Raw genomic sequence first — 71,631 nt, 5'->3', positions numbered from 1 at the left:
CAGCATTTTTCGGATCGACAAAACCCTCGGGCTGTATCATATACACATCCTCAGCTAGGTTTCCATTCAGGAAAGCTGTCTTGACATCCATCTGCCATATCTCATAATCGAAATATGCAGCTATAGCTAGAATAATCCGAATGGACTTAAGCATCACTACGGGCGAGAAGGTCTCGTCGTAGTCAACTCCTTGAACTTGTCGAAAACCTTTTGCGACAAGTCGTGCTTTATAGATGTGAACATTTCCATCCATGTCCTTTTTCTTCTTATAGATCCACTTGCACTCTATGGCTTTAACACCATCAGGCGGGTCAACCAAGTTCCAAACTTGATTGTCTCCCATGGACTCTATTTCGGATTGCATGGCACTCTGCCATTTTTCGGAGTCTGGGTCCATCATTGCTTCTGCATATGTCGCAGGCTCATCATTGTCCAACAATAATATTTCTCGCATTTCGCGGAGCCTTGCCGACCTTCGTGGTTGTGGCGGTGCTTCTCTTGCCATGGGTATCTCAACTTGTTCTGCTACGTTAGCATCACTCATTGATTCTTGCCCGATTGGCTCATCTTGAACTTCTTCAAGATGCACTGTCTTTCCACTCTTTTCTCCTTTGAGAAACTCTTTCTCTAGGAAAACCCCGTTCCGAGCGACAAACACTTTGCCTTCTGATCGGTTGTAGAAATAATATCCCAAAGTTTCCTTTGGATATCCCACGAAAATGCACTTATCCGATTTGGGTGTGATCTTGTCCGACTGAAGTCGCTTGACAAATACTTCACATCCCCAAATCTTTAGAAAAGACAGACTAGGAACCTTTCCAGTCCATATCTCATATGGTGTCTTAACTACGGATTTAGATGGTACCCTATTTAGTGTGAAAGCTGCTGTTTCTAGAGCGTATCCCCAAAATGACAACGGTAGGTCCGACTGGCTCATCATTGATCGAACCATGTCTAACAAAGTTCGATTACGTCGCTCGGACACACCGTTTCTCTGAGGTGTTCCAGGCGGCGTAAGTTGTGGAACAATTCCGCAACTCTTTAGATGATTGCTAAACTCGTGGCTCAAATACTCGCCTCCACGATCAGATCGTAAGGCCTTAATTTTCTTGCCACGCTGATTTTCAACTTCATTCTGAAATTCCTTGAACTTTTCAAAGGTTTCGGACTTGTGCCTCATTAAGTAGACATAGCCATATCTACTAAAATCATCAGTAAAAGTTATGAAGTATTGGAATCCTCCTCTAGCCGTCGTGCTCATTGGTCCGCATACATCACTATGTACGAGTTCCAACAAGTCTACTGCTCTCTCAGGAAATCCTGTGAAAGGCGTCTTGGTCATCTTGCCTAGCAAGCAAGCCTCACATGTCTCGTATGATTCAAAATCAAACGAAGTTAGAAGTCCATCAGAATGGAGCTTCTTCATGCGCTTTTCACTTATATGACCCAAACGACAATGCCACAAGTAGGTAGGACTCAAATCATTAGGCCGAGGCCTTTTAGCACTTACATTACAGACAGGTGAACCATCAAGATTTAAAACAAATAATCCATTCACAATGGGTGCAAAAGCCATAAACATATTATTCTTAGAGATCACACAACCATTGTTTTCACTCGCAAATGAATAACCATCCCTCATCAAACATGAAGGAGACAAAATGTTTCGACTTAAACTAGGAACAAAATAACAATTATTCAACTCCATAATAAATCCTGACGGGAGGTGGAGTTGCATCGTCCCGACGGTCAAAGCAGCAACTCTTGCATTATTGCCCACGCGGAAATCAACTTCTCCTCTTTCCACGCTTCTACTTCTTATCATTCCCTGCATCGAATTGCAAATATGAGCAACCGATCTGGTATCAAATACCCAAGAATTAATAACTGTATCAGCGAGAAATATGTTGTCTATAACATTAACAACAAGCGTACCTGAGGTAGAAGTACTCTTACTTCCGCCGTTCTTCAACGAAGCTAGGTACTGCTTGCAGTTTCTCTTCCAGTGACCAAGTTCATGACAGTAAAAGCACTCTTTATCTGGAGCAGGTCCAGCTTTAGCCTTGGGCGCTGGGTTTGGCTTGGACACTCCAGCCTTACCCTTCTTCTTCCAAGAATTGCCCTTCTTCTTGAAGGTAGGCTTGTTCTGTACAGCCATCACATGGCTGGTACTAGCGCTTTTCTTAATGTCTACCTCTGCTGTCTTGAGCATACCACACAGCTCATTCAGACCCTTCTCCGTCCCATGCATATGGTAGTTCGAGATGAAGTTCCCATAGCTAGGCGGAAGAGATGAGAGAATGAAGTCAGTGGCCAACTCTTTGCCCATTGGGAAGCCCAGCTTCTCCAATCGCTGAGTGTAACCAACCATCTTGATTACATGTGGTCCTACTGCTGCGCCTTCTGCTAACTTGCACTCCAGAAAGGCTTTGGACACATTGAACCTTTCGGTCCTAGCCTGTGTCTGGAACATGTCCTTGAGCGCCACGATCATATCGTAAGCCTCATGATTTGTTTCGAACTGCATCTGCAGCTCGGGTTCCATGCAAGCAAGCATAAGGCAGCTTACCTCAAGATTAGCATCAAATGCCTTCTTGTAAGCAGCCTTAACGGCAGCAGATGCATCATCAGCAGGTACTGGTGGTAGTGGGGTGTCTAGAACATCTTCCTTTTTCTCAGCCCTGAGAACAATTCTCAGGTTACGGATCCAATCCGAGTAGTTTGTTCCATTCAACTTGTCCTTCTCAAGGACCGAACGCAAAGCAAACGATGCGGTGGTGTTGCTAGGTGCCATTTAATCTACAACAAAAGTAATGCAAAATACACTAAGACAAACGTATCCATGATAGAGCAAATTACATTAAACTATTTTAACAGAATCTACTCCCACTAAAATCAATATCCCTCTATTGAAACTTAGTGATTCAGGATCCACAACTAACAAGTCTACTAGTGAGCTTTAGCATCACCGCTAGCAAACGAGGTAGGTCGGTAAGCAACTTTTTGCTAATCATATCACATATGACTCCTGTTGTTGGGTGACATCTCTATGTCTCGGCGCCCAACCTTTATGCCCCAAGGTACTTAACCGTTAAGATAACCTTGTTAAGCTAACCAACCCTTATGCATGTAAGTGTCCGACACAAACCCGTCTAGCCAAGGAAAACTAGTGGCACCCTAATTTCATAGACCCACCACTAATTGTACAAGACATGGGACGGTGCAAGTTTTAGTTGGGAGGGCATACTAACTTAAACTTTGAAACTTTGTGAGGGATCGTTCTACTTCTAACATCATAGCATGCAGAAAGTAAAACATAAACAGAATAGCATTCACATAGTTGTGACACAGTATGGCCCGTTTTTCTTATGGTGATCTCCATCTCCATAGAACCTGTTCACCATGGTGATCTCCATCTCCATGTTCCATGTGCGCCATCCTCCTGGTGATGAGTCCTCCAAGAACTAGAACATGCTATTACGCCTAATAGCTAGTAAAGAATCTAGTAATGAAGATTACATAGTTGCTTGGATCATCACAGATTGGTACGCAGACCATTAATTACAATAAAGTGACAACACATATGGCTCCTGCCGTGTTGCCGTACGCGCGACACGCAGGTCACGAATGAGTTACACACATGCATCACATACACAAGGGGGCCATACTGATCACAAGATACATACATACATCCTGCAAAACATAGTTAGGCGTCCTAACGTTCCAAACATGGGAGGCCCGAAACTCCATCTTCCAAGCCGAATTTGGGGAATCTAATTTTGGATCTTAACGTTCCAAACATTCTCAAGGATGACGGTAACAGTCCTAGACAACCAGCTTCGGCGCAATATCCTGGCTTATGTGGATGATATCATCGTCAGAAGCACCAAACGAAGCGACCACATTTTGGATCTCACAGAAACATTCGCTAACCTGAGGTCAGCCAACCTAAAGCTAAACCCAGAAAAGTGTGTATTCGGGGTCCAAAGAGGAAAGGTCCTAGGCTGCCTGGTAACAACAAAAGGCATTGAGGCCAGCTGTGGCAGATCCACCTCGGATTAGCTTGATTTAAAGCACGGTTAAGTCGCCTAACACGCGACACTCATGCCTTAGTCAAGTTTGTCGGGATACGAGGTAGGCTACGCTAGCGCAAATCAAAATTTCTACCGCGTATATCCAGGAAGAACTGCCGTATAAGGATCACGGGATTACCACTCGACGCACTACTGGTGCGGAAGATGTAGATATGCGTCGGTGCAGTGGAGACGATCACGTAGTCGTACGTAGTCGATCAACGTAGTCGTACGTAGTCGATCACGTCCAGCAGCTCCTCAGCAGCTCGTCCACGTGCACAGCAAGATCGCCTCCGGTGCCGCTGCTCGTCGTCGGCTCGTCGTGGCTCGTCGGCGGCTCGTCGATGGCTCGTCCAAGTGCTGCAGGCGCAACACCTCCAAGGTATCCACACGTGCAGGGAGGAAGCGTCGCAAGCCGGACTGCTAGATCCGCGAGTTGCAACAGGCGAGGGCGTGGGAGGCGCGGCAAGAGTGTTCAGCCAAAAAGTGTAAACCCTAGGGCGCCCCCACCCCTCTATTTATAGGGGTTCCTGATGGGCCTCTGGATCCGAGGCCCATTAGTACTCCTAAACCTAATCCAACTCGGATCAGATCCGAATTGGGCTTCCAGCCCCTTAAGTGTGTGACCCTATGGGTTCGGATACGTATAGACATGGCCCGAGTACTCCTACTCGGCCCAATAGTCGGTAGCGGCCTCTAGCAAGACGTGCCAACTCCTATACGCATACGAAGATCATATCAGACGAACCATCACAACATAATATACATGCTATTCCCTTTGCCTCACGATATTTGGTCTAGCTTCAAGCCGACCGCTCTTTCTCGATCCTGTGATTCGGAATCCCTTTGTAGGTTAACTCTTAACCGTACGTAGCATGGCCATGCATTTTCGGATCCGATCACTCGAGGGGCCCAGAGATATCACTCTCAATCAGAGAGGGGCAAATCCCATCTTGATTGACCATGTCTCATAGCATGCTTCTTGACAAACCCGAAAGCTACCTTTATAACTACCCTGTTACGGCGTAGCGTTTGATAGCCCCTAAGTAGGTCGATCCACATCTAGAATACATGCGACAATCTCAGGTCTAAGGACAAAGCGTATATGTTGTTTAAAGAGAGAACTACTTCTCGCGTTGGGTCAGTCCTAACACATGTCTCCACATGTGTCCACATTATTAGTTCAACATCTCCATGTCCATGACTTGTGAAACATAGTCATCAACTAATACATGTGCTAGTCTAATATTCATGTGTGTCCTCACATGAACTCCGACTAGGGACAACTTTAGAATAACCATACAAGTAAAGAGTTTCACATACAATTCACATAATTGCAAATCAATTCAAGTAGCCTTTAATGGATATTCAATGAACACAATATACAAATCATGGATACAAATGGAATATCATCATCTCTATGATTGCCTCTAGGGCATACCTCCAACAGAAAGAGGGAGGTGGCGGCCCAAAAAGAAAAAGAAGGGAAGCTGGGCCGACGCAAGGAGAAAAGAGGGAGGAAAAGGAAAATGGGCCGGCTGGTGGAAAGGGCCCATTCGGCTGAAAAAGGAGAGGGGAGGTGGCGGCCCAAGAGGAAAGAGAAGGGGAGATGGGCCTGCGCAGGGGAAAAGAGAGGGGGAAGGAGATGGGCCGGCGGATAGGCCCATCCGGCTTGAAGAAGGAAGGAAAGGAAGAGAGGAGGGATTTCGGCCCAAGGAGAGGAAAGAGAGGTGGAGGGTTTTTGAGAATTTAAATAGAGTTGAAGTTTTCAAAATTCAATTCAAATTCTTTTAAAATTCAAAAGAAAATAAAAGAGAAAAGAAAAACTCTACCAAGCACTTATTGCTTCTAAAATTATTTCTAGTGCTCTTTAATTATTTAAAGACCGTAATTTAATTAAAGTAATTTATTTAATCCTTAGAGCACGAAAAACTAGACCGAGTTGCTTACATTATTTTCATGATGGAATTTTGGGTGTTACAAATCCTACCCCCCTTAAAGAGAATCTCGTCCTCGAGATTCGGAGAGATTGGAAAACAACTGGGGAAACTCTTCAATAAGCTCGTCTTCTCTTTCCCAGGTGGCCTCATCTTCGGAGTGGTGACTCCACTGTACTTTGCACATTTTGATCACTTTACTCCGAGTGACTCTCTGAGATGTTTCCAATATCTTGACAGGATACTCTGAGTAGGTCAAATCATCCTTCACATTAAGATCTTCTAATGGTAGCTGTTCTTCGGGTACTCTAAGACACTTCTTTAACTGAGACACATGAAACACATCATGAACATCCGATAATTGAGCAGGTAGGTCTAACTGATATGCCACTTCTCCTTTTCTTTCCAGAATTTGAAACGGACCAATGTATCGGGGTGATAGTTTCCCTTTAACCTTGAATCGTCGAAGACCTCTCATAGGCGATACCGTAAGATACACATAATCTCCGACTTCAAACGTTAGTTCCCTTCTCCGAGTATCAGCATAACTCTTTTGTCGCGATTGTGCAGTCTTGAGATTATCTCGAATTATTTGAACTTGCCTTTCAGCTTCTTTAAGAATTTCTGGTCCAAAAACCTGACTTTCTCCTGTCTAACTCCAGTATAATGGCGTTCTACACTTTGTTCCGTATAACGCTTCAAACGGGGCCATCTTAAGACTAGCTTGATAACTGTTGTTATAAGAGAATTCTGCGTACGGCAAACTCTTATCCCAACTACCTCCATGCTTTAAAGCACAAGCTCTTAACATATCCTCTAAGATTTGATTGATTCTCTCAGTTTGACCGTCTGTTTGCGAATGATATGCGGAACTGAAATTAAGCTTTGTATCCATTGATTCATGCAACTTCTGCCAGAAACGTGATGTGAATTGAGTACCTCGATCAGATACTATTTTCTTTGGAACACCATGTAAACATACAATCCTTGACATATACAACTCCGCTAACTTAGCTCCATTATAGGTTATCTTAACTGGTATGAAATGAGCAACTTTAGTCAATCTGTCCACAACAACCCATATAGAATCATAACCATCGCGAGTGCGAGGTAACCCAACAATGAAATCCATTCCGATCTCTTCCCATTTCCACTCTGGTACCTTCAGTGGTTGAAGTAAACCTGCTGGTCTTTGGTGCTCTGCTTTTACTCTTTGACATACATCACACAAAGCAACGTGGGTTGCTACATCCCTTTTTAAACCATACCACCAATATTTCTCCTTCAAATCCTGATACATCTTAGTACTACCAGGGTGTATGGAATAAGCTGAATCATGTGCTTCCTTCAATATACGCTCACGAAGATGGTCGGCCTCCGGTACACAGATCCTTTTCCTGAACCAAATAGTCCCTTGATCATCTTCAGTGAAATCTGGGGGCTTTTCCTAAACCAATTAGAGTCTTGATTTCCTTGATTTTAGCATCTGTCAATTGCCCTTTTCTTATCTCTTGTTCCAGTGTAGGCTCAATTTCCATAGTCACGGCTTCTGTATGTGCAACGATTCCTAAGTTGAGTCGCTCCATTTCCCAACATAACTCTTGAGATATCAATCGTGCTATAGTCATATTAGCTTGACCTTTTCGACTTAAAGCATCTGCTACGACATTTGCTTTGCCGGGATGATACTGAATATCCAAGTCATAGTCCTTGATCAACTCTAACCATCTGCGCTGCCTTAGATTAAGATCTCTCTGAGTGAAGATGTACTTTAGGCTTTTGTGGTCGGTGAATATCTGACACTTGTTCCCGATCATGTAATGTCTCCAAATTTTTAATGCATGCACTACAGCAGCTAATTCCAAGTCATGAGTCGGATAATTTTGCTCGTGCTTTCTCAGTTGTCTTGAAGCATAAGCCACTACTCGACCTTCTTGCATCAATACACATCCAAGTCCTAGACGCGAAGCATCACAATAAACATCGAAGCCTTTGTGTATATCCGGCATTATCAATACAGGAGCTGTAGTCAATTTCTCCTTCAGTTCTTCAAAACTTGCTTGGCACTTGTCATCCCATTTAAACTCTTTTCCCTTTTCTAACAATGACGTGAGAGGTTTGACAATCTTTGAGAAACCTTCAATAAATCTGCGGTAATAACCTGCTAATCCAAGAAAACTTCTGATTTCGGACACATTCTTGGGCGGATTCCAATTCAGCACATCTTGAACTTTGCTTGGGTCTACTGTGATTCCTCCGTCAGTGATAACATGTCCAAGGAAGGAAACTTCCTTCAACCAAAACTCACACTTACTCAACTTGGCATATAATTGATTCTCCCGAAGCTTCTGTAACACTAATCTTAAGTGCTCTTCATGCTCTTCTTCATTTCGAGAAAATACCAAGATATCATCGATGAACACTACCACAAACTTGTCTAGGTACTCCATAAACACCTTGTTCATCAAGTACATGAAGTATGCTGGTGCATTCGTCAATCCAAATGACATCACGGTATACTCATATAGGCCGTATCTGGATGTAAACGCTGTCTTGGGAATGTCCTCTGCTCGGATCTTCAACTGGTGATAACCTGATCGCAGATCAATTTTGGAAAATACTTTTGCTCCTCTCATCTGATCAAACAGATCTTCAATCCTAGGGAGTGGATACTTATTTTTAATGGTCACATCATTAAGAGCTCTGTAATCCACGCACATTCTTCTGGTGCCATCCTTTTTATCAACAAAAAGTACGGGTGCTCCCCAAGGCGAAGAGCTAGGTCGGATATACCCTTTACTTTCTAATTCTTCTATTTGTTTCTTTAACTCAACCAAGTCTTTAACATCCATTCTATAAGGTCTTTTAGATATGGGTGATGTGCCGGGTAAAAGATCAATAGAGAACTCAATATCTCGGTCAGGTGGCATACCTGGTAAATCTTCAGGAAAGACGTCGGGGTATTCACTTGCAACCTTGATATCTTCCAAGGACTTTCCTTTTATCTGATTCACTAAACACTTCTCTTCTGATGGGGCGGTAGCTGTAAACTCAATTCTATCTCCTTGAGGGCTAGTTAACAGCACTGACCTCTTAGCACACAGAATAATTCCATCACATCCTTTTAACCAGTCCATTCCAAGAATTACATCAACACCATTGGACTTTAGAACCACTAGGTTAGCTAGGAAATCTATTCCCATGATTTTCAGATTGACTCGTGGGCATATTTGCCTAGTTTCCATATCACCTCCTGGTGAACTAACTAGCAAGGTTTTCTTCATAGAATGCTTAGGTATGTTATGCTTTACCACGAATTGATCAGTTATAAAGGAATGAGTTGCTCCAGAGTCAAATAAAACTGATGCAGGTTCAGAATTGATGAGGAACATACCGAAAACAACATCTGGAGCTTCCTGGGCTGTCTCAGCTGTCACGTGGTTCACCCTACCACGCATGAAATTTTGTTGGCCCTTGTTGCCCTGAGAGTTTTGATTTCAATTGCGTGCTTGCGACTGCTGCTGTGACTTCTGACCATTAGTCTTCTGAGGGATCTGCGTGTTGTTCTTGGGACAGGCGTTGGCGTAATGTCCCACCTCACCACACTTGAAGCACCCATTGGGTCGAACTGGAGTTACTTGATTAGTGCGCGCTGGTGTTCCTGTGGCATTGTTGGCCCGGTTGTGCTGAGAATTTGAGTTACGTTGGGCTTGTTGATTGAAACGTTGCGGCGGTTGAGCTGTGCGTTGAAACTGCTGATTCTGTTGATAACTCCCACCCTGTCCTCCTGAGCGGAACTGGGATCCCTGCGGTGAGTTGAAGCGGGGACGGGTGTTGCTACTAGATTGGCCTTAAGACTGAAATTTCCTCTTTTGTTCCCCGAGCTCTTTACGTTTACTTTCCAAACCAATGGCTTTGTCCAACAAAGTTTGGAAGTTAGGAAATGTGTGACTCTGCAGCTGATAATTGAGTGGCCCTATCAGACCATCCAGGAAACGTTCCTGTCTCTTCTCATCTGTGTTCACCTCATTGGGCGCGTAACGAGACAGCTGTGTGAACTTGTCCCGATACTCGCTAACTGTCATATTGCCTTGCTTTAAAGCTAGAAATTCGTTTTGCTTGAGCTTCATCACACCGGCTGGAATATGGTGTGTGCGAAAACTGTTTCTGAATTCTTCCCAAGTAATTGCATTGGCATTGGCGTGGGCAGTAGTGTAAGCATCCCACCAGTCAGCTGCGGCTCCTTCCAAACGTCCCGCAGCGTACAAGACTTTCTCACGGTCATTGCACTGAGTAATATCTAGCTTCTTGTTAATGACCTTCAGCCAGTCGTGGGCGTCCAACGGATCCACCGAGTGTGAGTAGGTAGGAGGGTGGTGGCTCATGAATTCCCTGTGCTTGTCCCTTGGTGCCTGAGGTGCTTGGGGTGGTTGCTGATTCTGTTGAGCTTGTAGATTCTGAACAGCTGTAGTGAGGTTCTGGAGCAGTTGCATCTGGGCAGCCAAAAATGGTTCCATTGTTGAAAGCGGTAGGGATGGTGCTTGATTCTGTTGGTTAACCACGTGAGCACGCCTCGTACTTGGAATATCTTGTCCTCCTCCTGACCTGGTGTTTACCATCTGAGTGTTAGAGGAATAAATCTTGTATAAGAATGATGATTTGATAAGGTAGATAAAAGGAACAACGAACCAAGATTGAGACCCAAAGCTATTAACTTTATTTTATTAATTGATGTAGTTGTGGCCATCACTCGACAAAAACATCCCAGACATTACAAAGATCCAAAACAAGCATGTTTTCAACCAACAAACATTATTACATCGCACGTCCTCGTAGGAACGGTTCTATCGAAAGACACTGGTAGGCATCCTATAAGAAGGAAAAAAAAACCTAGTCTAGAAGACCGGTGACAGAACCAGACGTGCCATAGCGAAGCCTCTTGCGGGGTGGTGAAAGAGTGGGGTAGTAGGGCTCAGCTGCCTCCTCAGGTGGCTCCTATCCTGCAAGCTGTGCGATCCTGGCGTGAGCGTCCTGCAGCTCCTCATGTGTCTTGGCAAGCTCTGTTGTAGCTCCGTCAAGGTCGGTGTTGAGAGCAGCGGTGACTCGAGCAAGGACGTTGATGCGGTCTTCTCCGGCTTCTCCCAACGGAACAGCTGTGTCCTCAGTACCACTGACTCGGCGAGGAAGGTGTCGATAGACGGTGGTGCTCAACTCCTCGCGGTGAGCGAAGCAGAGGGCTGACAGAGCTCTCCTGGCGGCGTCGCTGATGGCTGCGGCGTAGGTGGCATGAGGCGTAGTGGAGTCGTGCGCCATGTAAGTCCTCAAGCCTCTGGAAGTCGCCAAACGCTCCCTGATATGGACCTGAGTGGAGTAGTAGTCATCCATGGTGGCGTGGGTGATACGGTGAGTGACGTACAGGGGCTTCACAGAGTTTCCCAGAGTCTCTAGTACTTCCCGGAGCAGTGTGGGAAAAATTACAAGACACAAGAATTAAGAAAAAGAATAACAGAGAGGTCAGGGACTAGATCGCAAAAACTCCATCTTCTTCCTCCAACAGGCAACCAAGCACACAGGGGCATGGCCGACGGGGAGGGGGTCTCACCGGCGTGGGAGGGGGGCCTCGCCGGCGACGAGCTCGCCGGCGCGCGGGCGGCGGCGCCTCGGTGGGGGAGAGGAGGGAGAGAGGGAAAGGAAGGGGAGGGCCTCACCGGAGAAGAACAGAAGCTTTGCCGGTGACAGTACGGGCGACGGCGTGGCTTGGGCGGCGGCGCGACGGTGCGAGAGAGTGGCGGGTGAGTAGCAAAACGGAAAGGGAAACTCCGGGCGAGGTCGATGGTGACCTTTATAGGCCTCGGGGAGGAGCGGAAGGGGCTCCCGGGAGAGATCGAAGGTCGGCCGGCCATTAATGGCCTTCAAGCTTGTGCGGCCGTTTCTGGGGAGAGGAAAGGATGGGGCGACGATTTGAGGCCGGGAGTGGGGGAGGGGAGACGTCACGAGGTCGTGGAGGGGCTCGGGAGGCCAAGGGACACCGGGAGGCGAGGGGGCCCCGGCCGGCGGCGCACAGGGGGCGCACGGCACCCGTGCGTGCGTCCCTGGCGCTTCAGGCGCCTGGAGGTAGAAGAACCAGGCCGGCTGGGCCGATTTGGGCCAGCTGGTGGGAGAGGAAAGAGGGAGGTGGCGGCCCAAAAAGAAAAAGAAGGGAAGCTGGGCCGGCGCAAGGAGAAAAGAGGGAGGAAAAGGAAAATGGGCCGGCTGGTGGAAAGGGCCCATTCGGCTGAAAAAGGAGAGGGGAGGTGGCGGCCCAAGAGGAAAGAGAAGGGGAGATGGGCCTGCGCAGGGGAAAAGAGAGGGGGAAGGAGATGGGTCGGCGGATAGGCCCATCCGGCTTGAAGAAGGAAGGAAAGGAAGAGAGGAGGGATTTCGGCCCAAGGAGAGGAAAGAGAGGTGGAGGGTTTTTGAGAATTTAAATAGAGTTGAAGTTTTCAAAATTCAATTCAAATTCTTTTGAAATTCAAAAGCAAGCATTCAAACAAAAGCCAAAATAAAAGAGAAAAGAAAAACTCTACCAAGCACTTATTGCTTCTAAAATTATTTCTAGTGCTCTTTAATTATTTAAAGACCGTAATTTAATTAAAGTAATTTATTTAATCCTTAGAGCACGAAAAACTAGACCGAGTTGCTTACATTATTTTCATGATGGAATTTTGGGTGTTACACCTCTACAAATGTGAGAACCATAGATCTGCATCACAAAAGTACCTAGGGTTCATCACAACCTTAAATCCACAAAAGGAGCGCATGGATCTGACAGAACAATAACCTAGGGTTCATCGACACCAACCAAAAAAAGACGAATCGACAGATCAGCGGGGGAGAGGGGATGAAGCAGCGTAAAGAGGAGGGGGAGATGTACCGTCGCAGCACCGGTGGGGGCACAGGGCGCCGCCGGGGTACCTCGATCCACCGGCGAACCGAGGTCGAACAGGAGGAGAGAGAGGAGAAGGCGCACCAGGGAGGAGGGGAGCGAAGAAAGTGGGGCGAGGATGGGAGGTCACCGTAACCTCCCGCGCCTTTAGCCCCGGTACGGCGCCATCTCCCGCGGTCCGCCCAAATCTTCCCGCCAGCATCGCTCCATCCCGACTCACGAGCGAAGGAGCCCTCTGGGCGGACGGGGCGATGCGGGATGGAGTGGGGGAAAGGAACGGGGGGTGCGCCGTTTCGGTTCCGGGAGGGCAACCGAACACGCGAGAGTGCACGGGACGCTTCGGGGTCATGCAGCGGACGGTGGGAGAGGGGCAACCAATCACGCCCTAAGAAAATACTAACAGCATGCTCCAGAGTCCAGACCGACGCCTTGTACGGTTGTACCTACATCCTTAGACTTGAAGCAAAGCAAAGGAATATGCCTCAGCTTTCTATGGCAAAGGAAGAATATTCTACCGCTGCTCACTGTGAATCACAGGTAGCTGCTTGCTAGCATGTGAGAAGCGACGCATGCTTCAGACTTGTGTTTTGTTCTCGCGTCAGAACTTCACACCCTATCCGAGTCATCCGACGCATCCCGTTTCTTGCTCAGAACGTTCCACTTGTATATTGCTCTCTTTAGAAAAGTCATGAGAAAGTGAGATCTGGGAGTTCATTGTCAGTCTAATTTTGTTGCTTCACACTCTGGATCTAGCTTCAAGAGAAGTGGCAATCGGTCCCTTTGGACTTTGGTGTTCTTTTTTTAGATAAGGACAGCTAGTGACAAGTAAAACCCTTTTCGCCATGATGGACAACCTTAACTCTTTGTAGTAGGGATCACTACTGGTGGTGCAAAACTGCTTTGCTAAGCAATGGTCAACCAAGAAAAAAGAATGTCGTACTTATTTTATTTATAAACACTAATCCTTATTTTATTTATAAACACTAATTGACTAAATCTTTGGCTCAATAAATATGTAAAAAAAGCATGTCAAACCAACATTTCTTGCAAAAAAATGTTTGAACCAACATTTTCTATTCAAGTTTGTCATATAAAAAAAGTTGAATCCCTAAAAATGTTGCGCCAACATTTCTTGGAAAATGTTGAATCAACATTATCGGTAAGCAAAGAAACAAAAATTGACATGGGAAAGAAGCATCCTAAAATGAAAGATGTGGAAGTAGTTGCTTGATGAGAAAAAAAGTGAGAAATAGGAAAAATCCCGAAATAACCATTATGGTGCACTAGAAAAGAAAAGTATATAAAAATTTCTTTGTACTCCTTCCATTTTCTTTTTAAATTGTAGATCGTTTTGACTTTTTGCATAGCATCCAACCCGGCCCAGGCCCAACCTAGCGCAGACCAGCCCAGCCCAAATGTTGGAGCAAGTCTTTGCCCATGTGTCAACCGGCATCAAACGAACGCAGGAAACCTCCCGAGAAAGAAAACCAAAGAAGCCTCCTGAACCCGAAAACCGCCACCGTTCCCGTCAAGGCGGCAACCCGCGTCCACGATCCACCAAGTCAGCCCAGCAGACCTCGGCCGTCACGCGCCGGGCCCGTGACCTACCGTGCTGCGTCAGTGCGCCTCCCTTTTCCCTTCCTCAGAAAAAAGGCGAAGCGACCCACAACCCCCCCTCCAAGTTTCCTCCCCCTCCTCTTCCTCTTCACATCCCCAAAACACCAAACACCGCAAGCCCCCTCTCCCCCCCTTCCCTCACGTCGCCGCCTCTGAATCCCCCAAGCCCCCTTCCTCCGCCGCCGGCCTCCCCCGCGGCCGATGTGTGTGCCTCGCCGGGCCAAAACCCTAGAGGTACGCGCGCCCGCCCTCCCCGCTCCCCTTCCCCTCTTCCCCCGCCGCCGCGCCGCCATCGCCTCCCCCGACCCGTGCGGGCGGCGATCGGGCCCGGGCGGGCTAGGGTTTTCGTGGGATTTCGAGTGGGGTTTTTCATCCTCCTTCCGCTGATTGAGTTTTTGGTGTTTGTTTTTTTTTAAATCGCAGGTGACGCGCAGGTGAGGGGTCCCGATCGGAGATGGCGGCGGCCGCCATGGCCGCGCACAGGGCCAGCTTCCCGCTGCGCCTGCAGCAGATCCTGGCCGGGAGCCGCGCCGTCTCGCCCGCGATCAAGGTCGAGTCCGAGCCGGTGAGTCCCCCTATGTCCTCCCCCCCGCCTCCCCACATCGGAGCTTCTTTGCTCGCCGTCCTTCGTCCTAGGGTTTTGATCGGGGGCGGGCGCGTGTGGATGTGCCGCGGCTTTGCTGGTTACGGTAAAATCATCGTCTCTGGGTATGCCGTGCTAGGGTTTAATTGCTCGGGTGGAGGATCTCGCTTGTGATTGCTCAGAAGGTGGGCGTTGGTGGGCCGCTGGGTAGTTAGTGCTGTTCGAAGAGGATGTTTGGGACTGGGATGGCATGGTAGAATCTGTAGTGCTTCAGTTCTTCTATGAATTCGTTTGTCCTCATGGGTGCTCTTTTGTGACGATGCTGTAGTGTCAGTACGATACTTAAGTGGCGTCTGCTTATGTCCTTTCAGTTGCTGCTGTACTAGGTTTAAGGAGTTTTAGTTACCCCATCTTAGGGCTGTTGTTTTTTTGGGCATATAATATTCCTTATTGTTCTTAGTTAATTATTTGTTCAGACCAAAAGTTTATGAGCCAGGACAGATGCCATACCTTGCAACTTTATGGTTGAGGGCTTTATGAATCTGCTTGAGGCCTGTCACTGTAAATTTGTGGAACAATCGTAAAACCTATCACTGTTTGATGTTTTCAGTTTTAACACCCAGTTTGGTGGCTTTTGTGATATATTACTTTCACATATTGTTATGTTTCCATGATGATTATGATCAGTTTTTCCCACGTGTTCTTATGGGTGTTTTTTAGCCAATGTGGTTGTTTATGTTGTACTTTGAACACCTATTCTAAAATACGACCAGTGCTATTGTGTAGTTGTAAGATTCCGGATAGCCCGTTCCATACCGATATTGGTCGCACTTCACCTGATTTTGTGTAGCTGTGGTTGAGGAAACTTGCTTATTTACTCCATTCTTTCTTAAATAAATGACGCTTAGGACATGCTAATTAGTTTATTCTTGAACTACTTAGCTTGTCCTAAACTGTCATATATTTAAGGATGGAGGTAGTACTACAGTTCTACTTAGGTTCTGCATGTGATTCCACATTCTTATTAGTTACTGCTAACTTTGGTTCTCATCGTACTGGCATTGAAAGGTAAAATATGGAAATATGCATCATTAGTATTGTATCTGATTTCATCAATAAGGTGGTTGGTCACATTCTACAGTGAGCTTTGGTTGTTTAAGGGACACTTGTTTCATCACTGACAAACTAATGGTCTTTTCACCTTGCCAAGGAGCTAGCATAGTCACTGGTTTCAGCAAACTTCTAGATTTGTTCACCTCAATGAACTTGCATAGCCACTGCATCACATAGATACACAATACAGTGTACTGTATTGTAACATATATGTGTAGTCATACATCAGTTTTTAAGGTTAAAATGGTTTCATGTGAAGGACCTGTATTATTTTCAATATTCTTGTTTCTTCAAATTCTTCTCTGTTTCCTGTGCTGCCTGTCTGAACTTATTTGCAAATTTCCTTAAAGTTCTTACCCTTGGTGCACCTGTGGAAACAACTTATTGCTGATAAATTATTCTTATTTTGTTTGGATTGCAGCCTGCAAAAGTCAAAGAATTTATTGATCGAGTAATCAATATTCCACTACATGACATTGCCATACCACTATCAGGTTTCCGTTGGGAATTTAATAAGGTGACTTTCTTTAAAGTGGCAGCCTATTTTATATTTTGCTTGCTTGCTTTATTGCAGTTGCTTACTTTTGGTACTTGGTAACAGGGAAATTTCCACCACTGGAAGCCTTTATTTATGCATTTTGACACATATTTCAAGACATACCTTTCTTCTAGGAAAGATCTTCTTTTATCTGACGATATGGCCGAGGCTGATCCTTTGCCAAAGAATACCATCTTGAAAATTTTAAGAGTTATGCAGATTGTTTTGGAGAATTGCCATAATAAAAGTTCTTTTGCTGGTCTTGAGGTGAGCTTTTGCTTGTGCTATTACCTCCTCCTGACTTCAGAAGATGTGAGTTATAACCACCCATGTTTTTTTTCTCGCCTCATGCTAATTTGTTGCTTTTTTTTCCAGCATTTTAAGCTTCTCCTGGCATCGTCAGACCCTGAGATAGTTGTGGCAGCTTTGGAAACTCTTGCTGCATTGGTGAAAATAAATCCTTCAAAGTTGCATATGAATGGAAAGCTAATTAGCTGTGGAGCTATAAACACCCATCTTCTATCATTGGCCCAAGGATGGGGCAGCAAGGAGGAAGGTCTAGGTTTGTATTCTTGTGTTGTGGCAAATGAAGGAAATCAGCAGGAGGGCTTATCCTTATTCCCAGCAGATATGGAGAACAAATATGATGGCTCACAGCACCGTCTTGGTTCAACTCTTCATTTTGAGTATAATTTGAGTCCTACCCAAGATCCTGACCAAACTAGTGACAAGAGCAAGTCATCTAATTTGTGTGTGATACATATTCCAGACATGCATCTTCAGAAAGAGGATGACTTGAGCATACTGAAGCAATGTGTGGACAAGTTCAATGTGCCCCCAGAGCACAGGTTTGCATTGCTTACAAGGATAAGATATGCCCGTGCTTTCAATTCTGCACGAACTTGTAGGCTGTATAGTCGCATAAGCCTTCTTTCTTTCATTGTTCTGGTGCAATCCAGTGATGCTCATGACGAACTCACGTCTTTCTTTACAAATGAGCCAGAGTACATAAACGAGTTAATCAGGCTTGTCAGGTCTGAAGATTTTGTTCCTGGACCCATCCGCGCACTGGCTATGCTAGCGCTGGGAGCACAGCTAGCAGCATATGCGTCATCTCATGAGCGCGCTAGGATATTGAGTGGGTCAAGTATAATCTCTGCTGGTGGAAATCGTATGGTGTTGCTCAGTGTCCTGCAGAAAGCAATATCATCACTCAATAGCCCGAATGACACGTCAGCTCCTCTAATTGTTGATGCCCTTCTTCAATTTTTTTTGCTCCATGTACTGTCTTCATCAAGTTCTGGGACTACGGTTAGAGGCTCAGGGATGGTTCCTCCTCTGTTGCCCCTCCTGCAAGATAATGATCCTTCTCATATGCATCTTGTATGTTTGGCAGTGAAGACTCTCCAAAAGCTGATGGAGTACAGCAGCCCTGCTGTTTCTCTGTTCAAAGACTTGGGTGGTGTAGAGCTTTTGTCTCAGAGGTTACATGTAGAAGTGCAGCGCGTTATTGGTACTGTTGATGGTCATAATTCAATGGTTACTGACGCCGTGAAATCAGAAGAGGATGTCTTGTACTCTCAGAAGCGATTGATTAGAGCTTTGCTCAAGGCCTTGGGGTCTGCTACATACTCTCCTGGGAATCCTGCTCGTTCTCAAAGCTCCCAAGATAATTCGTTGCCTGTTTCACTTTCCCTTATATTTCAGAATGTAGAGAAGTTTGGGGGTGACATTTATTTTTCAGCAGTTACTGTTATGAGTGAAATAATTCATAAAGATCCTACATGCTTTCCTGCTTTGAAGGAACTTGGTCTTCCAGATGCTTTTCTGTCATCAGTGACTGCTGGGGTAATACCATCTTGTAAAGCTCTTATCTGTGTTCCTAATGGCTTGGGTGCTATCTGCCTCAATAACCAAGGACTCGAGGCTGTCAGGGAAACTTCAGCATTACGTTTTCTCGTGGACACCTTCACTAGCAGGAAGTACTTGATGCCGATGAATGAGGGTGTGGTCCTTTTAGCTAATGCAGTGGAGGAGCTTCTTCGTCACGTGCAATCCCTGAGAAGTACCGGTGTCGACATCATTATTGAAATAATCAACAAACTCTGTTCATCTCAGGAATATAGAAGCAATGAACCAGCCATCTCTGAAGAAGAAAAAACAGATATGGAAACTGATGTTGAAGGCCGTGATTTAGTAAGTGCTATGGACTCCAGTGCGGAGGGCATGCATGATGAACAGTTCTCTCATTTAAGCATTTTCCATGTGATGGTCCTGGTGCACCGGACAATGGAAAACTCTGAAACCTGCCGGTTATTTGTTGAAAAGGGAGGTCTACAGGCTCTTTTGGCACTCTTGTTGAGGCCTAGCATTACACAGTCATCTGGAGGAATGCCTATTGCTTTGCATAGCACGATGGTGTTCAAGGGCTTTACTCAGCATCACTCTACTCCACTTGCACGTGCATTTTGCTCATCTTTAAGGGAGCATTTGAAGAGCGCATTGGAGGAACTTGACAAAGTTTCTAGCTCAGTTGAGATGTCCAAGTTAGAAAAAGGAGCAATCCCATCTCTGTTTGTTGTTGAATTTCTACTATTCCTAGCTGCCTCAAAAGATAATCGTTGGATGAATGCTTTGCTCTCAGAATTTGGAGATGCCAGCAGGGAGGTCCTGGAAGATATTGGACGAGTTCACCGGGAAGTGCTTTATAAAATTTCACTTTTTGAAGAAAACAAGATTGACTCTGAAGCCAGTTCATCTTCTCTGGCATCTGAAGCCCAGCAGCCTGACTCATCTGCCAGTGACATTGATGATAGCAGATACACTTCTTTCAGGCAATATCTTGATCCACTTTTAAGGCGAAGGGGTTCTGGGTGGAACATAGAGTCTCAGGTGTCTGACCTCATTAATATTTACCGTGATATTGGCCGGGCAGCTAGTGACTCACAGAGAGTTGATTCTGATAGATATTCTAATCAGGGGTTGCCCTCAAGTTCCCAGGACCAGTCTTCCAGTTCATCTGATGCAAATGCTAGCACAAGATCAGAAGAAGACAAGAAAAAATCTGAGCATTCCTCCTGCTGTGACATGATGAGGTCTCTCTCGTACCATATTAGCCATCTTTTTATGGAGCTTGGGAAAGCAATGCTGCTCACATCTCGTCGAGAAAACAGTCCTGTAAATTTATCCCCATCTGTTATATCCGTTGCTGGCAGTATTGCTTCTATTGTGTTGGAACATCTCAATTTTGAAGGGCGCTCAGTAAGTTCTGAGAAGGAGATTAATGTTACCACAAAGTGCCGATATCTCGGAAAGGTGGTTGAGTTTGTTGATGGAATATTATTGGACCGGCCAGAATCCTGTAATCCAATCATGGTGAATTCATTTTATTGCCGTGGTGTCATTCAGGCCATCCTGACCACATTTCAAGCTACAAGTGAGTTGCTCTTCACGATGAGCAGGCCACCATCTTCGCCTATGGATACAGATAGTAAGACTGGAAAGGATGGAAAGGAGACGGATTCTTCATGGATTTATGGCCCCCTCTCCAGCTATGGGGCAGTAATGGACCATCTTGTGACCTCATCATTTATTCTCTCTTCATCTACTAGACAATTACTTGAGCAGCCTATTTTTAATGGATCTGTCAGATTTCCACAAGATGCAGAGAGGTTCATGAAGTTGCTTCAGTCAAAGGTGTTGAAGACAGTTCTTCCCATCTGGGCTCACTCCCAGTTTCCAGAATGCAACATTGAGTTGATCAGTTCAGTCACATCCATCATGAGGCATGTTTGCACTGGAGTGGAAGTGAAAAACACTGTTGGCAATGGTAGTGGTCGTTTAGCTGGTCCACCCCCTGATGAGAATGCAATTTCACTGATTGTAGAGATGGGGTTCTCTCGTGCCAGGGCTGAAGAAGCATTGAGACAAGTTGGGACGAACAGTGTTGAAATAGCAACCGATTGGTTATTCTCACACCCAGAGGAACCACAAGAGGAGGATGATGAACTTGCTCGGGCACTTGCAATGTCTCTTGGTAATTCTGATACATCTGCACAGGAGGAAGATAGTAGGTCCAATGATCTTGAGCTGGAAGAAGAAACAGTTCAGCTGCCTCCCATAGATGAAATATTATATTCATGTCTTCGACTTCTTCAGACAAAGGAAGCATTAGCTTTTCCTGTCAGGGACATGCTTGTCACTATCAGCACACAGAATGATGGCCAAAATCGAGAGAAGGTGCTTACATATTTGATTGAGAATCTGAAACAGTGTGTGATGGCTTCTGAGTCTTTAAAGGATACTACATTGTCTGCTCTTTTTCATGTTCTTGCTTTGATTCTCCATGGAGATACTGCTGCCCGTGAAGTTGCCTCAAAGGCAGGTCTTGTGAAGGTTGCTTTAGATCTGCTTTTCAGCTGGGAGTTGGAACCTAGGGAAAGTGAGATGACTGAGGTTCCAAATTGGGTAACTTCCTGTTTTCTTTCTGTTGATCGAATGCTCCAGTTGGAACCGAAGTTACCAGATGTTACAGAGCTAGATGTCCTGAAAAAGGATAATTCTAATGCAAAAACATCACTTGTGATTGATGACAGTAAGAAAAAAGATTCAGAATCTTTGTCAAGTGTAGGGCTATTGGACCTGGAGGACCAGAAGCAACTTTTGAAGATCTGTTGCAAGTGCATTGAAAAACAGTTGCCTTCTGCTTCTATGCATGCTATTCTTCAGCTCTGTGCTACATTGACGAAAGTTCATGCAGCTGCAATTTGTTTTCTTGAGTCTGGTGGTCTGAATGCGTTGCTGTCATTGCCGACAAGTAGCTTCTTTTCTGGATTCAACAGTGTGGCTTCTACAATCATTCGTCATATTTTGGAGGATCCTCACACCCTTCAGCAAGCAATGGAATTAGAGATACGTCACAGTCTTGTCACAGCTGCTAATCGGCATGCAAATCCCAGGGTCACCCCACGCAATTTTGTCCAGAATTTAGCATTTGTTGTATATCGGGACCCAGTGATATTTATGAAAGCGGCCCAAGCTGTGTGCCAGATTGAGATGGTTGGAGATAGACCATATGTTGTTCTTTTGAAGGATCGTGAGAAAGAAAGGAGCAAGGAGAAAGATAAGGACAAGTCAGCTGATAAGGATAAAGCAACAGGTGCAGTCACGAAGGTAACATCAGGGGACATAGCTGCAGGATCTCCTGCAAGTGCTCAAGGGAAACAGCCTGATTTGAGTGCACGGAATGTGAAACCTCACCGCAAGCCACCACAAAGCTTTGTCACTGTTATAGAGCATCTCTTAGATCTGGTCATATCCTTTGTTCCACCACCCCGATCAGAGGATCAAGCTGATGTTTCTGGTACTGCCTCATCTTCAGACATGGATATTGACTGCAGTTCTGCAAAAGGGAAGGGGAAAGCTGTGGCTGTAGCGCCTGAAGAGAGCAAGCATGCTGCCCAAGAGGCTACTGCATCCCTTGCCAAAAGTGCATTTGTCCTTAAGCTGCTGACAGATGTATTGTTAACTTATGCATCATCCATTCAAGTTGTTCTTCGTCATGATGCTGACCTGAGCAGCATGCATGGCCCTAATCGACCAAGTGCTGGTCTAGTCAGTGGTGGAATCTTTAATCATATCTTGCAGCATTTCCTTCCTCATGCTGTAAAGCAAAAGAAAGATAGGAAAACTGATGGAGATTGGAGGTATAAATTAGCAACAAGGGCTAATCAATTTTTGGTGGCTTCATCTATTCGTTCTGCGGAGGGCCGGAAAAGGATTTTTTCTGAAATCTGCAATATATTTCTTGATTTCACTGACTCTTCTACGGCTTACAAAGCTCCAGTGTCAAGGTTGAATGCGTATGTTGATTTGCTGAATGATATTCTGTCAGCCCGCTCACCAACTGGCTCCTCTCTATCAGCAGAATCTGCAGTTACATTTGTTGAAGTTGGACTTGTTCAATCGTTATCGAGAACCCTTCAAGTTCTTGACTTGGATCACCCTGATTCAGCGAAGATTGTTTCTGCTATTGTGAAGGCCCTGGAAGTGGTCACTAAGGAACATGTTCATTCAGCAGATCTTAATGCAAAAGGAGACAACTCGTCAAAGATTGCCTCTGACAGCAACAATGTGGATTTATCATCTAATAGGTTCCAGGCTCTTGACACAACTTCTCAGCCCACAGAAATGATTACTGATGACAGGGAAACATTTAATGCTGTCCAAACTTCACAAAGTTCAGATTCAGTAGAAGATGAGATGGATCATGATCGTGATATGGATGGAGGTTTTGCTCGTGATGGTGAAGATGATTTTATGCATGAGATGGCTGAAGATGGAACTGGCAATGAATCCACAATGGAAATCAGATTTGAAATTCCACGCAATAGAGAGGATGATATGGCTGATGACGATGAAGACACTGATGAAGATATGTCAGCAGATGATGGTGAAGAGGTTGATGAAGATGATGAGGATGAAGATGATGATGAGGAGAATAACAATCTTGAGGAAGATGATGCCCATCAGATGTCTCATCCTGACACAGATCAGGATGATCGTGAAATGGATGAAGAAGAATTTGATGAGGACCTGTTAGAAGATGATGATGAAGACGAGGATGAGGAAGGAGTCATCCTTCGCCTGGAGGAGGGGATTAATGGGATTAATGTGTTTGACCATATTGAAGTTTTTGGTGGGAGCAACAATTTGTCTGGGGATACACTGCGTGTGATGCCTCTGGACATTTTCGGTACAAGAAGGCAAGGCCGAAGTACCTCCATATACAATCTTCTTGGCAGAGCAAGTGATCACGGTGTTCTGGATCACCCGCTTCTTGAAGAGCCTTCTTCGATGTTGAACCTTCCGCATCAAGGGCAACCAGGTATCTCTTAACTCCATTTTAACCCATTAGATTGTTATTTACATTATCATACTAGCCTGTTTCTGGTAGTTGTATGTATATGTTGTCAAGTCTGGCATAGATTTGCTGATTCATATTATTACTTTTTTACACAGAAAATCTGGTTGAGATGGCTTTCTCTGATCGAAACCATGAAAGTAGCTCCTCCCGTTTGGATGCTATATTCCGCAGCTTGCGAAGTGGGCGGAATGGACACCGTTTTAATATGTGGCTGGATGACAGTCCGCAACGCAGTGGATCTGCTGCCCCTGCAGTACCTGAAGGCATTGAAGAATTGCTTATATCTCATTTGAGGCGGCCCACTCCTGAACAGCCTGATGACCAGAGAACACCTGCTGGTGGTACTCAAGAAAATGACCAGCCCACCAATGTATCGGAAGCTGAGGCAAGGGAAGAAGCACCAGCTGAACAAAATGAGAACAATGAAAATACAGTAAATCCTGTGGATGTCTTAGAAAATGCTGGCCCTGCACCTCCTGACAGTGATGCACTTCAAAGAGATGTGTCCAATGCAAGTGAGCATGCTACAGAGATGCAGTATGAGCGTAGTGATGCTGTGGTACGTGATGTGGAAGCAGTCAGCCAAGCAAGCAGTGGCAGTGGTGCCACTTTAGGGGAGAGCCTCAGAAGTTTGGAGGTTGAAATAGGAAGTGTTGAAGGGCATGATGATGGTGACCGGCATGGGGCTTCAGGCGCTTCAGATCGGCTACCTTTGGGTGATATGCAAGCAACTGCTCGATCACGGAGGCCATCTGGAAGTGCGGTCCAAGTAGGTGGCAGAGATATATCTCTGGAGAGTGTTAGTGAGGTTCCTCAAAATTCAAACCAAGAACCTGATCAAAATGCTAATGAGGGGAATCAGGAGCCTGCTAGAGCAGCAGATGCTGACTCAATTGATCCTACATTTTTGGAGGCTCTTCCTGAAGACTTACGAGCTGAAGTTCTTTCTTCACGTCAAAATCAAGTGGCTCAGACTTCTAATGACCAACCTCAGAATGATGGAGATATTGATCCTGAATTCCTTGCTGCACTCCCCCCTGATATACGAGAAGAGGTGCTAGCTCAACAACGTGCCCAAAGGTTGCAACAACAATCACAAGAATTAGAAGGACAGCCAGTTGAAATGGATGCCGTTTCAATTATTGCAACATTCCCCTCAGAAATTCGTGAAGAGGTATATTTAGTTTCATCATCTGTCCCGTTTCTGAACATTTTGCTTCAACTGTTTTCTCATGGTCTCTTTACATATGCTAATTGCAGGTGCTTTTGACATCTCCGGACACACTACTAGCTACACTCACACCTGCACTAGTTGCTGAAGCCAACATGTTAAGGGAGAGATTTGCTCATCGGTATCACAGTAGCTCCCTTTTTGGTATGAACTCCAGGAACAGGAGAGGTGAATCCTCCCGACGTGAAATAATGGCAGCAGGCCTTGACAGAAACGGTGATCCCTCCAGATCAACTAGCAAGCCAATTGAGACTGAAGGTGCTCCGCTGGTTGATGAGGATGCCCTTAGAGCTCTTATTCGGTTGCTTCGAGTTGTTCAGGTAATATTGCTGTTTCTTCTATGAGGTCCGTTTTATATAGAATGCTGGTATATTTCCTGTAATTGTTTCTCCTATTATTATTTTCAGCCTTTATACAAGGGTCAACTGCAGCGGCTTCTCCTGAATCTTTGTGCTCACCGGGATAGCAGGAAGTCCTTGGTTCAAATTCTAGTGGACATGCTTATGCTTGATCTGCAGGGTTCCTCAAAGAAATCAATAGATGCAACTGAGCCACCATTTAGGTTGTATGGATGCCATGCGAATATCACATATTCGCGCCCTCAATCTTCAGATGGTAATTAAATCTTTCACCTTTCTTCAGTTCTTTTGCACAGTAAAAGTGCCTAGTTTTCTGAAGTTGCACTGTATATTAATGCATCCTCCTTGTTGCTTTGAATAGGTGTGCCTCCGTTAGTCTCACGTCGTGTGCTTGAAACTTTGACATACTTGGCCAGAAGTCATCCAAATGTTGCTAAGCTCTTGCTCTTTCTTGAATTTCCGAGCCCATCAAGATGCCACACTGAAGCACTTGATCAGAGACATGGCAAGGCTGTTGTAGAAGATGGTGAAGAACAGAAAGCTTTTGCGCTTGTTCTGCTGTTAACTCTGTTGAATCAGCCACTGTATATGAGAAGTGTAGCTCATCTTGAACAGGTGAAAGATTTTTATTGTTTCTTTATTGTAGGTATTTATTTTAACCTTTTCACCCTCAATTTACTTAGCCTTTTGCAAAATGTGCAGTTACTAAACCTTCTTGAAGTTGTCATGCTGAACGCTGAGACTCAAATTAATCAAGCTAAGTTGGAAGCATCATCTGAGAAACCTTCTGGACCTGAGAATGCAGTACAAGATAGTCAAGATAATACCAATATTTCTGAATCATCTGGATCAAAGTCAAATGCTGAGGATAGTAGCAAAACCCCTGCTGTTGATAATGAAAATATCCTGCAAGCTGTTTTGCAAAGTCTTCCCCAACCAGAGCTTCGGTTGCTATGTTCATTGCTTGCGCATGATGGGTATGTACTTGAGCAAATTTCTTCAGTGATACATGCAATAAATCATTTTCCTTATTGTTTGCTATGTTATCATAAATTGACCTTTGGTAGCTTACTTTTTTCATTGGCTCATACAACTGTTTCTTTTTCCTTGTTGGCTGTACTACCACTCTTTCTTCGTGGTTCATGTAAAAAATGTGTCATACACTTTATTATCTTCTTTGGACCTGTTTTTGTTGGATAACCATCTATCTACTATAATACTGTATCAGATTATCTTACATCAGTTTTTGTTTCCTAACATGGTAGTGGATCGTCCTTTTGTCTTTTCAGATTGTCAGACAATGCCTATCTCCTTGTAGCGGAAGTGTTGAAAAAGATTGTGGCTCTGGCCCCATTCTTCTGTTGCCATTTCATAAATGAGCTTGCACGTTCAATGCAAAATTTGACACTTTGTGCAATGAAGGAGCTTCGCTTGTATGAGAATTCTGAAAAGGCTCTTCTTAGCTCTTCATCAGCCAATGGAACAGCAATTCTTAGAGTTGTGCAGGCTTTGAGTTCTCTTGTCACCACTCTTCAAGAGAAAAAGGATCCAGAGCTTCCTGCTGAAAAAGATCACTCAGATGCAGTTTCCCAGATTTCTGAGATTAACACTGCATTGGATGCTTTGTGGTTGGAGTTGAGCAACTGCATAAGCAAAATAGAAAGTTCTTCAGAATATGTATCGAATCTAAGTCCTGCTGCTGCCAATGCACCTACATTAGCAACAGGTGTAGCACCTCCATTGCCTGCAGGAACCCAAAACATATTACCATATATAGAATCATTTTTTGTGACATGTGAAAAGTTGCGTCCTGGGCAACCTGATGCTGTACAAGAGGCTTCAACTTCAGATATGGAAGATGCTTCAACATCTAGTGGTGGGCTGAGATCATCTGGTGGCCAAGCCAGTCTTGATGAGAAACAAAATGCTTTTGTGAAATTTTCAGAGAAGCACAGAAGATTGTTGAATGCATTCATCCGCCAAAACCCAGGGTTGCTGGAAAAATCATTCTCCCTAATGCTGAAAATCCCTCGCCTAATTGATTTTGACAACAAACGTGCATATTTCCGGTCTAAAATCAAGCATCAGCATGATCATCATCATAGTCCTGTGAGAATTTCTGTGCGCCGTGCATATATTCTTGAGGACTCCTATAATCAGCTCAGGATGCGCTCACCTCAGGACTTGAAGGGTAGGCTCACTGTTCATTTTCAAGGAGAAGAAGGAATTGATGCTGGTGGGCTGACAAGGGAGTGGTACCAGTCGCTGTCACGAGTCATTTTTGACAAGGGTGCCCTTTTATTTACTACGGTGGGGAATGATCTCACATTTCAACCGAATCCTAATTCTGTATATCAAACTGAGCACCTTTCATACTTCAAATTTGTTGGACGAGTGGTGAGTTATGGTGCCCCTTGTTATAAGCCTTTTACATTTTGTGAATGTGAATATTATTCTAGTTTCTGAAGTTTACATTCCACCAGGTTGGCAAAGCTCTCTTCGATGGTCAACTTTTAGATGCCCATTTTACTAGATCTTTCTACAAACATATACTTGGTGTCAAGGTTACATACCATGACATTGAAGCCATTGATCCTGCATACTACAAGAATTTGAAATGGATGCTTGAGGTATGTTTTTCTCTGCCTACACAGGCTATGTAGCATGTTCCTCTAATTTTGGGTTCAGTTGATCATTCAGCTATAACTTTTTTAAATGATCTGTGTGCAGAATGACATAACTGATGTTTTGGATCTCACATTTAGCATGGATGCAGACGAAGAAAAGCTGATACTATACGAGAAGGCAGAGGTATCCCCCCCTCTCCTCTCTCTCTCTCTCTCTCTCTGTGTGTGTGTGTGTGTGGTCTTTACCTTTTTACAAGCGACTCCCTCCGTCCTGCAAAGAGTGTCCTTTTAGTTTTGTCCTAAGTCAAATCATCTTATGTTTGACCAAGTTTATATAAAAATATATCAATGCTTTTGATGTCTAACAAGTTTCATTAGCATACCTATTTAGTGTTATAAATATTGATACACTTCATTGTAAACTTGGTCAAACTTAAGATAGTTTGATTTAGGACAAACCTAAATGGACACTCTTTGTGGGACGGAGGGAGTAGATCGTTATCTTCTACATCCTAAGTCATTATCTTTTTGCAGGTCACTGATAGTGAGTTGATTCCTGGAGGGCGTAACATCAAGGTAACCGAGGAGAATAAGCATGAATATGTGGACCGGGTAGTAGAGCATCGTTTGACCACTGCAATCAGGCCTCAGATTAATGCCTTCCTGGAAGGGTTTAATGAACTCATTCCACGGGAGCTAATATCTATCTTTAACGACAAAGAGCTTGAACTTCTAATTAGCGGACTTCCGGATATTGACTGTAAGTTCTACAAATATGGTTTGGGGGTTAATGTTCTTTTGCATTCAATCTAACTTCCTGTTTTGCCTGTTTTGATTTCAGTGGATGATTTGAAAGCAAATACAGAATATTCTGGCTACAGCATAGCCTCTCCGGTCATTCAGTGGTTCTGGGAAATAGTGCAAGGGTTCAGCAAGGAAGACAAAGCTCGGTTCCTCCAGTTTGTGACGGGCACTTCAAAGGTATGCTGACAGTCGCTTCCCTGATTCTTTGATGTGTTGATTCAATTTCTGGATAGCAGTCTGCAACTCTAGATTGGCTTACAACGTGTTGACTGCCACATTGGAATCTATGAGGCCACATACATTTGTTGTGCTTACACCTTGAGTTGAACTGTAGGTACCGCTAGAAGGTTTCAGTGCACTGCAAGGAATCTCAGGGCCACAACGGTTTCAGATACACAAGGCCTATGGCAGCACGAACCATCTTCCTTCGGCTCATACTTGGTAACCTATCTTCTTATTTTGCTTTGTATCACTTTACTATGAAAAAGACTTGGCTTTGTGTCGCTTACTATGAAAAAGACTTGGCAGTCACCATTATGTCTAGTTTTTACTAACACTATGTTATCTTTGCTGACTACAGCTTTAACCAACTAGACTTGCCTGAGTACACATCCAAAGAGCAGCTCCAGGAGAGGTTACTGTTGGCGATCCATGAAGCAAATGAAGGTTTCGGATTCGGCTAACCGGTCATCCCTGTGCATGTGCCCTGTTGGGGAGTCTGTACAGATACTGAGATTTGCAATAGGTGAGCAGGACGTGCGCTGATCTTTTTCCATATTCTGAACTCCACTGGCTGCCGACACCAAGCGATGGCACTTGTCCCTGCAAGGCCCTTGCAAATGATAGTTGGGAGGGACGGCCGTGATGGAAGAACATGCCCAGGATTGAGAATTTTCAGGGAGGAGCGGGAGTGTAGAGAGATGGCAACTATTTGATGTTCATAATATTCTTTTTCCTTTTTTATGGTCGTTTTTCGGCCGTTGCCCCATTAATAGTTGTCGCCTTGACACATTGGACTTTGGCTCCTAAGGGTTTTTTTGGTTTACTTTATTTTTCACGTTTGTCTTGGGGCATAGACTGGTGTAACTGAACATTATGTCGAATGCAAGTTTTCTGTCTTACCCCTGTTAATCTACTCGCTTTGTTGGAAGGAAAAATTAGATGGCGCCTGTGGTGAATATGCCGTCTGCGGAGCACTAGGAATCTGTAGTGTTGGGTTTGATTACGTTTATACTGTCTATCAGCCGTACCCTGTGTAAACACCGCTATTACCAACGATTACGTGCAGGCACGTTTGCTTCTCGCTCGTACCAATTTCGTCTCATGTCACATGTGAGTGATTCTTTCGAACAAAAACTTTCATGGAATGTACAGCAGATTAATGGTGCAACTGAGTTACTGAACAAGGGTGAAGAAAGACATTGAAAAAATTACACCATTACTTTCAGAATGCTGAGAGCCTTTACACTCCGACATCACTCTCGCTAAGTAATCCGACATTTGATACGTAGGAGCTTCTTTGGGGGAGTTCGAATTTTGAGAAATAAATCATTGTATAATACTCTTGGTTTGCTTGTTTTTGTGCTAATTGTTCTTCGTACCTTGTTGAGATTTTGAATATGGCGATGTTTGGAATAGCCTTGGTATACTCTATCGAACCCTTAGCCTTTGGATTAACTGCGTAGGACTTGCTATATTTGAAATTTGCATTTTGTTATATTGATATTCCAGATTGTATTCAAAACTTGTAATAGATGTTCCCGACTCAACCCGGAACATCAGATTGCATACTTGGTCCAATTGCTAGTTGGCAATATTTGTACCAAAGAATATTATTACAAATAATACTTAGGGGGTGTTTGGTTCCACCTTGCTAAACTTTAGCAACTAAAGTTTAGCAACTTTTAGCTGCTAAACTGCCAAAAATCCTTGCTAAAGTTTGCTAAAGTTGCGTAGCTAAAGTTTAGCACTTTAACAAGTTTTTGGTTGCTAAACTTGCTATAAAGTTGCGTTGCTAAAGTTTAGCACTTTAACAAGTTTTTGGTTGCTAAACTTGCTAAAAGGTGGGCTGGACAACGTGTGCCCCTCATTTTATTGCTTGTCTGCCCCCTGCGCACCTTCTCTCTCCCCTATCCCCATCCGCACCCGCACCAGGATGCCTCCGCACGCATCCGCCGCCGGCGCATCGCTGCCGTCTGCTCCTGCAGGCCATCCTCGCCGCCGCTCTACTGCCGCAGGACCCGCCGGTGGTGGTGCTCGGCTCGGCCGCCGGCCCACATGCAGCCTCCCGCTCGGCCATGGCGGAGGCCTAGCACGGGTCCGCTGGCGCCGCCGGCACACATGGCGGCGGCGGCGGCTGGCTGGCTGTGGCTGCTGGCTCCTACCCAATCCGCCGCACCCCCTTGCGCCATCCACTTTCCCCGCCGCCATTCTTCCCGAATCCATCCCCATCGCCGGTGGCACGGTGGTCCGGCCTCCGCCACCGGATCCATCTCCGTCACCGCCGGATCCACCATCCCTGCCGTCGCAACCCCCGGACGAGTGTGTCGCGGTTCGGCGCGTCGGCGCGCCAGGCGAGCTCGAAGCAGGCAGCGGTGAGGGCCACGAGTGGCAGGTTGACAAGGGCCAGGAACGCGAGTGGAGGAGGACGGCGGGGGCGCTCGGCATTGGGCTGTAGCGGCGGTCGCCGGGGACCGGCTGCCGGCGTGCTGCTGCTGCTAGGGGTGCCGCAGGTAGCTTCGGCGGTGGCGGGAGCTCGGCGAGCGAGTCATCCAGCAGGAGGAGGGAGGAGGGAGAAGAGAGAGAAGGGAGGAGAGAGAGGAAAGGAAGGGTACCATTAATAAGGGTAGATAGCTACAACTCATTAAATGCTGTTTAGAAGGGGAACCAAATAACTTTCGCTAAAGTTTAGTTTAGCAACTAAATTTTAGCAAGAGGAATCAAATAGGCCCTTATACTATTCGCCCCAGTATTGTCCACACTAAGCAACTCGGGTGGCTCCCCCATCCATCGCCTCCCTCTCCCTGCCTCCACCGCCACTGGAGCTGCTCGTACGAAGCAAGGCAAGTAGCGAGGAAGGTGGTGGCGGGGCCACCACGCTCTTCCCCCTCCCACAAGCCCCACTCCTCCCTCTCTTCTTGTTCTGGTGGCGCCGACATGGCTACCGGCCAGATCCTCCTCGGGGGTGGCCCAATCCATGTGAGGATGTAGGATCTGTACACAACTTGTGGTTCCTGCCGGGCTCTGGTGGCCGACAATGCTGGCTTCACTGACGGCTGGGCCATGGGCGGCGGTCAGGGTGTGCAGCTCTCTTCGCCACGTCCTGCGGTGTGGGGGCGCTTGCGGCCTGGATCTGGTGGCTGGCATGATTGCCGGTGTGGCGATCGCGGTGTACCCAGCTTCCTATCACGGCGAGCGGTGTGCCGCCGCCCCGTTAAGGCCCCCTGGTGGCTAGCAACTCAACGGGGTGCTTGCAGCTGGGGGCGGCACGGACGGTGCACAGGGCCGTCGTTGGCGTGGTACTAGGGGCTGCGACGGAGGTGCCTTGAGTCCGTGCCCACGGTAGCATCATCAGTTGGGGTTGTGCGGAGGTGTGTCAGCGTCTTCACGACTGCGACATGCTCGGGTGCACAGGTACACGCCAGTGACAGCATGGTCGTGTTGTTGGCTGCGACCAATGGAAGGCGCGCCTGCAGCGCGGTGCCTCTTGCACCATAGGTCCGTGTGGCTGGGTCATGCTCCGGCCTCTCACTTTTAGATGAGTTAGTTGAGGTCGAGACGAAAGCCTAGATGATAACGTATGTGGGTGCCGCTTCCTCCTCGGAGGCATCCTCACTGAACCCCCTGCCCCCCTACTGTGAGGTGATGGTGTGGATGTAAATTGAATCTTTACCGAGCTAGCGGTGTCGTGTCCTCGTTACCGGAAACTGAAAATTTGCCGAGTGTTTTTTGTTTGCTGAGTGTTTTTTTTCGGGTACTCGGCAAACAAGCTTTTTGCCGAGTGCCTACCTAAAAACACTCAGCAAACAAAAAATACTCGGCAAATAAGGGGTTTGCCGAGTGTAAAAAAAACACTCGGCCAACAAGGGGGTTCGCCGAGTGTTTTTTTGACACTCGGCAAAACAATAAGTTTTTTTTCCTCTTTTCACCTTCAAATTTTTCCTAGTCCCCACATACAACATGTGGTACTCCATGTTAAAATTTGGTATATTTTTGGATTTGTTTGCTATAATTAATTGCATTTCAAGGCAAATTTTGGTATAAGTCAAATTTGAATCGCAAATGATTCAAATTATAGAATAAAATGAGTAGAAAAATGATATTCATATTATTTAGCCCAATTTGAGACCTGAACTATGAAATGAAAAAAAATTGCAAACATCTTATTCAGGAAACACGATCACGAACGTGTGGCTGAATGATTTTTAAATTGTAAAAAAAGCAAGCAAAGTCTGAAAATCATAAGATTTGTCATGATGTGATGATATCATACATGGAGGCTGTGGAAAAAAATTGAGAAGATTTTGCACGTTTCGTCACGTACGATGTTTACAAACAAAAACATCTCAGAAGAAGAATAGTAGCGTTGAGAAGGATTCGATAAGACTTGGAGTCAAAGTGATGGTTGAGTTTTGATTTGACTACAAAACTTTTTGTATAGTCAATAGAGAACATGTATTGTTTCATGTGAAATTTTGGTAATTGTTAGGATTTGTTGGATAATTTTAATGTATTGAAGACAATTATAGTATTTTAATTCATATAAATTGAATTTGACTATAACCGCATAAAATCATGAAATAATATGAGTAAAACAATCAAATATATATTGTTAAGGTAATTTGACAAAGTATTTTCAAAATATATCAAAATAAATGGAGAAGAAAGTGTTATCAAAAAAGAAAAATGAGAAAAAAGGTTTGCCGAGTGTTTTATTTATTGCACTCGGTAAATAGAAACTTTGCCGAGTGTCCCCGTTGGGACACTCGGCGAACAAACAAAATATCTATACCCCGGTCTGCTCCCCCGGCCACCCACGCCGCACGCCCCGGCCTTTCCTCTGCCCCCGCCCCCGGTCTCCTCCGTCCTCCCCGCAACGCCCCCTTCCTGCCCCCTCCCTCCTGGCGCACATCCTCCCCTCCCCTCCCCTCCCGCCGGCGGCCGGCCCTCCCAGTGGACATCCTCCCCTCCCCTCTCCCTCCCCCGACCAGATTTGGCGCCCCTTAGCTCCCCTTTCTTCCCCGGCCAGATCTGGCGCCCTCCCTTCTTCCCTGGCCGCGGGGCGGCGGCAGCGGCGGGTCGAGGCGGCGGCAGGTCGTGGCGACCGGCGGGGGCGGGTCGTGGCGGCGGATCTGGCGCCCTCCCCTTCTTCCTCGGCTGCGGGTCGTTGCTGCGGCGGGGTTGGGTCGTGGCGGCCGGCGTGCAGTGGGCAGGTCGTGGCGGTGGCGGATCTGGCACCCTCCGATCCCCTTCTTCCCCGGCCGCGGGGCGGCGGTCGGGGCGGGTCAAGGCAGCAGCGGGTCGTGGCGGTGGCGGATCTAGCACCCTCCCCTTCTTCCCCGGTGGGTCGTGGCGGCGGCGGGTCATGGTGGCCAGCGGGGGTGGGTCGTGGCGGCGGCAGATCTGGCGCCCTCCTTTCTTCCCCGGCTGCGGGGCGACGGGTCGAGGCGATGGCGCCCTCCCCTTCTTCCCCGAGTACTCTACTTCCCCGGCCGCGGGGCGACGGCGGGGGCGGGTCGAGGCGGCGGCGGTGCGTGGCGGCCGGCCGGTGGTGGTGGCTGGCCGGTGGTTTTTTTTTTAATTTTTCGCAAAAAATTTTGCCGAGTATTTTCTGGCCACTCGGCAAAGACTTTGCCGAGTGCGCGACACAAAACACTCGGCAAATCCGTGTTTGCCGACTCAAAATTTGTTGTATGCCGTTTGCCGAGTGTTACACTCGGCAAACGGTTCGCCGAGTGTTTTTTTGCCCTTCGCCGAGTGCCCCTGGCACTTGGCAATTTTCCTGTGTCCCGTAGTGGCTTCATGAAGACAACATCAAGCATGTTCTAGCATGGTGGTTTGTCGTATGCTCCTTAGCTGTGGTTGAAGTTGTTTCTCTCTTTTTTTTTCTTTTTTCTTTTCTTTCTTTCTTTCCTAAAAAAAGTGAAAACCAAAGAGAGAGAGAGCCGGTGGTGGTGATGTGGGCAGCAGGGGCCACATTTTTGTGGAGTGGCAGCTAGAGGTGCAGTGGTGCCGAGGCTGTCGGCGGTGGAGTTATGGAGTTGCAGCGAGGTGGTGGTGTTATGCGCTATGGGTTGATCTTCCAGTCCAACTGGTCAAATGATATTTATTGAGTTGAGCATGCGATGCATGGTGTGGCGCGGTCGATGTCCTAATCCAATAGGTCCATATTTTCGTGTAGTTGAGTTGAGTTTGAGTAATGCGATGACGTTGTGCGGCATATGTTGATGTCCCAATCCAATCAGCCCGTATTGTTTTGCCCGGTGTAGGCTTATTCTTCTTTTTAACATATTCGAGAGCTAGGCTGATTCGTCTAAAAAAAATCAAAACTAATATGAGTTGCAGAAAACATATATTCGTTAAACGGAGAACATGTTTTGTAATGGCACTGTGCGAGTCCAAGTAAATAATGTCGAAGGCAGATATTTCGGAACTGGGAAAGGGCTTAGACAAGGGGATCTGCTCTCCCCCATGCTTTTCAATCTGGTCGTAGATGCGCTAACAAAAATGATGAAGAAAGCCGCTGACCAGAATTTAATCAGAGGGCTTGGAACAAACCTTATCCCACAGGGGGTGATTAGTCTGCAATACGCAGATGGCACCATTCTCTTTCTCGATAAAGACCTTAGGATGGCAAAAAATATGAAATGGGTCCTGCCCTGCTTTGAGTTAATGTCTGGGATGCGAATAAATTATAATAAAAGTGAGATGATTGCTCAAAATTTAGAGGATCAGGAGATAAAAAGAATGGCCGAAGTGTTTGGATGCCCTGTAGGGGTTTTTCCAATAAATACCTAGGCATTCCTTTACATCAAGAAAAACTGAAGAGGGAGGATCTGCGATCTTTAGTGGATAAGATAGTTAAGAGAATAGCCTGCTGGAGAGGAAAGCTTCTGTCATATGCAGGGAGATTAGTTCTCATCAAGACCTGCTTAGCTAGTATGCCTGTGTATCTAATGTCCTTCTTCAAGTTTCCCAAGTGGGCCTTGGACTTGATCAACACACACATGGCTAACTGTCTCTGGAATGACTACGAAGGGCATGGTAAAATCCACTTGGCAAATTGAAAATTGGTGAATATGAAAAAAGAACATGGAGGTCTAGGAGTGCCAGATTTGAGAGATCTCAATCTAGCTTTACTCGGGTCCTGGGTAAAAGGATTTCTGACTGACGAGGGAAAAATATGGCATGCCATTATTAAGCAAAAATACATTAGGAATGCAATTAACATTTTCTGTCTTCCACACTCACAATCCTCATCTTTTTGGAAGGGGGTGCTGTGGGCAGCAAGAGACTTAAAATTCGGGTATAGATGGAAAGTTGGGAATGGTAAAAACATTCGGTTTTGGGAGGACACCTGGTTCGGCACGACTCCCTTGGCAGTGCAATTCTGGGAGCTTTTCTGCATATGCAACAAGACTGGTGTGTCCCTGGCCAGTGTGTGGGATGGATCAGAGCTTAGACTAAACTTTAGAAGAAACTTCTCTGAACCTTTGATGCATAGATGGTGTGAGCTTGTGGAGATAATTTCTGGTGTAGTCTATAGTGAAGAGGGAGATGCTCTTGTTTGGCAATATGATAGTAAAGGGCAGTATACTACTCAATCTATGTATGCTGTGATTAATTTTAGAGGCGTGAAACCAGTATATATTCCAGCTGTGTGGAAGGTTAAGGTCCCTCCTAGGATTCAAGTTTTCCTTTGGTTGCTCTCACACAATAAGCTCATGACTGTTGATAACTTACTGAAAAGAAATATCAAGCTTGAGGAATGTTAATTCTGTGCAGAAAATGAAAGCATCCACCGTCTCTTTTTTGATTGCCTTGTGGCTAGGAGAATCTGGTATTATGTCTATTGTTTTTCTGGAGTACATATTGAGAACTATTTGGATATGGCGAGTAAATGGATTACTGGGAAAAAATATGACCTGATTAATAGCATCTCCGCAGGAGTATGCTGGGGCATATGGCTAACTCGAAATGATATGCATGGTCTTTCATAAATAGGATTGGAGGGACTTGAAGATGGTGATGCGTCGAGTATGGAAGTGTGTCACTATGTGGAAACCGGAGTGTGTCACTTGAAGTAGGGGTAAATGACGCCTCTCGAAATCCATGATCGCTTATCTACTGTGAAAGGAGGGGCTGCCAAGTCCTTAGCCTAACAACATTTTTCAGATCAGCTTCACCTCGATATTTTCTTCCGAACTACTAGCCCCTAGTAAAACTCTATACAAGTAGATTAGTCTTTACCTTATATCGTTTTTTTTTTGTCAAATCGTCTCTTGTAGGTATATAACAAGACAGAAATATTCCAGCAATCCATAGAAAAAGGAAGCAACTTTATTCTTTCCCTTCTTTCTTTTCAATCCCCCAAGCAGGTGATTGTCTTTACATACATGGGTGCAAAAGAAGAGGTCACATACAACGACGCAGAAATGCTCCGCCAAGGCTGTAGAAACGCTCCCTGCAACCACAGTTCTCAGGGCCAAACTACAGTATCCTGATCACATATCATCTCGAGATTCTTTGGTAGCCAATGGCGGGGAGCACTCGGCCTCAACTGCCAAATCCTTTACGACTTTTCGGCATGGATCGCCAAATACATCGTTGGTGACACTGATGGAACATTTGTTCTGGCCGACACATGCCTGGAGACATAACAAACAGAGCATTATGGTTCGTGTGTGGTGGACATTTGCAATGAAATCAAGTGCACTCATTGAGTTTGGCATCCCTGATCTAACAGGCTGAACATGTGCAATGGTAATATGGGCCTGAGTTGCTGAGAACATATGTGCTTACAAGGTGCTGGGTGGTGCATGTCAGCTTACCTCTGTAACCAAATCCAGAGTAGTCGATGCATGGCAATTCCCGACAGAGAAGTTCTGGCAACTACCTGAAGGGGTTCCGTAACTCGCAAATGTAATCTTCGAGATCACATGCCCCTCATCACACTGTAAGTGAAGCTCCGGTGCTGCCGTATTCACAGAGGCACGACCGTTGGCAGCACGTGACCAGGAATAAAGGGGGGGATAATAAGTCTCGGATATTTTTGAGCAGATAGTTTTGGTGTAATGAGCCTCCAGCGATATCTGAAAAGGGTCTCCCCCTGTTTCCTCGAAGAGTACCAATAGATTGCCTGACTCTTGTAACCATTCGCGTGGTATATGGTACCTGAAAGGAAACAAAGTGCTTACTAGGTTATATTTGCACAAGTGCATTGAAATATTATTTAATTTAATGACAAAGTGCCAAACATCTCAGTAATTCTGCAGTCTGGAACTATGCAAACTCACTATTCTAATTCAAAATCATCATCACTCAAATTTCATAGGATGTAGAACACAAGTTATAAGAAAATTTCCTGATTTGGTTCATTTTCAAAATTCTGTAGATATAAGGATTCTGTTGTCCTATGGTTGGCTACTGCAAGATTCTCTATGTCCACATGCTTCAGTGCGAGTTCTAATATAAGAACAAAAAAGACTCCAACTTGTGACTTGTCTACATGATGTATGTTGCCATGCAATAAATGCGAAGGACAGCAAAGCATGACATTAAATAAGCATACTAAAGGTTCTGCTGTATTATAAACTTAGTTTTCTTAATACCAGCTTTGCGAAGCCATTCCACAATTCGATCGGCACTTGCTGTCACTGTATGCTCCTGCGTAGTTGCATGAGGATGGGCACCCAGACTCTGGCGCTACTATCGACCAGTAGCGCCCAATGAGATGCCCATTCACCCAAGCCTGGCCCTTGCCCATGCTCCCAAGACCAATGGCAACAGGGTCATTACCTTCCGGTGCATCAAACATTGTCTGCATATACAGAGAAGTTGTGAAGACATGAAATAATGAAATAAAAGATGCAGATTGAATTTCCTTGAAGTGCAGCTGAAATTAAGGTTCAAACAGATTAACAGTGAGCCCCAGTTCTCCTGCCTGAAATGGTCCAGGCTATTTAGAAAATAATTTGTTATCCTACAACAGAAAGTATGATACCATCGAATTAGCACTTCATGTGGTCAAAAAAAACTTACCTTGAACCATGTGAAGGGTGTCTGCTTGTCATCATTCTGCATGCTACTCCACTTAGCATATCCTTGGTTCTCAGAAGAATAGATTCTCGAAAACTCACCTTTCAAACCAATCTGCAATTTGAAAAGATAATATTTAGCAAATTATCCAGCTAATTCTGCACTAAAATTCGGACTTCATGCATGATTCAAGGCTTCAAGCACATAGCACATAACTCTAGGTGACTATGTGCAAGACACTAGCACCTAGTGGACACAGCATGATAAAGAGATTTTGAATGAAAACTTTGTTATAGGAAGACTGTGGCCTTCTTATATCTATAACGTAGCTCATAAGTAAACAGTATGAATATACACGAGTGAACAGAAATGAAAGCAAAAGCATCTGAATCACAACAAAAAAAAATGTAGAAGAGGCTGAAATTCAAGCTTCATCATGTCATAAGAGTTAAAAAAAATCAATAACACTAGTCACTTTTACCTGATATGTCCAAAGTGAATTAGTGAGGTCTATATCCCCATTTGACAAACCAGTGAGTTTTACTTGACCTCTAAATCCAGCTCCATCCTTCTCCAAGAAAGCACCGTAATTCTTGCGGATGTCCAATCATTATGAAACAAGAAACATTTTCACATCTCATGCCTGATGATCAAGCATACAAACATAACAAAAAAGAAATGTGGACAGAGAACAAAATGAAATGATGTATCATATTAGATATGATTAATTAGTTTGTACATTATTCAATTGAGATAATCAACATAGGATACTCTCATTAGTGTAAACACCAAACAAGTTGTTAACAACGAATAACTATATAGTCCACTAATAGGAAATTCGAGTCCACTAAAGGAAACAAAAATAATAAGGTTAATTTAGAGAAGATAATATTTTTTCCATTTAAAAAAATGTTTTGATCAAATCACAGGTCCCAACATAATGTAATCTGGCCATGGTGGGTCAACTACATAATTCCAAAGAGAGCCACTCTAATATCATTTGCAACATACCAAGTACCAATAACAAACAATAACTTTGTGCACTTGATAAAATCAAGCAAAAGCTTAATTACTACTCCCTCCGTCCCAAATTACTATTCGATTTGGGTTTACTAGATACATAACTTTTGTTATGTATCTAGACATAGTATATACCTAGGTACATATCAAAAGCTATGCACCTAGAAAAGCCAAAACGAATAGTAATTTGAGACTGAGGGAATACTATCTATGCATAAACATCAGAACTATGAAAATGGCTGATGCCTGAGAATATAATGATACGCAGCTCTTCTGCGTATTCGAGGAAAAAAAGGATCGGAACTATTGCTAAATGCTAATCTATTAAAGTTAAGGGTCAATGCCTCAATGCCAGAGTAGTAAGCGATTAATCATGTCCACATAGGCTTTGGCATGCTAGAAACTACACATTAAGCTCAAAAGACAAAGGAATTTTGAATACCTGCAAGCCAACAATCTCCGACAACAGTGTCAACTCATTAGGTCCTTGAACCAATTGAACTGGTTGATTCAGTGAGACCCAATGACCAACCTTACTACCTTCATATTGAAAGATGATATGGATTAATGAATAAGTGAATTAGATATTGGCCAATAAGTAAACATAATACAAGAGTACATAAGACTATTTCCAGAAACTATATTAGACAAGTAATTCTCTGCTCATTAGCTATAAAGAAAAACAAAATTACAGGCATGAAGCTCAATTTCTACCTACAACATATGAAATCCCAAAAATTAAGATGTGGAGAAATCTACAGGTTGGGTGTTTTTGAAAATGCTATTAACATAAATCATCCAAAGGACTATGAATTGCAAATAAATACCTGCAAGCTTCCCATTTACAAATACACGTGCTACATCACGAATTTGGTCTATGGTTATTGATGGAAGAACGCCTTTGGAATTCCAATATGCAACATCCTCATCAGAAATGTTCACACTGTTGAATCAAATATGTGTATAATAATTACATATCGAAATAACAAATGGACTGTCAACACAACAGAAAGTGAAGAACACAAAAATGCAGAACAGTAGAGCCAAGAACAAAAAACAAAACAAATGAACACTGGTGCAAACCAATAGCTTGTGCAATTAGAGAGACTTTTGGTCATGTATCAAATCAACATGAACTTTTTCAAAAGAATTAAGAGAGGTCTTCCTCTTTTTTCCATTAAACAGGAGGGGAAAGTGGGAAACCCCCCTACTGATATATTTTTTATTAGTAAGAATTTAGAGAGGTATTTCTCAATTTAGCCAGCCTCTATGAACAATCAATAAGTCATAGAATTAGCAAAATTAGGAGGAATTAACCAACAATAAAATCAAAAAGAATAAAGTTACTTCACAAGGCAAACTTCTCCTTCTAGCAGTTCGTATTTGGTTTAACATTGAATTTCATAGAGAGTAAAAGTACTTCACAAGCAACCCCCCGAGTATTACTGGGACTTTTTAAAGATCACTTGGTGCGTAAAAAAACGTTCGAAATGCTGCATACAAATATTGATTTGCACAAGATCCGTAATATTTCATGTCATGGAAATGTTATTATGGTGCCAACAACCCATTAATATATATATATATATATATATATATATAGCATTACTATATGTGTGTGTGTGTTTTGATAAGGGAAATTTAATTAATTTCCAAGGTATATGATTATTGTTTGCGCCTAGAAAACAACAATTGAAGGCAGCATTTACAAACGAACATCCTCCAACAAAGCTTGCTCAACTGTGTCATTTCAGCAATACAGTAGAACCTATAGGCCTGCTCCACAATTTTGTAAGCCAACCTACAAATCTGGGGGTTTCTCTTTCTTTTTTTTCTTGGTTGCTAATTCCATTGCTAGGTCAAGTGGTGAACTGACTTGTGTGGTAACACATTCGTACCACATGGCAGCGAACATGCACATTTCATTCTTTCAAATGTGTAGAAGTGTCATGTGAATCTTGGGCACTGTTACATGCAGGCTTAGCAAAAAGGCAAAGGATGTTTGGGTTCTTATAGTATTTAAGTATGATCATTTTCTGCTACTAGTTAATATACTTATATACATCTTGGATACATGTAGCATTATGATTCCTCTGGTATGTCAGTTGAACGTGTTGGACATATCATGATACCTTTGGCATGTTCCGCACTCTTGCACAAATAGAAGACGTAACCAGAATGCAAGAATGGATCAAGCATAAATGGACCTATAATTGTAACATTCAGCCAAGTTTGGAATGTCAAATCAACCATGCGTCATCTAGTTAAAGTAGACTTATCTGCAGGTTCTTAGTACAGTATGGTCTGAGGTAAAAAAATTATGTACTCCAACAGCTTGTAGGTCAATATTCACCTCGTAGTATATGAAAGGTAGTCAGAGATGTCTTTTGTCACATTTAAGTGCTCTAATATCCCCTGAGCAGCAAAGCTGCCTTCACCCCATTTACCAATAGGCTCTTTAGAAGTCCACCAAGTACTTGAGAGATATGGACCACCAATAAGGGGTAGACTCCTACGCTTATGTCTACTTGAATAACTGGGGGAACCTGATTCCACAGTAAAAATTGAAGTCTGTGTACCAACCTGAAAAGAGCTGAGCTAACAATTAAAAAGTGATCACATATGAAATGTTCAGTTTCTTGGTAAGCGAGGTATACTCATGTTTATCATCTTGAAGTGGGGCAGTTAGATAATAATGTAAAACCTAGTCATTTTTGTTTAATACAACTCATGTTGAACATAAAAAAGCAAGAAAATAAGAAGCTGACTATTACAGACAACCTTCAAGAGTTCACTATCAGAATGGGTTCCATGAAGACTTGTGGCTACTATAACCATTCCAGCACAGATTGTAGGTGAATTCAAGTGGTTGACACATTTGGGTGCTTATATGGAATTAAGGAACTGAAAATATTCCACAACAGAACCAGGACTCCATTCTCTTTTACAAGTCATGCCAGACTGACTCTGACAATGTAATGCTATCAAAATGCACCTTCGACTATTACCTTTCATAAATACTGAATATATTAATAATGTTTGATCGTATGCATGCTGGAAAGACAGATACTTTAGAACAGATGAAATATCAGCTTGGCAAAACAGAAATTTTGCAGCAGTTGCCAAATGTAAACATAACTTGTTGCTTTATCTTTTCCTTTACAGTTTGGTATCCTTAGTTGCAGTTCAGCATCAAAGCGTATATTAGTCTGAAGTATAAATGGAATCACAGGAGAAACAAACGTCAAAAACTTTTGGAGAAATAATTTTATCAAGATTGCTCGTCAATTATGAGCAAATATATAAAGAATTTCCAAGTACACAGAAAGCAATTTTCCCAATTTCATTTTTTTGTCAAGAATAAAATTTTTCAAATTTTGTTTCTGAGTTTGGACAAAGCTACAGGAACACTTTCCCACTTTCACTTCTATGAGCAGCTGTTCATCATGCTTAAATCAGCATGTAAAGATGTGTTCAGAGGTTATAGCGTCATAAGAAACATTATGTTCAGTTAGAGACCACTCACCCTAGCTGTATTAAAAGCCACATTTTCACAGTCTGGTAGTATGCTCACAGACCATGGTGGTAGACTATAAGATTTTCCAAAAATCCAGACTGAAACATATTTATGTTCATCAATGTTGGCCAGAAAAGCTGAGCAAATCTGTCCATTTCCTGAAATGCTTCCATTTGTGTGGACTTTTGCACTGGAATATACATGAGCCTGAATCAAACAAGAGTAAGAAAAGCATCAGTACATGGAAGGAACACATATGAAGGCATACTCTACTGAGCTTGATTGAAATAATCAAAGCTGTGTACTTGACATGTTGAAGATACATTTTAGAAACTTAAACCTGAGCAATTTTTGGAATCTAGTGGTACAGAAAACAATTGTTCATTGGAAGCATTATCATAAATTTCTGACCTCAGCAAACCTGACATGCATGATCCAAGTTTAATATAACAAAAAACCATGGATGTATCATATATGCATTCTGGTTGAACCAAACCACGCCAAATTCAGACTATGTGCATCATTTATTGGGAGACTTCCCCGGCTGGTAGAGTTTTTTTTTAATTGGGAGACTGAGTAACAAAATATGACAGAACTGGATGACATTTCAAAAATGGAAAGCTTAGAGTGGAATAAATATTTTCCTATAAGTATCCAAACATTTTTTATATCAATAAACTCTATCAGAGTCATACTTCCAACTTAGACGGGAGGGGAAGGAGTGAATGACCAAACCATAGTAATTTACTTAGATGGTCCAAAAGGAACCCATGGTTGAAGTAGATGGACAAAACTGTAGATTTTTGAACCAGAAATTGGCACAAACCTCTTGCATGGGCCCTAACTTCACATATTGGGGTGAACCATCTACTGCAGTAAGAGCTGGTTCACAAAGTTTAATAGCCGCGTGTAGATCTTTCAAATGCCCCCACTTAGGTTGCCTTAAGATACCTGAAAGTAGCAAATTATGGATTCTACTCGGTATCTCTCATATATTGAATAAGAAAAGTAAAAAAATACTATCTGAAATTCTGAATTAGATAACTTTTAAAGAATTAGACATACCATATTCATCAATTGGCGCATCATAATCATAGCTTGTTATCTGACGTGGACCACCAGCTGTTCGCTCAAAATTTGTTCCACCAAAATACTGCAAATAAATGAAGTGCTATCAGATCTAAATATTAAAAAAACCCATCAAAATCAGGCCTAAGAATAAGTATTTTCGAAAATGGAAATAAACTAATGAGATTACATATCGATACTGAAAGTAGAAATGTTGAAATGCAGCACACTAACACGGTGGGACCATTTTGAATAATGCTAATGCATGTGCAGAATAATATAGCTTAGTTTTCATCTTCAGTTTACATATGGTCATCCGAACCACAAATGGGTTAATGGCTGAACAATGTTTAGTCTGAAGTCTGAATGTTGGAAAAGGAATTAAGATATTTTAAGATAAACAATTGGGTTGGCTAATTAGGGAAAGGAAAAGAAAACTCTAAATTTAAGTCTAGGAGAAATCTTAGTTCTTACCATGTAATAATTTTGCAAGCTTCCACCACGTTGATAAAATCGAGCAACAGCAAAAGCACTGTCTTGAACAGGCCTATGAGGCAATGGTTCACCCCAGTCTGCATACCTTTACATGATACAGAGTAAGGTTATCTTTTGCATGCAATACTGAATATGGGCAATACAAACATAATGTACTCTCAGGAATTTCATTGTCCAAGGACAAGGACAAGTTTTGCTTTGTGCAGCATAATTTCGAATTTCTTTGTCACATACATTTATTGATCTCTATGAGAAGGATCGATTTAAACCATGTAATCTACAGTTTAATGATCCAGCATTACTCAATTCAACAAAAAAAAGGAGTGAAATGCTTCAGTGATCCCTAAACTTGTCTCAGATTCTAATGTAGGTCCAGGAACTCTCGAAATTGCAGATTCCGGCCCTTGTTAAATATGTACCATCACTGGCCCTCAAACATATGCAGGCACCACGGTGGCATGCCACATATACACCCAGGGTCATTTCGAAGGGGTACGGAGCATTGGTGCAAAGTTTTTAGCCAGAGCTGATGAATCAAGGAACCACATACCATCCGTCCCAATCCTCAGTCCATATTGTCGGCTTGTTGTAGGAATTTGGTTTAAATCCATCGCAGTAAAAGGCATTGCATGTATCGAGCTGCCAGAACAAAACAGTAATATATTACTTTATAATTAGCAAAACTTGGCATAATTTAACAAAAAAGTTAATCTCACTAGAGTTTGGGGTCACCTACAATTTGTTCGGGTGCATCTGTTTGCCTACACATCACCCAAGGAACACCAGTATCAAGTGCAAGTGCCATCTGAGCTGCCCATAGCATGTATCTCTTCCCTGCTTGACCATAGCGTCCTTGAATGTTACCGTATTCATTTTCAATCTGTCAAACATTCTCCAGAGGAAAACAATTATACACATGTTATATGTATGTAATTCAACTGACACGTTAAGCATGAATATGATCCTTTTATAGAACTGAGCCTATCTCAGCTGGTTGAGGGTGTGCATGTACACCCTCAAGTTCAAATCCTCTTCCACTCGAATTTAGGTGCCCATTTCTTATTAAAAAGCTGCCTAATTCCTCCATCTCGGTCAAGTTTCTATGAATATTAGGCTCTTTCCACCAATTTTCAGGTCTTTGTGCTACATTAACAAGCATAGAGCCATCACCATAAATCCTGCTACTTCTGTTTCTAGCACATCCAGCAGAGCTTTTGGCTACATAACATAATTAAGCACAGTATCCTTTACCACATTCTGGTTCAACATTTCAGTTATCATGAGCACCATCCATTTCTAGAATGCCATCCAACATTATCGGAAAAAAAAGGAGTAGCCATTTCTGGGTTTAATAATATCAATGTATTGAATGAGATTAACAAAGATATTTAGCAATGATGACATCGAATGACACCAACTAAAATTTTTTAATTCACAAATAACATAATATCCACCAGCCATTGACATTTTTGACATCATCTCTAGGTGTAGCAACAAATGGATGATAAACAGAACTTAAGCTAAAAAATTACTTTCCAAAGAAAACATTACAATTCATTTTTTTAATATCATCATCATCATTAATACTATTAGCTGAATAATTTTTTCTTTGAAAAAGTTAAGGCATTAACAAGACTGAACTGCGGTACCTAGAAGATAAATACCTGGAAGAAAATGTCAGACTCGGATATTTTCATATTCATGGAGATGATGCTAGCTCCATTAGCACATTTAAGTAATTGTTAATACTTTGTAAGATTTCTTTGTAAAAGTGAAAAGAATGTAATGTAACATGTATAGATTAATGAAAAGCACCAATCAGTTACTTTCAAAATAAAAAAATAGGGGAAAAAGAACAGAACCAATCAGTGAGCTTTGAGAATAGCTTTCAGACCTGCTGTAGTATAATGGGACCACCTTGCCATGAATAAAGTTTCTCCTCTTTCATGATATTTACAATTTTTGTCACAAAAGTCTGCATTTCAGCCTGCAAAAACATTCTATGGATTAGAGGATCTAAACAAAAGAATGAAGAATGCTCATCAGACTCTCAGACTAAATTTCTGAATGGTAGTTGCTCTACCTTGTACGGTTCATTGTCAGTACGGAATTCTATACCAGGAATGTCACGCAGCCAAACTGGGAAACCCCTGCAGAAACGTATGACAAAACAACATAAACTAAATGAACAGAGAGAACAATTCTACTCACATCTCTCAACTGAAGATGTGTGATCAAATAAAACCATGTAGGCTTAAATGAAGAAAGAAGATATTGAGTTTGGTAGGGTTGGATATGGGAAACATGAAAGTTGAATAATATAGGATAAATATCCACATTACAGAATTACATTACAAAAATAAACAAAAAAGAGAAATTGTCATCGAGTGATTCCCAGTAGGAGAAACGTTTCATCATATAAAACTTTGTAAGCATAAGTATAAGAATTTTTTGAATTTGTAGGGAAGAACATCAAAGGAAAGATACTAGGAAAGTGTCAACTGATAGACAGTTAAATTGCAGATAAAATAAGTCCAATGTACGTGTCTCAAAGTGTTCTGATAGATTTGATCATGAGTATAACAAACTGAATAATTTAATTGAATTAATAATTGACCACTCATGATAATTGATAGAAGAAAAAGTAATTCTAGAATTTCAGAGGTGCGTCCTAGAGTTAAATTGGCAGTTTAGATATAATTTCTTTCAAAAAAGCTAATCATTTAAATGACACAAAATGCACATACACCGAAATGGCCAATAAGGTATGTTAGATGAAAATTCCATGTATTGAATTTTCCCTCTTTCAAAAATAAAATATAGCATGCTATCCTCGTGGAGAATCTTAAATGTAAATCTCAAGCTCCACAGCTAAACAATGCTTATTGTGGTCCCAATCATGCTATGATGAAGCCTGTCAATAGCAATTGACTTGAGGCTTTATTTATGTCTAAGCTAAAAAGGACTACACGAACTTTGCTATGATGTACATGTGAGTACGTGCACACGCACTATTAAGTCAAAACAGGCCAATTTTCACATACGGGAACAGAACTGAATTTTATTGTGGTTAGATGCGATACAGTGAGTACATTCAAGCAGTTGGATGCCAAGATATAAACAGACCCGAAATTCCATTCAGCACAAGCATATGGGCCGATACGCAGAAAAAGAAATAGACCTTCAGCAGCAACCAGCTTGGCAAACTTGACAATATCAAATCTTCCTTCGAAGTAATACTGGGCAGAAAATGTATCAGAGGAAGCATAAGCTAACAATCACAGCCAGTAAGTATATAGTAGTATGCCATTTGAAGTTCATAAATGAGTGACAACGGTACCTGGCCTTTGACCGGCTCATGCCCATTCCAAAAGATATATGTCTCGATTACATCCGCGCCGCCCTCCTTGCACTTTGCAATCAGACTCGGCCACATCTGAAGCAAAAAATCGCATGTCAGCTCATCGCCATCGCGTGTTACAATTGACGTGAATGTTTTGTCAACGAACCCCATGGCAAGCAAGCAGCAATACTAAACGAAGAAAAAGACATGAAGAGCCTTGGAAATCCCGCAATTATATAGAAATTAGAACGAAATAGATTCACCTAATTGGAAACGCAACACGCACAAACCCAACCGCGCATCGCCAACGACTCTTCTCCGGTTAGCCGCAGCAGTAGCTGAACCCAACTACCAGTACCGCCGCGAACAAAAAAGTTGGAGACGACCCATTCCACCTATCGAAGCGGCGGCCGCCCAACCCAAACAGAGCTCAGTGCTCACCTCGGGCGTGGCGCGCGGGTAGTGGAGCCCCGCGGAGACGAGCATCCTCCGCTCCCCGCCGAGGATCACGGCGCGGTGGTCGTAGGTGACGTTGAACGGCTCGAAGAAGGTCCCGCCGCCGCCGCCGCCAACCACAACCTGCCTCAGCACCCCCGCCGCCCGTACCGAGGCCGGCGCGGCGAGGCAGCCGAGGCAGAGGAGGATCGGGAGCGCCAGAAACCGCGGAGGCAGCGGCCACCGCGACGGCGGGGAGGGCGAGAAGGCGACCATGGCGGAGGCGGGGAGGAGCGAGCAGAGAGGAGTGGGAACTGGGAACTGGGGAGCGGAGGGAGGGAGGGAGGCGCACGCACGGGGAAGAGAAAAATCAGGAGCGGTGGAGTTAGCGAGGTGGGCCCGTCTCTTTTTCTTTTTTTCCTTGTCTTTTCTTTTTAGGCTTTGGGTTAGGATGTGTACGACAGGATTGGTTTGGAAGCGTGCTTGATACCACACGCAACACATAATCATTGCGGATTAGCCACACGGAGCAGCAAACGTCCACGTCATGGATAGTGGGGCCCGCTATTATATCTCTGTAAAAACCTTCTGTGTCATCTAGCCAGAGAGCCCAGTAGGCAGTAGTCTGCAGTAGCGACAGACACATGATCCATGTCTTCTCCCGGTCTCAAACTTTGTGAACACCATGGCCAATCTATTTTTCCAACTCGGAATGCATTTGTTTTTAACCAGAGTTACCGGAGCTTAATCGTTAACTTAGTCCCTCCGCTTCAAAATGTAGGTCATTTTAACTTTTCTAAATATATAAATTTTGTTACGTATTTAGACATAACTGTATATCTAGATACGTGTTAGGTCTAGGTACGTAACAAAAATTTATGTATTTCCTCTGTTTCAAATGGTAGTTCGATTTGTCCTTTTTAATTGCATAGTTTTTGTTATCCACTTAGACATAATGTATGTCTAGATGTATAGTAAAATTTATAAATCTATAAAGACCAAACGACCTGCAATTTAAAATATCTAAAAAATTAAAATGACTTGTATTTTGAAACGGAAGGAGTACAAGATTATCTATGCTCGGCAAACATGATGTTGCGACTTCAGTTGAGTTCAACTAAAAGTAAACTAAATCGTTGATGTAGGATAGAAATTAGAAGCACAAAAGCCAATGAAAGCACAATACATCCGTTATACTTGTACCATATTTGTTTGTACTCGTACATGCAGCCATCGCCGCTCGCTCCTACTTGAAAGATGGCTGCCACGCGATCTGAACCCGGTGCCGCACGCATGTCTCCGTGGGCCCACCAGTCGGGCCTTTTTAATTATATGTGAGCAGATTACAACATGAGGTGTGCGGATAAGATGGGTGGGACGAGATTGCTAAATTCCTACTTAACTCGAAATTATAATTTATTTTGATTTTTCTACATTAATAATTCTTACATCCAGATATAAGATGCATAGGAAAACCATATATTAAGGAAAAAATAATCTATAATTTAAAATGAAGCGAATACTATGATAATATAGCTCGGGATGTGAAAACGATAGATAACGCAGACCTTGCGTCCGGATCCGAGCAAACTCACGCCATTGTAAGTCCTGTTTCCTTAATCTCTGCCTAATTAAAGTTTCTGCCTCTTTTTTCGTCCGTCTGAGTCCCAATGGTCAAAATCGGAGAAAACCCATAATCCTAATAGTAAAACGGGCCACCATTGCACAAGAACCGCGCGTCTGGGCCCGCAGCGCTTCCTCCTCGTCCTACATCTTCCGCATGCCTGGGCTGTGGCAGCTTAGGCCTGCGCCAGCCTGCGGTCGACCATGGGCCATGGCAGCTAGGCGGGCTCGCATGTGTCTGGGCCAATAGTATCTAGGCGCCTACGGTTGATCGATGAAGTATGCAAGGAGTCCAACAATACGATCCAGAAGGTGATGCGGGGCGCTGGGGGGCGGGGGGAGGAGAGGGGGTCACTGTGAGTATCATACGGCAGCAGCATGTTTGTGCAGCAGCATGCGTGTTTGTGCATCTCGGCAGTAGTTAGTACAGCAATTTGGCCAATAACCAGCAACGCATTATATATGTCTAATTGCATCAAAATTGATTTCACTCAATTTATATCATTTTATTTATACTTTTAGCACCTCTCCGCAAAAGTAGAAACATCAAAACTTATGAAAGAGCAAGGATTAATGCTAAATAATAATGAGTTTAAAAATCTAACGCCCATGCACATAATAATAATGATCCGAGCAAAAGCTTCGGTTGATACTATGGAGGTAAGCTCATCATGACATCAACAACTGTCGCATTAGGCATTTAACCTAGCTTGGCTTTTTGATGGATCAATCCGCAGATAACTTCTTCTTTATAGGTATTTCTCCATTAGTCCTAAAAATTTAGTTTTCATTTATGTTTAACCTCCTACCCCTATGGCATTTACATGCTCAATGCATATAGCATATAATATTATTATATGATAATAATATATACATATAGCTCTTACCTATAGCCACGTACGGCCAAATTTGCTAGTATCAGTATATATGTTTGTAATCTGTGCGACGAAAATAACTTATTAATGCCAAAATGTAGGTTAGAATATCGCCGCACTTTGCTTGCTCGCACACGCTCCAAAAAAGATCGAGATGAAACCTCTGCCACCCAGAATGTGATGGCGACGTCTGGTCGGTTCAAAAGAAAATTATTCTACGCTCGAAACGATAGGATTATTTATTGAAATTTAAAGTATTTGGAAATCACCGGTAGGGCAGTAGGCCTAAAGCTGGGAATGGTTCGTTCTTAAACCGATTTTAGTGATTTGGTTTCTTAATAGGTCTAACTTGGTTTGGTGGATAATAGGGTGAGATATATAATGGTTGGGTTTGGTTTGATTTAACCATTGCAATGGTCCAACAGTTTGGACCAGTTAAAATTGGTTCGATTAATTCAAGATATTCAATCTTTACCTAATTATAAAGCGAGTAACACTTCTATCAACAATTTCGTACGTCGTTGACCGACGGGGCATGTTGACTGATGGGAGAAGTGGAATCGGGGTAAAACTGGAAGTTCTAACATTGCTGAACTGGAGAAAACCGCGAACCACGCGAACCGAGAGAAAAACGCGCAAAACCAAGGGTCCGGAAGTTCTGGCGCAAAAACCGAAGTCACAGCGTGGCGTCCAGACGAAAAAAAAAATTATTAGCAGTGCTCAGGTTTCGAACTTGCAATCTACTGTTTATAAAAAGCGATCAAACCAATAGGACATGTGCATAATTTTGTTTAGCAAAGAAATTGCTACTATTTGACCATTTTGAAACATGGGACCATGCTTTTGGACTAATGGGTCAATCCATGCAACAATCCGGAATCATAAACGGTTCAGTAATCAGCCGGTCGTATTAACTATGCTTTCCGGGTACACGTGGTCATCACCGAGTTAAAATCTCCTCTGTAAAAGAAGCGTGCAAAGATTTTGCTTCAAATTTCTTGAACATATATACCAAGGTCAAGCACATATTATGATTAATTTTGAACTTGGTTTATCAATATCAGGTATATTTTATCTTGAAGATTTATTTTTAACCGTAAGTCTCTATTATTTTCTCATTGCTTTTCTAACAATGTGTATCAAATGGACAAAACATCCAAAGTTACATGATGAATACATAACTCTAAAAATATATCTAATGTTCATGTTGGTGAATATAACAAAATTAATATTTCACCGTAGCAACGTAGGGGCACTTTGCTAGTAATAAGAAAATTAATATGTCTACATGTGTAATCTAGGTTAAAAGTTGGATCCTAAAATTTCAATCTCACATTCATACTTTAAAATTTTAGCGAATTTAACTGAGATTTGTTGGAGATACCTCGGTATGATAGTCAGCTACTTCGTGCAGATTAGCGTGCCTCGATCTATACGTGGGCCTACGTCAAGAGCCAGACCCTAAAACTAAAATCTCATGTTCACACCTTACAATTTTAGCAAATTTGATATAAATTTATTGGAGATGTCTCAGAATGAGGATCAGTTACTTCATGCAGATTAGAGTGCCTGGATCTACACATGAAACCCATATCAAAAGCCGGACTCTAAGGGTGTGTTTGGTTAGGCTGTGGCTTTTGGAAAAGCTGCTTTGAGCTGTGGGCTGTGGAAAAGCAGCTGTGGGAAAAGTAGAAGACCGTTTAGTTAGAGTAGCTGTGAAAAAGAAATACCTGTAATGCTCCTAAAGGTTTGTGGATGTGTTTATATACAAATTGCTCGTAACAAAATAATATATTCACTGATTCACATGTAAATGACTATTTTAGAAAGGGAAAAAAATAAAGTTTATATATCCTTCGTCCCTGCAGTATGAACCATCTTTTTGGATGCATGCCTTTCGAGATCTCTTGAACTTCCCAATGCAGGCTAGAGGAAGTAGCCATGCAAAGCCAACCACTGCTGGCTGCACCATTCCAATTCCAGTTTCAGCATAGTTCTTCATTCAGGCACTCCATTGATTTGAGCATTATGTGGTCTTCATTCAGAGAATAGAGATACCACATATGTACGCACATAATTGCTCCGATTGTTCTTCATTTCAATCTCGGGTATCAGTTGTCGATATCTATGGTTCACGGACCTGCACATTGAAAGATACAACCGCTGGGAATTGTCTCTGCAACATGAACATCTAGCTGAATGCCTGAATGCTGTGATCCCTTGAGCTCCCCAATGCAGGCCAGGGGAACAAGCCAGCCACTGCTGATACTAATCCCTGCCATGTCACTACGCCGATCCAATTCCAATTGCAGCATACTTCTTCAAACGCTTCATTCAACTGAGCATACCCTGGTGTCTTCAAGCTCACCAATGCAGTTGCCTGACGACCAAAGCCCATGTTTCCTGCTCCTGCTCGGCACTGCGTGAGTACTGTTAGAATCAGAGGCATTTTACGATTCATTTTAATCCGAAATGTAGAATAAAACATGACAATTAAGATAATGTAAACAGGAACATGATCCATCATTGTAGTGAACATAAAGCATACAGTAGGTACTATGAAACATAAGAATTGAATGATAAAGTTAAATAGGAAATACCCAGAGGTGGGAACAGTTCCGGAGGAACCGATTGCGCCGTTACCCGACATTGATAGTCGAGCCTGTTTGATGTAGCCGTTCAAGAGTTGACGCAGTGTAGAGCTGGGGCAGTGTAGATGCGTCACCAGGAAGTAGTCGTAGACGAATAGTGAGCAGTCGCGCAGACGCGCTCCCCAAAAACTTGATCGCCCTTCTACTCCTCGGACGCAGAGTCTCTATTGAAGAGCGCAGCTTCGGAGGCCTGCTCTTCCGGCGTAGTCCGTGCACACAGATCGTCGGAACGGAGATCACAGAAGCGCAGCACAGCAGTGGACAAAAGCTCTGGTGGTCAGTGTTTTCGCGCACGAAAGAATGAGAGGCAGCCTCTCTCTTATAGGCAGCAGAAGACCTTTGGACGCCCAAGTTAATGCAGTAGTTTCTTGTAACTGCCAGCCATTAGCAGTCGTCAGTTACTGGTCACTTGAATCGTCAGTTACCAGTTACTAGTCACTGAATGAGTCTTCAGTTACTAGTCATCAACCATGACAAAAAAATGCAAAACCTGACAAAGCTCAGCCCACAAGTCACCTTCGCCGTCGCCGCGCCTCGCCTCGGCTCGGCACGACTCAGCTCGGTGAGCGCGCGCGCGTGTGGCATCCTGCTATCCCTCTATCAACCTCTCAACAGGTGTAGCACAGCTTCACCATATAAGTTGGTTAGGGATCCTCTCAACTTCGAAGTTGGTTTTATTCTTTTTGTAACTACCACCACTAATGGGCCTTGGGATTTATTTGATTAATTAAGCAATTGGGCTTGCCCAATTATTCTAACAATCCCCACCAAATTCCAAGGCTCATTTAGGAATTTGTTCCACTGTTGTTGAATATACCAGAATTTTGATGGAGACCTGAATAAGGTTGAACATCCACCTAGAACATAAGCTACATTTGTCCACAACTAAACAATGGACTATGCCTTGAATTGTCAGTTTTGTGCGAATAAGTTTCACTTAAGTCCTTTACTGATACTAGGCTGCAAAATGCACCTCCTCTGGTTGAAGCATATAATTCATACTCTTGGCCTTTCATGAGTCTTTAGAGATTACCCAATCTCATAGATTGTGACTAGCAGTCAAACTCATATAGGTATGTTCCTCAAAAGATGTTTCTGCAGGTTAACATCTTTGTCTAAGTCTCTCAGATCATATTAAGGTGTTTACCAACCTGCCATGCAGAATTAGGAGAGAATGCATCTCCAACGGAGTGGGTTAGTACAATAGTACTCTTCTTCTCACTTAGTCAAATAGCTTGTTTCACGACTCTAGTTCACGGGATCTCCGATCAGATAGAATAGCTTATCACTATGACTTAACTCTCATGGGTCTCATTCCCAACTCACTCGATGCCTCGTCTATCACATTTCGTGAAAGACCTTTAGTAAATTGATCTGCCAGATTTTTAGTCGTTTGGACATAGTCTAGTGCTATCAGTCTAGAGTTTCTCATTTTTTTGATAGACTTCAGCCACCTTTTCACATGTCTTGATGACTTCATATTATCCTTGGAACTGTTCACCTTGGCAATCACTGTTTGATTGTCACAGTTCATTAGAATAGCCGGTATTGGTTTCTCAATCACCGGCAAATCCAACAAGAGATCTCGAAGCCATTCAGCCTCAACTCTAGCGATATCCAGTGCTGTGAGTTCTGCTTCTATTGTTGACCTCATTAAGATGGTCTGCTTGCAAGACATCCAAGAAACAACGCCACCTCCAAGTGTAAACACATATCCACTTGTGGCTTTTATCTCATCAGCATCTGATATCCAGTTTGAGTCACTATACCGTTCCAGTACCCTAGGATACCAAGCATAGTGAATTCCATAATTCGCTGTGTCTATTAAATAGCGCATTACTCTCTCAAGAGCATGCCAATGATCATCTCCAGGATTTGAGACAAATCTGCTGAGTTTGCTTACAGCAAATGAGATGTCAGGCCTCGTTGCACTAGCTAGGTACATCAGTGAACCAATGATTTGAGAATATCTCAATTGATCCCTTGCGATTCTACGATTTTTTCGCAATATCACACTGGAATCATAAGGCGTGGGAGCAGACTTGCAGTCACTATAACCAAAGCGACTCAAGATCTTCTCCACATAATGGGATTGCATACCCTACCATTGCCTTCTCTCAGTAGTTTTATGTTCAAAATTACATCAGCTACTCCCATATCTTTCATCTCAAAACTTTGAGACAAAAAACTTTTAACTTCTTCAATCACATTTAGATTAGTACCAAAGATCAATATGTCATCAACATAAAAACACAAGATCACACCTTCTCCCCCAACCAAACGGTAGTACACACACTTGTCGGCTTCATTCACAACAAAGCCGGCTAACGTGAGAGTCTTGTCAAACTTCTCATGCCATTGCTTAGGAGCTTGTTTTAGGCCATACAAATATTTTAATAACTTGCACACCTTTCCTTCATTACCCTCTACTACATAGCCATCAGGATGATCCATAGAGATTTCCTCGTCGAACTCTCCATTAAGGAAAGCTATCTTAACATCCATCTGATGGACGAGAAGACCTTGTGAGGCAGCCAAGGATAGTAGTACTTGAATCGTGGTCAATCTGGCAACAAGTGAGTAAGTATCAAAGTAGTCTTCGCCTTCTTTCTGGGTGTAACCCTTAGCCACAAGTCTCGCCTTGTACTTTTCAATAGTACCATCAGGCCTAAGCTTTTTCTTAAACACCCACTTGCATCCTACAGTTTTGCACCCGTATGGACGATCAACAACCTCCCAAGTTCCATTAGATATTATGGAATCCATCTCACTTCTGATTGCTTCCTTCTAATAGTCAGCATCAGGAGATCCATAAGCCTCAGTAATGGTTTTTGGAGTGTCATCTACAAGGTACACAATGAAGTCATCACCAAAAGACTTTGTAGTCCTTTGTCTTTTACTCTTTCGAGTCCCTTCAATATCATCCTTCTCATGATTCTCCTCAAGTGGTTGTTCAAAGTGTACTATTGTATTATTATGTTTAGGGGAATTAACAGATTCATCACTAGAGTTGCTAGATGTTTCTTTCATAGGAAAAACGTTCTCAAAGAATGTGGCATCTCTGGACTCCATGATTGTACCAACATGCATGTCCGGTACTCCAGATTTAATTATCAAGAATCTATATCCGATACTATGAAAATCATAGCCTAGAAAGACACAAGCAACTGTTTTCGGTCCGAGCTTGCGCTTCTTAGCAATTGGTACATTAACCTTTGCCAAGCAACCCCATGTACGCAAGTATGAGAGTGTTAATCTTTTGTTTTGCCATTCCTCGAATGGAGTTTTCTCTTTGTTTTTTTATAGGAACTTTGTTAAGAGTATGACAAGTAGTCAACATGGCTTCACCCCACCATTCCCAAGAAAGTCCAGCAATCTCTAACATGGCGTTAACCATCTCAGTTAGAGTACGGTTCTTCCTTTCAGCCACTCGATTTGACTCAGAAGAATAAGGTGGTGTTCTTTCATGAATAATGCCATGTTCCTCACAAAACAAATTGAACTCATTTGAAAAAATACTCTCCACCTCGATCTGATCGAACGCGTTTTATCTTCCTCTCAAGTTGATTTTCAACTTCGGCCTTATAGATCTTGAAAAAATTAAACGCCTCATCTTTTGATCTAAGCAAATATACATAGCAGTATCTAGTAGAATCATCTATCAAAGTCATGAAATATCTCTTTCCACCTTTAGTCAACACACCATTGATTTCGCTCAAGTCCGAATGAATTAATTCTAAATGTGCCAAATTCCTCGCCTCAGCAACCTTGTGAGGCTTGCGGGGTTGCTTAGATTGCACACACACTTGGCACTTAGAATTTTTGACCAAAGTGAATTTCGGAATTAAACTCATACTCGCTAGCCGCAACATACAACCAAAATTAACATGACAAAGTTGTGAATGCCAAACATTTGACTCATCGTCACCACACACATGATTCACAACTTTATTACAAGAGTCCGATAAAGATAAACGGAACAAACCATCACAGTCATATCCTTTACTAACAAAGGAGCCAAACTTAGAAATAACACACTTGTTCGATTCAAACACCAACTTAAAACCATCCTTACAAAGAAGGGATCCGCTAACAAGATTTTTATTTATTGAGGGGACATGCTGCACGTTCTTCAGCCGCACGGTCTTTCCTGAATTAAACTTCAGATCGACTGTACCAACACCACGAACAGCAGCACCTGAGCCGTTCCCCATCAACATGGATCTAGTCCCTGTGACCTGGTAAGAAGAAAACAAAGAAATATCAGCAAACACATGTATATTAGCTCCGGTGTCAATCCACCAATTTGGTAAATGACAAACTTAAAAAACAAAAGCATGATTACCATACCTTGATGTTCCCTTCTCAGCATCGCTAATAACAACATTAGCAGACTTCTTCTGCCCGTGTTGCTGCCTATCCTTGCGATCCTTGCAATCCTTGGCCCAATGGTCAGAACCACCACACACAAAGCACTTTCCTTTGTTGTTCTTCTTTTTCTTAAAGTTGGTAGTCTGAGTAGACTTGTGCTCAACTTTCGCTTTTCCCTTATTCTTGTGGGATTGGAAGTTCCTTTTCTGCACCATATGGGCGCTAGAACCTCCCTCATTGCCACGTGCACGTGAATCCTTTGCTCTCGCCTTTTCTTCAACATCCAGAGTGCCGATAAGACCGGCTACAGTGAACTCCTGTCTCTTGTGTTTCAAAGTAGTAGCAAAGTTCCTCCATGAAGGAGGCAATTTGGCAATGATGCCACCGGCCACAAATTTATCCGGCAGCTCACACTTGACATTGACAAGATCCTTTGCAAGAGCAAGTAACTCATGAGCCTGTTCAACTACAGAACGGTCATCGACCATCTTGTAGTCATAGAACTGCTCCATGATGTACAACTCGCTCCCTACATTGGATACTCCGAAATTTGCCTGAAGTGCATCCTACACTGTTTTGCCAGAGGGAAGCTGCACGTATGAATCGATCAAGTTCTCAGCCAGAACACTGATCACAACCCCTTTGAACAAATTGTCAGCAGACATGTACACACTATCCTCTGCAAAGGTGTGCGGTCCCACAGGACACTCTTTGGTAATGAACCACACGTTCATAGCCGTGAGCCACAACTTGAGTCTGTCAACCCATCTCTTGTAATTCGTTCCATCAAATACATTCGGTTTCAATTGTGCAGCAAAGCCAACTACCAAAAAAGCCCTATCAAGTTTTTGGATTGTTGGAATCAGAGGCATTTTAGGATTCATTTTAATCCGAAATGCAGAATAAAACATGACAATTAAGATAATGTAAACAGGAACATGATCTATCATTGTAGTGAACATAAAGCATACATAGGTACTATGAAACATAAGAATTGAATGATAAAGTTCAATAGGAAATACCTAGAGGCGGGAACAGTTCCGGAGGAACCGATTGCGCCGTTACCCGACATTGATAGTCGAGCCTGTTTGATGTAGCCGTTCAAGAGTTGACGCAGTGTAGAGCTGGGGCAGTGCAGATGTGATGACCGGCCCCTAATCTTTCCGGGTTAACCTTAATCCTAGCCCCTGATCATCTGTCTCGTTGCCGCGCCTGAAAGTTCAATCTTCCGATCGGTCCCGACCCCTGAGACCCGACCCCTCCCCGCTTCGCTCCGATTCCGACCCCGCCATACCCAGCCCACCGTCGGATCCTTCTAAGTCTTTCCCAAACGTCCGTTCTGTCTGACCGGTGGACCCGCGAGATCTTTTTCCCCCAGATCTTCCGCGGCAGGCGCACTCGAGTTGCATGCTCGCTTCAGAGTCTCCCCGCCGCGTGGCTCATCTTCTCCGACGCCCGCCGCTCAGCCTCGTCTCTGACCCGCGACCGAATGGATTCTCGCGCCCCCTTTCCCAATGGTAGCGGAAGCCCCTCTGCAACCTTTCTGCAGCACCTCGCCTCCCGCGCCCATCATCACACCGCCAGATCCCGGCCACAGAGCCCAATGTCGCTCGTCTTTTCCGTCACTTCGAACACAGTCGCGCCGCTTGGTCTTCTCTACCCGACGATTCCTCCTTCGCCAACCCCGACCACGGCAGCGACAGCTCCTTTTCCCCGCCCTGTCAGAAGCCGCCCGACAATCTGTTGCTCCGCGCTCGCCCGCGCGCCCGCGGCTGCATGTCTTTTCACCTATGCGCCCTCGATTCTAGCACCGTTAAACCGGTCGCTTCTATCAAATCTTCCGCACGGCGACGCCCGCCTCCGCCAAATCTCAACCACCGGCATACCCGCTCCTGCGCCGCCCTGACGCCAGAACCCAATGACCGCTGGCGTCATCCCCGAGTCCTGCACCACCGCCCTCGTCGCTCAATCACCGCCCCGGCAGAGCACTCCATTGCTTCTCCCCGGCCTTCGCGCCGCTCCCCTTCTCGCTCCTACGCCGCTTCCCTTCCCCGTTCCAGCAGCTATAAAAGGGAATGCGCAAGCCCGCCGGAGTTCCCTCCGCCATTGTTGCCTTCAGCCATTCTCTTGCTCCCTGCTCAAGCTCCTAGCGCCACATGCTAAGCTCTTGAGGAACTCTCCTCTCAGCTCCCCTCCGCTCTCCCCAAGCCACCCAGCCGCTTGCTCCTCCGTGCTGCATAAAAGCTCACTTGTGATCCACAAGAAGCACCGCCGCCGCCGGAGCACTGCCGGACTTAGCCGTTGTTCAAAGCCTTAGTCCCTCCGCCCAAGTCTGCCTCTTCCCGACCCCAAGCCTTCCTTGTAGGAAGAAGGTAAGCTGCCGACCCCAGTCCGCTTCGCCCGACCCCTCTTATCCGCCCGACCCCGGTTCCGTCTCGCCCGACCCTATCTGTTCCGCCGACCCTTATCCGCCTCGCCCGAGGGCTCGGCTGTGATCTTTTTCTTCAACCCGAGGGTGTATGTGTAAAACTCAGGAACCCTTCAGCGCTTGCGTCTGAGGACCCCTAGTATACCACATCCTCTAGTTCAAAGATCAGGTCACAAGTTCCTTTCCAACCCTCACCTCTTGATCTCCACCAGCTCCTTTGAACCTCCCCACCCTCCTGCTCTTTGTCGCGAGTTTCTGGGCTCATGCGAGCAAGTGTTGCTGTTGAAATAACCGTCTATGCTAACTCTTGCATTGCATGCGTGGTCACAGAACGGCAGAGGCCGGGTCTGTGGAACCTTGCACCAAAGGAAATGGGCCCGACACGGGTTAGGGGATTGATGGGGAAGGCCGACACGGGAAGCGACCTCTGGGTGCGCGGATGTCGTGAGGCTAGGTTCACCATCCATGGTTAAAGAACTCGAATCGATTCGTCTGCCTCTCACAGTTTGAGATTTGCTTGATCGCTATGTCACCCTGAGTAAATGAGGAATCTGATGATGACATGGATTTGTTGATATACATACCTTGTTTGGCTCTATGATTGCTTAGAATAGGTTGCAAAAACCTAGACTGGTTAAAGAACTTAGAATCGGAGCTAAAACTTGAAAGTAGGGTTTACTTAGTGCTTTTGGCAAACAAACCCCTCAGCCAGAAAGCCTTGCATGTCTAGAAGTGTGGAGCAGTTCTCCTGTCGGTTAAGTCTTGTTGAGCTTAGTAGCTCAGCCTTGTTGTGGCTCCTGTTTTTCAGGTGAAGTTGCTGCTCCCGACCCCTCTTCTGCTGGCACTTGGCCGCCCCAGCTCCCTCCGGGTTGGACAGTCGAGTGGGATCCCTCCTCGAACGGCGAGGAGAGGGATCAGTGATGTCCCGGCTGGCCTCACCAGGACGTCCGACCCCGACGATTGCTTCCGCTAGTGTTTTACCTTCTGTTGTTTTTCCGAAATCCTGTAAAACTCTGATGTTCATTTCGCAACTAAATCCAGTGGTTAATTTGTTAACTCGGTGGACTTGTTGTACTCTCTGGAACCGCTCACCTTCGTGTGAGTCTGCTAAAAATGTCCTATTCAAGTGGTTAAATCAGAGGAAAATCCGACGGCACTTCGTGCTTACTTGGCTTAGGCATGAGCGTCGCATATCAGGCGGCTAAATCATGTTTAACTAAGTAGATCCGAAGTGGATCCACCACAGCTGGTACCAGAGCGGTTTTAGCACTACAGAGAACACAACAAGCCCTAAACACTTCTTTAAAAAAGATAAAAGTTGCAAGAAACTTTTTGAAAAATCTCATACGATCGTTAAGGATGACTTTAGTGCGAGAGGCCCTAGGGGATTTTGGGGTTGTTTTAGGTGACTAATATTTACTTGGTTATCTTGCTAACCCTTCCAGCACTTCGCCACGTCTATCATACGTGTGCCGAGTTCCGCATCACGAGCATGCGAAGGTTGATAGGGAGTTCTATTCAAAGGACCCTATCGTCGTGGTTGTTCTCGCCCACGTCTATCACACGTGCGCAGGTTCCGTATGTAATCCATACGAAGGTTGGTACGGTTCGATTCCAACGAACCTATCAGCACGGTTGATTCGCCACGTCTATCATACGTGTGCTAATTCCGCATCGTGAGTATGCGAAGGGTTGTATGGTTCCATTCAAAGGGAACCTATTTCCACGGTTGAGTGCTATCCATGCAGCCTTAAACGCATGGGTGCCGTTCCTATAGTGAGCGGTAATGTTTGGGAACGCTTTCGTGGGTGCTGGCACAAAAGGTTCGTGTGTTGGTGTTTTCTGCAGGTATACTAATCGCGTTCGTTTAGGAGACGTTGTTAGACCCGACTAGCTATTATAGGGAGAGACGTAATTGTTGCCTTGTCACCAGCACTGATCGCGTAAGACCCAGGTTTGGGCAGTTGTTTTGGTTAAGAGTAAGGTAGTCCGTGCATGCGTCATAATCAGAAAGCTGTAAGGTTTCCTTCTCAAAAGCAACCTTGTTCGGAAGAGTTCTTTTCGGTTCTAAGGATTTCTGGTTTCTTCCAGTTGCTCTCGGTTAAAGCTGAATGCTTCTCTGTCTGACCCCTGACCCTTGGAGTCTATCTCACGTGGTTTTGGTTTCTTGGTTCCAGATGGCTGTCCCCGGGCATGTTCTATTTGGAGCGGATGGTACTTTCCAGTCGACATGTCTGCATTTCGAGGGTTTCCCCGCGATTCTGTGGGACACGTTGAAGTGGTTTGGGTACCAGTCCCCACCCTTGTACGCCGGACGGCTATATCTGGAGCAGGGTATCCAGACGTGCCAGGTGCAGGCGGTGGTACCTCCTCCCCCTGTGCGGCCCGACTGGCCCTCTTTCGGCATATCAGCCTATGGCCTTGCTCCGGAGGACACTTGGGAGTCTGCCGCCCTCCAGCTTCTCACCCAGTTCTGCCAGCTGCATCCCCTGGAGATCACGCTCGACCCGATCGGCCTGTTCCCCGCAAGGAACCGGCTGGACCCGGCATGGCTCGACCGTGTCGGGAATATTGAGGTGTTAGCCACCACGTACGCCATGGTCACCATCTCCACCAATGTTAGATGCATGGCAGCCCTCTATCGGCTGATCGAGCTTCAAGGTAGAGCTATGACCCTCTTTGCCCGGACCGCAGTGGATGCTCACGGGTACCTCCAATCAGCTAGAAGAGACATGGTAGGCCAAACCTACCAGCTTATCCAAAGAGGCATTCAGATACACGACATGCAAGATCGGATCTCCGAGCTCGAAGGAGAAGTGGCCGACCTCGTGGACGGCATGATCGAGCTGTCGGAGGAGAAGATGGAGATAGAGATGGAGCTGGCCGTTGCCAATGCTCATTTGGAGGAGCATCAAGCTGAGCTCGACGATATGCATGCCCTCAACATGCAGCTCGAAGCTCAAGAGGACCCCGAGGAGGACGAAGGAGCGTCCAGCATGGACATCGAGGAAGATGGCGCCCCTTCTCCTACTCATAGTGTCCATTTGTAGATTAAGAGTTCTCAGGGAATCATTCTTTTGTTGTACTCCTCAGCAGCCTAAATTTTGGAAAGATTGTAATAGGTTAGCCTTGAGTCAAGTACTCCCTGTGTTGGAACACCGTTGTATATAAAGTCAATTCTGGTGCCTGGTCTTTAACCCTTGTAAAGTGTTGGAATGCTAAGCTAAGTGAGTGGTGTCGCGACCACACATGCTGTTTTCTGTGAGTCTGTTCAGTTGGCCGACCCCTTTTTAATGTGGATCGTTGCCGACCCTTTTCTCGGGAGGATCGCCTAGCCCGACCCCTTGGCTTAAGTTGGATTATAGGAGTCTGGGTAGGGTATGATTCGCCCGAAGTTGAGTACAAAGTTAAGATAAACGCTATCTAACATGAGGATGAGAAAAGTGTATCCTTCCCCTTATGAGGATGTGTGTTGCACTATCAGCAGGAGTTGCACTGGAGGATTTAACTTATACGTTCCATTTGTTGGGGTACTTCTAAGATTATGAATTTAATGGAACGCTAACTCTTGCAGATGGCGCATCGCACCAGGTCTGGTTCTGTGCCCAGTAGTGGCGAGCAGCGACAGGATCTTCCCCCACCCTCGCCCTCCTCTCCACTAGAGGCAATCCTGGCAACTCAAACTGAGCTGCTAAGGCATCTTGTACAAGGGCAACAACAGCAGCCCCATGGTGGAAGGGCTCAGCAGCAGCCGCATGTGGCTCGCTATGAGGACTTTTTGGGGATACAGCCCCCTTTGTTTCAGAAGACACAAGAACCGCTCGACGCTGACGCCTGGGTTCGTACGATCGAATCCAAGTTCGAGCTTCTCACCGCCCCATGCCCCGACAACAACAAGGCTCGGTTTGCAGCTCAACAGCTGCGTGGCTCCGCACGGCTTTGGTGGGATCACTACCATGCCATGCTGCCGGCTGGCCATGTGGTCAGCTGGAATGAGTTCAAGACAACGTTCAAAGCGCATCACATTCCGGAAGGTCTCTTGGAGCGCAAGCTCAACGAGTTCCTGGCCCTTACCCAGGGAACCCGAGATGTGCTGCACTACGCTCAAGCCTTCAACGACCTGTGCCGTTATGCCGACTACCATGCGAACACGGATGAAAAGAAGCGGGACAGATTCCGCCGAGGACTGAGCTTGGAGCTCAGAGAGAGGTTGAACCCCATCAAGGTGGACACCTACAACGAGTTGGTCAATCTGGCCATCTCTCAAGAGGATTGCATGCAAGCTCTTAAGGCCGATCAGAAGAGGAAAGCCTCCGTGGCATTGCCGAGCCAGCCGACCCGAAGGTTCAGGATGGTTCCTCCACAAGCCCCCGGCCGACCCCAGCAGTCAGGAAGGTGGATTGCCCAACCCCCGCCAGCAGCAGCGCCCCGTTTTCCAGGCTTCCAACCACAGGTACCTCGGCCGACCCCACCAGCACCACCCCGCCCTGCAGCTAGTAGCCGCTGTTTTACCTGCGGCAACGAAGGGCATTTTGCAAAGGACTGCCCCAGGAACAAGCATCAGCATCAAAGTCAGAACCCCATGGCAACCAAAGGAAGAAGGCCCAAGGTTCAAGTCCGACAAGGCCGACTCAACTACACCAGCTTGACCGAGCTCCCCGAAGGTGCGCCAGTAATGACGGGTACTTTCCTTGTCTTAAATCAAGCTGTTGTTGTGTTGTTTGATTCGGGAGCCTCTCATAGCTTTATCGGGAGTAAGGCTAGAGAAAGATGTGAGCTGGATGTCGGTCACACTAAGGAACCTTATGTGATCGCCACTCCAGGAGGGAAGATGACATCGGATCAGATCGTTACTCTTGTACCTCTCCAGCTAGGCCCGACCCTCTTCAAGGAAAACCTTATCATCCTTGACCTAGAAGGCATAGATGTCATCCTTGGGATGGATTGGATGGCCCGACATCATGTGGTTCTAGATACAGCAGCCCGATCTCTCTACATCAGCTCACCCTTCCATGGCAGTTCTATCCTATCCTTGAACCATCCTGAGTCTGCACTTCCTTGTGCATACCCTATATCGGGAGCCCGTCTAGAAAGCCTCCCTGTTATCTGTGAGTACCCTGACGTGTTTCCGGAAGACTTGCCTGGTATGCCACCTGATAGAGAAGTGGAGTTTTCCATAGAGTTGATCCCTGGCACCGCACCAATATCTAAGAGACCCTATCGGATGCCACCTGCTGAATTGGCTGAGTTGAAGACCCAGTTGCATGATCTGTTGGAAAAAGGCTTCATCCGACCCAGCACATCATCTTGGGGTTGCCCTGCCCTGTTTGTGAAGAAGAAGGATGGCAGTCTACGCATGTGTGTGGACTACCGACCCCTCAATGCTGTGACCATCAAGAACAAGTACCCACTGCCACGCATTGATGTCTTGTTTGATCAGTTAGCCGGAGCAAAAGTGTTCTCCAAGATCGATCTTCGTTCTGGTTATCACCAAATCAAGATCCGACCCTGCGACATACCCAAGACAGCTTTCTCCACAAGATATGGACTATACGAGTAATTGGTCATGTCTTTTGGACTCACCAATGCACCCGCCTATTTCATGTACCTCATGAACTCGGTGTTCATGCCCGAGCTGGACAAGTTTGTAGTGGTGTTCATTGATGATATCCTAGTGTACTTGAAGAGCGAAGAAGAACATGCCGATCATCTTCATGTAGTTCTCCAACGGCTGAGAGATCACCAACTCTATGCCAAGTTTTCCAAGTGTGAGTTTTGGTTAGATAGTGTCAAGTTTTTGGGACACACTATCTCCAAGGATGGTATAGCCGTCGACCCCAGTAAGGTACAGGAAGTTATGGAGTGGAAGCCTCCTGCCTTAGTGCACCAGATCAGAAGTTTCCTTGGACTGGCAGGCTACTATCGGCGCTTCATACCGGATTTCTCTAAGATAGCTAAGCCCATGACCGAGTTGTTGAAGAAGGAGGTCAAATTCATGTGGAACAACAAGTGTGAAGAAGCCTTCAAGACCCTGAAGCACCTGCTGACCACAACCCCAGTTTTGGCTCAGCCCGACCCTTCCAGGCCGTTTGATGTGTACTGTGACGCCTCTGGCACTGGACTTGGGTGTGTTCTTATGCAAGACAACCGAGTCATTGCCTATGCCTCACGAGCATTACGACCTCATGAGCTGAGCTACCCAACCCATGACCTTGAGCTAGCAGCAGTGATACATGCCTTAAAGATATGGAGACACTATCTGATGGGCACCCACTGCAACATCTATACCGACCACAAGAGCCTCAAGTACATCTTCACTCAAGCCGACCTCAACATGCGCCAGAGGAGGTGGTTGGAGTTGATAAAAGACTATGACTTGGAAGTTCACTATCATCCCGGCAAAGCCAATGTGGTGGCCGATGCTCTTAGTCGCAAGCACCGTTGCAACTGCTTGTTGGTAACAGCTTTTACGGAGACTCTGTGTCATGAGATGGGAAAACTCAGTTTGGAGATTATTTCTCATGGAACCCTCGACCACATCACCCTTAACTCCGTTCTGGAAGACCAAATCCGGTCAGCACAAGTAAAGGATGAAGAAATAAAGCAGATCATCAGGAAGATCTCAGTAAAGGATGAAGGATATAAGCAATTCCGGCCGGACGAAACTGGAGGTGTATATTATGGAAACCGACTGGTTGTACCAGCTGACCCTGACATTAAGATCAGGTCCCCTAGTATACCACATCCTCTAGTTCAAAGATCAGGTCACAAGTTCCTTTCCAACCCTCACCTCTTGATCTCCACCAGCTCCTTTGAACCTCCCCACCCTCCTGCTCTTTGTCGCGAGTTTCTGGGCTCATGCGAGCAAGTGTTGCTGTTGAAATAACCGTCTATGCTAACTCTTGCATTGCATTCGTGTAGAGCTGCGCCTCGCCGACGGCTTCTACGATCTACACCCGGCGCCAGAAGATGAAGCTGTAGCTGAGCTCCTGCCCCCAGAAGCCGAAGCCGCCCTCGAAGTCGAGCAGTTCCCTTCCTCTTTGCTCGAGGGCAAGCCCCGGTTGCATGAAAACCCCGTGTGTTTTACCAGACTTGCGCATGCCTTCTGTAACATGCTTGTGCATTTACGTATAGGAGTTGTTTGAAACCCTAGATGCATGACCTAGTTTCCTATGATCTGAACACTAGCTGTTGGACCGAGCAGCTGCTTGCTTAATTAGGAGACGGTAAAAGCCGAGTGATTCCCTGTCACTCGCGAGTTGTAGGAGTTGGATGTCTACCCTTCTGTTACAACTATAAGGACGATGGACGGGGCAGGGTTTTTGGGTAACTCTTTGGTGGTCGGATGGTTGCCCCGTCTGTCTATGAAATCTTGCTAAGGCCCGACAGTGGTGGTGTTCGTGATCAAGTGTTTGAAAGTACTAGCCTCATACTTAGTATGGGATGAGGAAGCCTAGTACCGGATTGAACCTAGACGTGAGCGGTCGCCCCATTGTTCTTGGAACGGAGTTTCCCCTGCTGGATGTCGCACGTGGTGGCATGCGTGGTCACAGAACGGCAGAGGCCGGGTCTGTGGAACCTTGCACCAAAGGAAATGGGCCCGACACGGGTTAGGGGATTGATGGGGAAGGCCGACACGGGAAGCGACCTCCGGGTGCGTGGATGTCGTGAGGCTAGGTTCACCATGCATGGTTAAAGAACTCGAATCGATTCGTCTGCCTCTCACAGTTTGAAATTTGCTTGATCGCTATGTCACCCTGAGTAAATGAGGAATCTGATGATGACATGGATTTGTTGATATACATACCTTGTTTGGCTCTATGATTGCTTAGAATAGGTTGCAAAAACCTAGACTGGTTAAAGAACTTTGAATCGGAGCTAAAACTTGAAAGTAGGGTTTACTTAGTGCTTTTGGCAAACAAACCCCTCAGCCAGAAAGCCCTGCATGTCTAGAAGTGTGGAGCAGTTCTCCTGTCGGTTAAGTCTTGTTGAGCTTAGTAGCTCAGCCTTGTTGTGGCTCCTGTTTTTCAGGTGAAGTTGCTGCTCCCGACCCCTCTTCTGCTGGCACTTGGCCACCCCAGCTCCCTCCGAGTTGGACGGTCGAGTGGGATCCCTCCTCGGACTACGAGGAGAGGGATCAGTGATGTCCCGGCTGGCCTCACCAGGACGTCCGACCCCGACGATTGCTTCCGCTAGTGTTTTACCTTCTGTTGTTTTTCCGAAATCCTGTAAAACTCTGATGTTCATTTCGCAACTAAATCCAGTGGTTAATTTGTTAACTCGGTGGACTTGTTGTACTCTCTAGAACCGCTCACCTTCGTGTGAGTCTGCTAAAAAGGTCCTGTTCAAGTGGTTAAATCGGAGGAAAATCCGACGGCACTTCGTGCTTACTTGGCTTAGGCATGAGCGTCGCATATCAGGCGGCTAAATCATGTTTAACTAAGTAGATCCGAAGTGGATCCGCCACAGCAGATGCGTCATCAGGAAGTAGTCGTAGACGAATAGTGAGTAGTCGCCTAGACGCGCTCCCCAAAAACTTGATCGCCCTTCTACTCCTCGGGTCCAGAGTCTCTGTTGAAGAGTGCAGCTTCGGAGGCCTGCTCTTCCGGTGTAGTCCGTGCACACAGATCGTCGGAACGGAGATCACAGAAGCGCAGCAAGCAGTGGACAAAAGCTCTGGTGGTCAGTGTTTTCACGAACGAAAGAATGAGAGGCAGCCTCTCTCTTATAGGCAGCAGAAGACCTTTGGACGCTCAGGTTAATGCAGCAGTTTCTTGTAACTGCCAGCCATTAGCATTCGTCAATTACTGGTCACTTGAATCGTCAGTTACCAGTTACTAGTCACTGAATGAGTCTTCAGTTACTAGTCATCAACCGAACAGCAAAACCTGACAAAGCCCAGCCCATACATCACGTCGTCGCGCCGCGCCGCGGCTCGGCTCGGCACGGCTCGGCTCGGCTCGCGAGCGCACGCGTGTGGCATCCTGCTATCCGTATATCAACTTCACGGAGTCTCGCCTGAGGACCGCTGGGGCCACTGCCGCTAGCAGAAACCCGCTGCGTCAAGCACCCACACGGCACGCCGCCACCACGGTCGGACGCCACGGACCGGGCCGTCGAGCTTGTTCCCCGAGAGGTCGAGCGACTTGAGGTGGTCGAGGCATGCAAGGGAGGCGGGAATCTGGCCGGAGAGCTAGTTCCCAGTGAGCTTGAGCGAGTTGAGGCAGTCAGAAGCGGCGACCGGCGGGCTGGCTAGGGCGGCGACCGGGGGTGGCGGGAGTCGGACGGAACAGAACAAGACGAAATGAAACGGTATCTTCGTAATCAAGGCATAGGTGGGTAATTTTTTACCCCAAAAGTAGCTGAAAGTAGAGGAAGGTGCTTTTAGTTTTGTACTAGAGCAAAAACAGCTTTTGGTCTAAAGCACCTGTGGCTTTTTGACCTTTTGGTTGGCTTTTGGCTTTTGCAAAAGCAAAAGTAAGTTGAAAAGCCTAACCAAAGTCACCCCCAAATTAAAACCTCGCGTTCACAACTTAAAATTTAAGCGAATTTGACTAAAATTCATTGGAGATGTGTCAGAACGAGGGTCAGCTACTTCGTGCAGATTAGGGTGCCTGGATCTACATGTAGGCTCCACATCGAGAGCCGGATCGTAAAACTAAAACCTTAGGTATATATTAGAGATGTCTCAGAATGATAGTCAGCTACTTCGTGCAACTTGGTACTGCTATATCCACATGTGGACCCATGTCGAAAGCTAACCATTGGTATATGTAGAAAATAGGTTTTAAGTGGGTTAGAACCGGTTTGAGATATGTTGTTTAGTTTGGTTTGGTATTTTTTAAACCACTGAGTTAGTTTGATTTAGATAAATAAGAGTAGTGGGTTGGTTGTTATGGTTTGAAATGAATTTTCTTTTATATACGGTTTGGTTCAGTTTTGGGGCAGTTACCACACCATTAGCAGCCTTAAGTAGACCTATATATTATATCAAGCGGTTTCTAGTAAGTTGATGTGGGAAGCACATGCACACCATTTTTGTAAAAAAACTATTTCACACTGGAGCGGAGATGACGTTCAAATATGATGTCCTGTCTCTTTATTAAAAAAAATTCAAATTACTCCCTTCAAGTTTTGGTTCAATTTACCCCTAAACTATGCTATTTGGTTCAACTTACCTCATAATACAATTTATCATTTTTTATTTCTCCATACACAAGTGGAATTTTAATTTGAGACTTTGTAGAGTGGTAGTGGTGGTATCATAATCTATATTAAAAAATATTTTACAAATTTTACTTCATTAGTTTTTATATAATTTTGTATCTCAAGGATATACCTATCAAAATAATGATAAATTCTTTTAGTGTCTGTAATCAAAATTTGAATTTAAAACTCCACTCGTGCATGGAGAAAAAAAAGACAAATTATGTTAAGGGTAAATTGAACCAAATAGCATAGTTTAGGGGGTAAGCTGAATTAAGAAATACTTTGGGGGTTATCCAAACTTTGATTATACTTGAGGGGAGTAATTTGAGATGTCCTGTCATGACGTATTTGCTTGAGGACAAACATATATTACATTTTTTTAAGGCCTGCATAGCACATTTTTCATTAAGAAGGAGAGAATTAAAATGACACAACTTCAGGAGAAACCCCAAAGCGCAGAGTTACATGAGACACCATCGGTGACAAACAACACAAACACGATAACAAAAAATAAAAACCACCTCACCACCACTACACTAAACACGACCAAGACGACTGAAGCCTGCAGGAGAGATAGACACCAAGAACGATGCCTAACAACCTGGAG

At 44.6% G+C, this 71,631-nt stretch overlaps 2 protein-coding genes across 4 annotated transcripts; one reads left to right on the top strand and one right to left on the bottom strand.

The window, feature by feature from the left end:
• The first annotated feature begins 14,632 nt into the window (after nt 1–14,632).
• Nucleotides 14,633–29,863, top strand: LOC101778904 (E3 ubiquitin-protein ligase UPL1). Of its 2 annotated transcripts, XM_004962505.3 has the most exons (17): nt 14,633–14,786; nt 14,976–15,117; nt 16,670–16,765; nt 16,850–17,053; nt 17,162–23,672; nt 23,807–24,885; nt 24,972–25,262; nt 25,350–25,557; nt 25,663–25,916; nt 26,004–26,278; nt 26,591–27,698; nt 27,785–27,931; nt 28,032–28,112; nt 28,463–28,688; nt 28,770–28,909; nt 29,067–29,173; nt 29,313–29,863. In XM_004962505.3, exons 2-17 carry the CDS (start codon nt 15,007–15,009, stop codon nt 29,413–29,415), a joined length of 10,941 nt encoding a protein of 3,646 aa, XP_004962562.1. In that variant the 5' UTR covers nt 14,633–14,786; nt 14,976–15,006; the 3' UTR covers nt 29,416–29,863. The 2 variants fall into 2 exon arrangements, with proteins under 2 accessions (XP_004962562.1, XP_012700095.1); XM_012844641.2 differs by having other exon boundaries at nt 16,850–23,672.
• A 7,410-nt stretch (nt 29,864–37,273) lies between these two features.
• Nucleotides 37,274–49,242, bottom strand: LOC101778499 (beta-galactosidase 15). Of its 2 annotated transcripts, XM_004962504.3 has the most exons (19): nt 48,874–49,235; nt 48,430–48,525; nt 48,216–48,328; nt 47,173–47,239; nt 46,984–47,076; nt 45,826–45,969; nt 45,640–45,728; nt 45,069–45,174; nt 44,592–44,679; nt 44,353–44,477; nt 43,536–43,733; nt 42,363–42,592; nt 40,837–40,952; nt 40,452–40,549; nt 39,471–39,581; nt 38,993–39,103; nt 38,563–38,771; nt 37,783–38,125; nt 37,274–37,599 (listed from the first exon to the last, which is right to left on the bottom strand). In XM_004962504.3, exons 1-19 carry the CDS (start codon nt 49,141–49,143, stop codon nt 37,456–37,458), a joined length of 2,751 nt encoding a protein of 916 aa, XP_004962561.1. In that variant the 5' UTR covers nt 49,144–49,235; the 3' UTR covers nt 37,274–37,455. The 2 variants fall into 2 exon arrangements, with proteins under 2 accessions (XP_004962561.1, XP_022680837.1); XM_022825102.1 differs by lacking the exons at nt 37,274–37,599; nt 37,783–38,125; nt 38,563–38,771; nt 38,993–39,103 and having other exon boundaries at nt 39,497–39,632; nt 48,874–49,242.
• Between the last annotated feature and the right edge of the window lie 22,389 nt (nt 49,243–71,631).

Source organism: Setaria italica, chromosome III (genome assembly GCF_000263155.2).
Source record: "Setaria italica strain Yugu1 chromosome III, Setaria_italica_v2.0, whole genome shotgun sequence".
In the NCBI taxonomy this organism is placed as follows: Eukaryota; Viridiplantae; Streptophyta; class Magnoliopsida; order Poales; family Poaceae; genus Setaria; species Setaria italica.
The sequence above is the reverse complement of the archived record's forward strand: the minus strand, read 5'-3'. Positions and strand labels throughout refer to the sequence as shown.

Excerpts from the sequence above, each read along its gene's own strand:
- LOC101778904 (XM_012844641.2), top strand. The coding sequence starts at position 15,007 with ATGGCGGCGGCCGCCATGGCCGCGCACAGGGCCAGCTTCCCGCTGCGC. Across the intron at positions 16,766-16,849 it reads TCCGTTGGGAATTTAATAAG|GGAAATTTCCACCACTGGAA; the intron begins GTGACTTTCTTT and ends ACTTGGTAACAG. Across the intron at positions 25,558-25,662 it reads GCGCCCTCAATCTTCAGATG|GTGTGCCTCCGTTAGTCTCA; the intron begins GTAATTAAATCT and ends TGCTTTGAATAG.
- LOC101778499 (XM_004962504.3), bottom strand. The coding sequence starts at position 49,143 with ATGGTCGCCTTCTCGCCCTCCCCGCCGTCGCGGTGGCCGCTGCCTCCG. Across the intron at positions 48,526-48,873 it reads ACCCGCGCGCCACGCCCGAG|ATGTGGCCGAGTCTGATTGC; the intron begins GTGAGCACTGAG and ends TTTTTGCTTCAG. Across the intron at positions 38,126-38,562 it reads GGAATGGCTTCGCAAAGCTG|GTACCATATACCACGCGAAT; the intron begins GTATTAAGAAAA and ends GTTTCCTTTCAG.